General features: G+C 34.6%; 1 protein-coding gene across 2 annotated transcripts; it reads right to left on the minus strand.

Moving 5' to 3' along the window:
• Positions 1-5,083: 5,083 nt before the first annotated feature.
• Positions 5,084-21,909, minus strand: LOC142631191 (putative LRR receptor-like serine/threonine-protein kinase At1g53430). 2 transcript variants are annotated; one of them, XM_075805290.1, is made up of 24 exons: positions 21,729-21,909; positions 19,048-19,219; positions 15,136-15,207; positions 14,483-14,551; positions 14,301-14,372; positions 14,146-14,217; positions 13,415-13,486; positions 13,260-13,331; positions 13,083-13,154; positions 12,913-12,984; positions 12,738-12,809; positions 11,485-11,553; positions 11,276-11,344; positions 11,044-11,106; positions 10,839-10,877; positions 10,692-10,741; positions 10,216-10,577; positions 9,847-10,045; positions 9,634-9,768; positions 7,977-8,095; positions 7,636-7,846; positions 7,309-7,546; positions 6,578-6,728; positions 5,084-6,348 (listed from the first exon to the last, which is right to left on the minus strand). In XM_075805290.1, exons 1-24 carry the CDS (start codon positions 21,853-21,855, stop codon positions 5,914-5,916), a joined length of 3,084 nt encoding a protein of 1,027 aa, XP_075661405.1. In that variant the 5' UTR covers positions 21,856-21,909; the 3' UTR covers positions 5,084-5,913. The 2 variants fall into 2 exon arrangements, with proteins under 2 accessions (XP_075661405.1, XP_075661404.1); XM_075805289.1 differs by having other exon boundaries at positions 9,634-10,045.
• Between the last annotated feature and the right edge of the window lie 50,180 nt (positions 21,910-72,089).

The raw sequence follows: 72,089 nt of genomic DNA on the forward strand, positions 1-72,089 counted from the left end.
GCGAATTAGTATTTTTGTAATGAAGGTTGGAAGTCAGTTGAAGATCAAACCTTTCAAATTTCTCATTAATTTTTGTCAAGATATACATTGGAAATGAAAGCCCTAATACAAAAATTATTACATAAGAAAAGGGGAAGGAGTCCTAACTAGCCTAGGTCTTACACCTTGGTGGGGGGCTCCTGCTTGGATGTGCTCGCAGCCCCTTTTACTTTGTTGTCCTCCTCTGTTTGTTTTAGCTCTGTTTCGAATGAGGTCTGGACTTGTTTCCCTTTGTCTTTAGCCTCTGGTGGAGGAGCATTGGGCTCGGCATTCTTGCTCGGAGGCTTCTCGCCTTCGTCCCCTTGTTCCTTCTCTTTGTCAAAACCCGCAGGTTCTTTAGGAGTCGGAGTGGGCTCCGAAATCATGGAGGGATGTGTTGAAGGTGCTATCTCGTGGGTAGGTGCGACAGGAGGAAGCTCTTCCAGCACTTGGATGTCTTGAGGAAGCCAAATGTTCTCAGGCTTCCTCAACTCGGAAGTTGTGGGAATCCCTGCCACATTTAGAGCTTCCGCCCACACTTGTTGGCAGTACTCCCGGCATAGCTCGGCGAACTCTTCTGTCAGTTGATTTTCTGTCGCCTCAACCCCTTCTTTGTAAGCAACTTTCTTTGCAGCCTCCATGCTTTCCTTGAGGGTACGAGCCTTTTCTCTTATTTGAGTAAGCTCCTTCTTCAGGTCAGAGTTTTCTTGTTGGGCTCTGGACAAGTCCTCGTCCTTTTGACGCAGAATTTTGCGTTGCCCCTCCACCTGAGTTCTCATCGTTTTTAGGCTAGCCTCGGCACCATCTCTCTCCCTCTTCTACTTTGTTAGCTGCTTGGCTAGGTTCTCGTTCTCCATAAGGGCTTGGCCTAAGGCCTTCTCGGTCTCCTATCTGACCTCAAGTTCAGCTGCAGCTTTCTTCTGAGAGTTTTCCACCCACTTTTCTGCAGCAAAGACTTCTTGAATGGCCTGCGTTAAAGTATTAAAATAAATGCATTATTGTCAAAGCAAATTCAAAGTACATGAGAACGATTTTTTCGCTAAAGTGTAATGAAAGCATTAAGGTGGGGGTAAACACGAGACACTCACCAAAGCCAAGTCCCTTTTGAGGGAGAGAAACAGATGTGGTTAAGTCATCTTATCTACGGCATCCATGTCTTTTGGTAGGAGAAGAGGCCGTTCCAAAGCCTCAGCCAGGTGATGAGCGTGTCCTTGCTGGAACGCCCTGATGCTGGATTGGCAGGAAATTAAGGTCCCATCTAGCTTCAGTTTGGGGGACCAGTTGGCCTGTGTACAACATACTTCGGCCAGGTCATGATTCTCCCCACTCTCTACCGAAGAGGCACGTCCCTTACCTTTGCTTACTTTTTGTTGCTGCTTTAGTTTCTTCTGCCTCTCCATTTCTGCCTCCTCGACCTCATTTTTTCTCTTCTTCTTAGGCTCCGGAATGGGAGTCTTAGGATCAGAGGGAGGAAGGGGCGATGGTAGAGGGGGAGGGATCTGTGACTCACCCGCGCCCTTTTTAGAGGCTTTCGTGCCCCTCTTAGACATCAGCTTCCTAAGAGTGGACATGTCGTCTTCCTCGAAGCTAGAGTCGGGTTGTACTATTATTAAACCTTTTATGCCAGAAGTTTCTGCAAGCACATGCTCTTCATCCGAGAGAGGATGACGAGGTGATCCTCTCGAGGTCTCTTAGCTTCTTCAAGGTGAAACTGGTCAATCTCCTCATCCAACGATTGTTGTGAGGACGCAGGTTCTTCTCAGATGGCTGTTGTTTGGGAATGTGCCGAGAGAGGAATTGCTGTGATGGGGCGAGAGTATAGGATGATAGAGGGGTCGTCTGAGAGGTCGTGGTCAGAAAGGAAGCCTCGTCGTGAAATATCTATCCTTCTGCGTTGTTTGTCTCCTGCGATGATCGCGTTGTCAATCTCTTGGAAATCGTCTGATAAAGGATCGTATCCTAATATCAGGTGGGCTGCTCTCACTTGTAGGTCTTCGCTAACAAAGACTTCGGACCGAAGAACGCAATTGAGGTCTGCGATGCTGCAAAGACTTAGATGCGGCCGTACGTGTTGTTTATTTGTGAAAAACATCCAAGAAGACGAGCATGGTTAGATTAGCAATAAATATAAAAGAAAAGTGTAGTAATACGCAATGTAACCAAAAACGGTAAAGATAATGGGACTAAGTCACGGGTTAGGTAATCTAACTCCTATGGAGTCACACCTAGGTCTCCCCATTCGACTGGACAGTGAGGACCATCAGACCAGTTTCCCGAGGTGATGAGATAGTCGTCTTTCATGCCTTTGTTAGATTTGAGAAGACAGGATATGAGCATAACAATGCTAGATCTGGATTTAAGGTAGTATCCTACGCTTTTAAGTTTATAGCACTTGTACATGTAAACGACATCGTGCCATGTGAGGTTCAAACCAATTTGTTCATTTAAAGCGTCGACACAACCTAAGACTCTAAATACATTGGGTGTGCACTAATCTGGGCATAACCTATGGTTACGTAGGTATTCGCTGGTTACGTTTTTCATGGGAAGGGTCATCCCACCTTCTAGGAATGCGATGATGGGGATGAAACTTCTCCCTCTCTTCTAGCGTTACCTATGGCTTCTACTGGGCAATATCTTAAGCCTACGTTTTGGAGAATTTGATATTTGGCCTGAAAACCCTCCATACCGACGTCGGTATCTACTAAACACTTAAATCTACCTATTTGGTGGGAGTGAGAATGAAAGTTTTGAGAAGGGGAGGGGTCTAGTTAGTGGCTGAGGACAGAAGCCGAGGAGAAATGAGTAAAGGAAGTTGAGAACTTACGGGAAATAATTAGGTGATTCTTCACGAGCTTCTTGAAAGGAAAGATAATGATTAACTCTTAGATTTGATTGATTTCTGAAAGGATGGATGGAGATACGGTTTCCTAGGCGTTTTGGCGTGTGGGAGGCGGCCTCGAATCAGAATTATCCCGCCCAATTTTTTAGAACGAACCTAGACCGTTGGATGCGTATCTCACCGTTGAACGTGGGGAACAAGACGTAACTTGCAGTCATTAATGCAAGTGTTCCGGGTTTCGAAGCATCAGAGGCGGTTTTAAAAGAATGAAAGGACCCCTACACGTGTGGCGGTTTGCAAAGTGTGTGGAGGGTACGCTGTTGGTTCAAAACTCCATTTCTCTCCTCGGATGGAGGGAAAAAATGAAGTTTTGAGGGGCTATTGTGGGGGGTAAAAATGATTAAATGCATGTTTGAGCCTTGGGCCTAGTTAGTTGGTATAAGTCTGTTCAATTAGAGTTTTCGAGGCCCACAAGTCAATCTACGCTACAAGTGGCAAAGGAGTTGTTCAAGGAGGAGTATCTCCTCGGACGGGCCCAATAAAGGCCATGGGATGTGCTAAAGGGTTTAGAGACAAAATTTTGAAAGATCTGTTAGGTAAAGGTGTGATCTAAGCACCCGTTAGAAGCAGGAACGTGTGAGAAAGAAAGGCTATACAAGTTGTCCTCGGATGTAGCCGAGGAGAGTTTTTTGTCATATTCATCTATTGTTTGCGTAGATTGCGACCCTCTAGCCTGTTTATCAATTCTCCAATATCCCTAACCTAGGTTTCAAACCCATACTCTACAAATTTTATTATATAAGACTCTTTGGGCCTGAGTCCATCTAGGGATCGAACCGAGTACAAATTGTGTACTTACATATATATAGGGGAAGGGGAATGAGATAAGGGAATACACTCACACACCAACACTAAAACTGCATACGGCAGTTAGTGTCGCGGAGCAAGTGATAAACCTCTTCTCAATATCACACCTTACCGATGAGAAATTTTGTTCTTATTATCAATTAGGAATAAGAAAGTGTAGTTTATTTAAATGCCAGTCAAATTCTAATGAAAATGCTAGTTGCTGATGTTTAGGAACAAAGAAAAAGAAAATGGAATATGCTAGTTGTTGGAAACTAGCTTAAAAAAATCAAACAACTAAATAAAGGATAGTGCTTGCTCTCTCCTCTCATCACTTTGTTTAGTCTCTTTGCTTCTCTCTCAAAGAGTCAAATGTCTCACATAACCCAATCAGAAAATACAAAACAAAATCAAATTCTTATTATAAAAACAAAGTTGAATCAGAACAACAAAATAAGAAATAAGAAAAAAGAAAAAAGAGATAGGCCGATCTGACTTAGTTTAGCGGTGGGGAGGCAGACAAGGTGGTGATGCATGGTGACTCCACCGACTTTGTCCTTTTGGTGTGGAGGTCCTACAGAAGAACAGGTAGAAAAAAAAATCGTATGATGAAAAATAAAATAAAGAGAGGAATGGAAAAATAAAATAAAGAATAAGAAATTAAAATTGAGAAATGCTACTATAATATTTTCACAATATTTTCATAATAAATCTTAAGTGGAAGGTTGTTATTGGCAATTATTGGTGAGTAAACAAATAATTTTAGTGACGAGTACAAATTAGAACCAACAAAAACTTATCATATAAGATTTACTGTGAAAGTGTTGTGAAAAATATTGTGAATATAGTTTTTTTAATTAAAATTAGATAACCTATAACTCACTATATCGTTACTACAAGTGCTTCACAAATTTGTTAAAACATATTATTAGTAAAAATTTAAAAATTTTATCATTGGGAGATTTTAAAAATATGGTTATTGAGTATTTGAAAAAAATAGCCATTAAAAATAAATGAAGGAAGATTGAAAAAGCTAACAAAGAAAAATTGAAAAAAGAATGAAGAAATAATATTATTATTAGTGCAAAGGAAAGTGAAGAAGTATTGTCTTAGAAATAATATTATTATAAAGAATGAGGAAATAATGTCCCGGGATCTATGCTAGACATATCCTCATGTGACCATGCAAACACTTCTAGTGGATTTAAAGTGGAACCAATTTTAATTAAGAATGGATTCTCACAATTTTCCTAATTAAGAGTTTCAAGCATTGGTTTCATAGGTTCAATTTTTCTTGCCAATTTTTTATTAATTTCATTTTCAAATTCATTGGAATCATTTAATTGCAAAATTTAAATATTATAGGACACATCAAAATAAGCCAAATCAAAATTCATCTTATTAAAAATATTGAAAAATACATTAGAACTTGCGTTATAGGATATTTTTCCTATGACTTTAGGAAAACCAACCCAAGTCCAAATGCTAGAGTGCCCATCAGTAGGTAGGGTGAATGTAGGCGGATCACTTGGCTCCTCATAGATGATGGTTGGCACATTCCCCTCCATCTTAGATGTCAATAGTGTCGCCATTGCTTTAGCATTCACGTAGTCCATCCATTCAACTTCCTCTTAAACCTCCTCAATCAGCACCCTTGACTTTTACTTAAAAGTGAGCTTCTCCTCAAAGAATATCTTCCAACTAGGCACATCCTGCCCTTTTGTCCATCCAAGGTTCAGCAAAGTCAGAAAAGGGAAAATTTCCTCCTTCCCTCACAAAGTTCCTATTGAGGGTACTATGGGCGCAAGTGCCCAAGATGGGCCTTTTCGAGTTTCCCCAAAAATTTGTTGGAAGTACACCTCGGCCTTAAGTGAACCGGGCGAAGGATGTTAGTTGAGTCGTTACCTAGATTAGGTCTAAGAACTATATGCATAACTCCCTTATTGTTCAAATTGTTGGACATCCTAGTCCAAATTGTTCTACATACAAATAAAATTACAATAAATTCTTAAAACAGAGAAAAAAGATCATAAATTTTTTGTACTTATCCGAATTACTGACTAGCATATTACATGCTTATATATTAAATAATGTATCATGTCCATCCATCTGTAAATAAGAGCGAGAATCTAATCCCAGTCGAGCCAAATCCAAGAATTCAAATTGATTGGGGAAAAAAATCCTGTGTATTTTTCTCTATTCATCGGTCACTCTAAATTTACATCATGAAGATCCTGAAGAAGCTTGCTTGATGAAGAATGGTCTCCGCTGATCTCATCCTTACTTTGGACAGAAAAAGAGGAATCAATCCATGGCCCATTCATTGACATGTCTCTCTGCGTTTGACTGTCATGCAAAAAGGTGGAGCTCACGTGTGTTTGGCTGTCGTGTGAAAGCTTCTCAAAAGCTTTAAACCTTGGATCCAGGTATGTTTCACTGCGCTTTATTATTGGTGCTTGAACTGCACATTTTCCTTCAATCATACTTACTACGGAAGACATTGATGGTCTGAGAGTGGGAGAGGGGTTGGTGCATAAAAGACCCAAGCTGAGCATCCTCATTGCCTCTTCAGGGGAGTAGCTTGAACCAAGTCTTGGATCCACAAGTTCGAGTAGGTTTCCTTGCTCTTGTAAGACATAGGCCTTCAATTGCATGTAAAAGAGCAAAGATAAACATTCATGATGTCATGCATACTTGCCAAGTTGGTAAGTAGAGAAGATGATGAGCATGAAAGTGTATTAATGTATATACAAGATAGAAAAGAATTTCTGTATCTTCCCAAATTAAGCAACTTTTTACTCACTTTAAAGAAAATATAACAGTAACAATTGTCAACAAAAAAGGATCCTCTAAGAATGGCTTAATATTTACCCAGTCAAGAAGATAAACAAACTCCTCCTTTGGCCTGTAATTGGTGTTGCTTTTCCCGCTAACAATCTCCAAAGCTACTACTCCAAAGCTATAAACATCTGCTTTATCAGTCAAGTAACCCCTCATGGCATATTCAGGAGCCATATAACCTCTGAAGAAAAACAGATGGCACTAGAATAGTGAGTATGTGTGCCAGCTAAGAGAGGCTTTCTAATATCCCATTACAAAAACATCTAAAACATTTTCTAAATATAAGTGAAAGGTTTTCTGCTCACATATTCGACAGTATAAAATGAAAGTGCAACGTATTATATCACAACTCTCTTTGACCCCGCAAAAAGTGCGAGTTTTTGAGCATTTGGTATGATTTTTTTTAACAAGAAATAATGGACAAAATTTCTCTCCAAATCAAGTTGGAGAACTCTCTTTCAACTTGCTACATGGTTGTATATAATGACCATCTACATATATTAAATCACACGATTCATTAAATAATATAAACAAGTCAAGTGAATATTAAATAATTTATGTAACTAAAAGTACTCATGGATAGTTTTTCATGTTGCCACATAGTGGGTTGGAGGAACTTTCCTCTAACCCAATTTGGAGGGACACTCTGTCCACAGAATTATTTGTATTGTTTGCACTACCTATGTTAAAATTTATTATACCAGAAACCAGTTGTATTTCAAGAAGCTAAATAAAGGTGGAGAGAGAGAGAGAGAACTCACATTGTTCCGGCTATTCGTGTACTAATATGCGTCTGCTCTCCTTCATCAAGCTTAGCTAAACCAAAGTCAGATATCTTGGCATTTAGATCCTTATCAAGGAGCACATTTGTTGCCTTTATGTCTCTGTGAACAATTTTCAACCTTGATTCCTCATGAAGATAAGCTAACCCCCTGGCTATTCCCAAGCATATCTTCCTCCTCGTTGGCCAATCCAAATGTAGCTGGTGCTCCTCACGACCTAAAATTGGAAACCGAGAGAGAGAGTTTTCAACAATAAGTCTTACTCTCGATATATATAAACAAGGTGGATGTTAGTGAAGGACTTACCAAAAAGTGCACGGGCAAGACTGTTGTTTTCCATGTATTCATATATTAGTAACAACTGGTTTCCTTCAATACAACATCCATAAAGCCTCACAAGATTTGGATGTTGCAATGCAGATATCATGCCTATCTCTGTAACAAATTCACGGTTCCCTTGCTTCGATTTGGAGGATAGCTGCTTAACAGCAATTAAAGCACCGTCTGATAGTACACCCTAAGAACAAGAAAAGCAATTTCATATTCATATTTTTACTATTTTGCGTTAGTACTCACACCATTGACATGGCCAAAATGTTGCTAGTATTAACACCTGCCAATAATTAATATCAATAATCCATAATTACCTTGTAAACTGGGCCAAAGCCTCCTTCACCTATCTTATTTGCAGGGTCAAAGTTCCCAGTGGCAGCTTTAATATGTCGTAAAGTAAAATAACCTGTTTGTAAATCTAGACCACGTAGTTCTGTAAGAAGATAAAAGAAGTTAAAAAATTTCCAAGAGAGAGAGAATAATAGAAATTATAGATGATAAAAGGCAAACATATTGTTTCATCACAAAAGTTTGCATGAAGTTTGTTTTTTGCCCATAAACTTTAATAAGTTATTATTTTGTCCCTAAACTATTGAAACATTACACTTTCGACCTTAAATTTCAAGAAGATTTTTTTTTTTGTCCCTTAACTACTGAATAAAATTACCTTTTCCTCTTTAAAAATATTTTTCATACAATGCGTTTAACCGATAGTTAACTACCACATGTTCACCTTGTGTTTGTGTCCTTTTCCTTCTTCCTTTTTTGTTTAAATGTAATGGCCAAGGTCAAACATCTCAAATTCTCTAATGCTAAAAATAGTACCACCTAGTTAGACAAATATGATAAAAACAAGAGTGGATGGAAAGACATAATGTGCAATGTTTTAAATAGCTTAGGGACAAAAACAAACTTGAAGAAAACTTTTGAATGAAAACAATACTTTTGCTATGATAAAATGTATTTCTACAAGGTAAACAGTGTCAAGAACATAGAAAAACACACATCCATAAAAAAGAAGGATCACTATGTCTTTCTATTGGACTGTTAAGATCAATTAAACCAAAATACAGTTGATTATGAATCTTTGCCAAGTGTTGATTTTGCATCATCTTCTTGATGTATAATATCAAAAAACACTTAATAGTTGTGAATAGGAAATACCAAATATAAGTTGAAATGAGATTGAGGATCCCACGGTAAATTAATCATTGCACAGTACAATGCCTATGCCTAGTGTTGCCCTTCTGCATTGCTAAAAGAGCTGAACCTTCTATTAGCCAATAATACCTTTAAGGAGCAAAGTGTTCTTTGATTTTTTTCCTGTAACTAGATCCTCTAGAACCACAAGAATCCTTAGTTAAAATGGGATTCCAACTCAATACCATTTTTTGAGATTTTGAGAAGAGTTTCTCTTTGGAGAGCACAATATGATGAAAGTTGTAAGTTGTGTTCGGGGGCAGTTATTGTCTATCATTGGCCTCTATGGTAGAATTAGTTGGGGGCCTGAGTAGCAGCAATTTACCATGTGGAGGATGTAATTGGTTCAAGTCTACTTATCCTCAACTCGTGAAGTTAGTTGAAGCAAAGCTATATGATAGTACCCAATTTTTCCAATACAGTAGTTTGATATATGATTTATCATTCTTATATAGAAACAGTGTTTCAGGGAGTCAAATCTGTTATGGCACTAGATCTAGTATTTTGATGTGTGTGTGTGTGTGTGTGTGGAGAGAGAGAGAGTAGGTGGTGGATTGGCTTGAATGCCTAAGCTACAGAAAAAGATCCCGGGGCATTTATCTATGTAGTGTAGATGTGAGTGCATGTATGAGTGAGAAAGTAATTAATTAAAAAACCATAGACACATCTGCTTATTCTATTTCCAACTTGCAATTTCCAACCATCAAAAAGTCCCTAGACGGTACTTTCTCCACATCTTTTTTTTATTAAAAAAAATGCGATTGATCTTACCTTTATCTTCAAGGTCTTTCTTCCCTAAGTAACCTTTCATCCGAAGAAACACCAAAATCAATACAAGGATCACACATGATGCAAGTACAATGCCAACAATAGCTCCAACCGATAGGCCCCCGCCAACATCAAAGTCTATAAAAGGAGAGGAATTACGTACATGCAAGTTAATGACAAAAAAGGTAGAAATCCTAAATTTCAGGAAAAACTTACTTGGTGTCACTTCAATGGCAGATATAAGAGGTCCATAGACACCTTTGACAGGAACGGAAGTAGTTCCTTTCCCTGCCCAGTAAAAATGAATCTCCAGAGTGCTACCACTTACAAGAACATCATCAAATTCTTTAACTTTGGGTCTACCAACACCTCCAGCTTCCTCCACAATGTTGAAGTCCTTCAACACCAACTTTCCCTGGAAAAAATAAAAATTAAAAAAATTAAAAAGAAAAGGAAATGTCAAATTAAAACTTTGCAAGCTCCAGCGGGAAGATGAACATCCTTTCTCTTTTCAAACCAAGAAAATCTTGGAAGGCATCATATAACAAGCTATATTTTAATCATGAAAATCCTCCGTCAACTCACTTGAATCGAGACATTAAATATGCGCCTCCCCAGGCTGCTAAAATTCTGGTCATTAGAAAACATTATTTCAGCAAAGTGGAGCTTTACTTTGTAACTTCCCTTTCGCAAGCAAAGGCCATAGTACCTAAGTGATAAAGGGGCAACTCGAGCTGTCTCATAGATACCAGTCACATTCAGAGAAAATGTATTCTGTGCAAGGTATGGAGTACTGTCCTTGTCCATGAAGACCCCTGTGCTGCTATAACCCCATTCTTCAGAAATAGAACTAAATTGTGATCGCCCATCTGTATTTATGTCCTGCTCATATTCATTCCCCTCAAATTTTTTTGTTACTCCTCCACAATTAATAAACAAGGAATAATCTGCAGAGATAAGAGTAAGTGTGTGATACAAAAGTTCCATCAGTGTCACAAGTAACTTAAATAGTAAACTACTAAAGTTCATAAAAGCACAATCTGATATGTATCTTTACTTACGTTTTGGTTTTTTCGAACAGGGAAGGCCCTTCTTCAAGCACCAAGGAATTCTAGAATTTGAAAAGGTTAGGTCCAATCAAATAATTTTGTTTTTGATGCATTTTGAGCAGACAGAGTAAACGTGTCTTAGGAAGTTAAAAAACTTACGAGTTGCTCTCCACAGATGAATAACTAGAAACCAAATTCCTGTTTCATTTTAAGGATACATTGTTGGCAATACAAGACAATGAATATGTTAGTCATTTTTACATTTTACTTAGCATTGATATAATAGGAATTAATAGTGATTTTTTTCCCATCCTTTTTAGGAAAAGCTTTGACTACAAAAGTGATTAATACAGAAGGAACTTACACATGTGACCGTGTCTCACAATTAATCTGAGGTGACCCTGAAAAATTGTTGTAAGATATATCCCTGCAATACATTTCATCATGACATTATGAAAAAATAACTGGGAAAGAATGAGAATTCAAAAAGCTCACAGGTCAAACACGACTCACACAAGATCTCACAATTAAAAACAAGTGCATTGACAAATTTAGAGCCTAATGAAATAAAGATTCTGGACTTAAATTAGACCTACCAATTATGTTTTGTGTACTCCAATACCCGTTTCGGCACTTCTCCACTTAATGAGTTGTTGGTTAAGTACCTACATCCATAAAATGTTTGTGTCATGTCTTTTCCTGCCTAATGAGTAGTCACAGTGAAGGATCCAAACAGGGACAATTTGAGAAATAAATTAAACATAAAACATTGCGTAATTGAACTAATTTTTGCTCTGTGCCATACATGTCATCTAGGTCTCGATCCCAAAATGCTTCTGGAATTGGACCACTCAAATTATTGAAGCTCAGGTCTCTACAAGAAAATAAAATTTTCATATTATCAAAAATATATAAATTACAGAAAATGGAATTCAATTCATTAAACAAGATTTATATTTTATTTTGTTGTACTATCATATTCAGGCAAAATTTGATACCCCAAAATGCAGTTTCTTACAGAAATAAAGCCATCAGCACAAAGTTTAGCAGTAAATATTACACTTTTTCCCATTAAATGTTGAGAAAAATTACCATTCATTCAGTGACAAATAGGCAATAGGCAGAATTCAAATATAATGCATAAACAGTAGAATTTATTGAATTGAAATGATTCAATTGCCACTGGATTGCCACAAGTCCGTCTAGTATCTTGAAGTCTTCAAAATAAAATATTCTATCCATGGATAACATAAAGAGAAACAAGAGGCAAAAATATTGGAAAGAAAAGTTCAATGAGAGAGAGAGAGAGAGAGGAGAGAGAGAATAAAGAATAAATAGATAAACTGTGGTCAAGTTAGCCTAGTTTTAAAAGAGAGAACAATTTCATTTTCAGCTACATGATTCCCTTTTATGAGAATAAGAAATTTTCTTGCTAAAAATAGCATACAAAATAATTGCAAATAAATCAAGCAACCCTTTTTCCTTTCTCTAAGAATAAAAGGACCGGGGGTGGAGGGGGGGGGTGAAGAAGAAGAAAGAGTAATCTTAACATGCTTAACCCCTCATATTACATCAAAAAGAAGTTAATCCCAAACCAACCTCTATCATGGAAAGAGGATAAATATCACTAAGTTTGGTCAATTAATTAGTAGGCAGATATTAGAAATAATGTGATGCTTTATTCCTTTACGTGTTTGGTTTCCCTATAAGTACGGAAAAAGTGTTCAATTCCCTATTGATAGAATTGAACATACATCAGATATCCATATGCCGTCTGACCTCTCTTTCATTGAATAAAAATCTCGAAGTTTATATGTTGGTAGCAGTCAATCATCTCAAAATAATGAACAGTAGTGTTGACAATCAATAACAACTTGAACAACAAATTGAAACTCCATTTTGTTCATCTCAAGTCACTTCATAACACTTGTCAGAATAAACCATATAAGATGTCTCATAATGAGAGAAGCGAGAACATAATAGTAATCAAACTAGATATAGAAAAAGAAATTCCCAAGTAAAACGTCTCTATGAGTATACCCATTTTAAGAAACTTACAATCGCTTCAAAGATTTTAACTCGCCGATGTAATCTGGGAGTATATCAGTGATTAAGCAATTTCTTAGAACCCTGAGGCACAGGAATAAGACAAAAATCAGAAGGTTAACAAAACTGAAAAGTTAATTACCTAGGATTATTTGTTGCAAGAAAACAAGTAAGAAATATAACTTACAAATATTTTAACTTTTTCAAATCCTTCAAATTAGGAAATTCAATACTCAATCCTTTCAAATCAGATATCATCCTGACAAAAATGAAAGATTAGAAAAATCAGTTGAACCATCTTCGTACATTTCACATTTTGTACCAATCTATAAGACCGCCTAAGGAGCATGCACTCACAGCTCAGTTAAATTTGACAACAGGGATATGGTGACAGGGATGGGGCCCTCCATGAACGTGCCTTGCATATCACTGCAAGTGATTAATATTTCCTTAGATAACAAAAAAAAAAGTTTTGAAGTCAAAACTCCAAGAGGGAAAAAATGGCAGATAAAATTAATTAAGTACAATACTTACAGTCTATCAAGTTTGATCCAGTTCCCAATAAAACCAGGTATCTTCCCTGATATTGCAGTCCCATCTATCCTACTGCAGGCCGTATCTCAAGTTTAGGAATCTTGGTATTCTGAAAGCTATATGTCCAACTAATCATGTCAAATTGAATTACTTACAATTCAGTTAAATTCGTTAATTTTCCAAATGTTTCTGGTATTGTGCCCGTAAAATTGTTTGCATTAAGAACACTGCAAGATAAAGAAATATTCGGTCATGCATTTCCATGAGGCAAGGCAGCAAAATATTGTGGAAGCCTATAAAACAAGGTGCTGATGGTTAACATAGATACTATGTGTAAGGCATAGTCACAAATGACATCAAAAGCAAGATAGCCATCCATACAGATATGGGTTCAAACTTGAAATATCCAAAATGAATGACAATACAATCTTCAGTTTCATTGAACTCGGAGAAGACACAAAAACATACTAGTATCTGAATGAGATATACTTTTGCATGAACATGAATAACAGCTCGTTTGAGGAATTTATCTTGAAAAAATGCATTTGCATCATAAAAATCATACAACTGTATCAAACTGAAGAAAAGTTAAAAACTGGTAGAGTTAATAGAAATGAAAGGAAAGATTACAGACCCCTGGATATTGTTAAAATCAATGAATTAGCTCATCATAATTAGCAATTATCTTCTATGGTTCTACTCAGTGTGTTTTCATTGCCCATTATGAATTACAAAACACTTTTTTTGCAGAAAAGATACTGCAGCTTATTAAACCAGAATGCATTATTAGTGAAATATTATTTCCCAGGGAGAGGAAAAAAAAAAGAAACAGAAAAAATAAATACAAAGAAGAAATTAAAATGGAAAATAAAGGCAAAAGTCTTACAGTCTCTTCAAGTTGCTCAAATTTCCTAGGTTTTCAGGAAGATGTCCATCAAGCTGATTAGCTTCCAAAACCCTATAAAATGCAACTTAAACTGTAACCTAGGTTGTACACCATTCTTCTTTTAATTAAGCAATAAAATCTACATCAAGACTTACAGCTCCTCAAGTGAATCAATCTCACCAATTCCCTTAGGAATTTCACCGCTTAACCGGTTTCCTGAAAGGGACCTGCAGAATACCAACTGTTAGGAAATGACCAACCTGTTGACCCCTTTGGTCAACACCTATATGGAAAATAATAAAGGCTCTCATAGATACAAATGCAAAAAATAACTTACAGAATGACAAGAGGGAGCTGAGAGAAACTAGAAGGAATTGATCCACTGATGTAGTTGAAACTGAGATCACTGTTAAATGAAAGAAAATTCATTTGGTCTTTCTCAATTTCGAGGTCATAAGACAAAAAGGCCAATCTTTGATGAAGTCAAAATTTATAAAAATGGACTACATATTGTTTGGAAAAGGCTTACCAAGTTCCTTAATGAATGTATTAATGTGAATATCTACTCAGAAAACATAGAAGTATTTTTCATGGTAAATACAATATGGTTGGCATCGTGCATCAGTGTGTGCTTGGACTTGGCAACTAAATCTAGAAGATATATGAACCTGTCTGGTAGAATAATATACCCTTAGCTGGTTTTTGAGTATCCAATAGAAATTAAATGTTTCTGTTGTTTTAATGGTAGTTAGCCATATCATCATCAATTTAATAACAAGTAATGCTCTTAATTTTTACAAGTTCTAAGAAAGCCAACTGAAATCCTATGAGAAATATGGTAGTGTACAGAATAAATGAAGAATGTGCGGCCACCTCAATAACTACTCTTCATAATAATAAAAAATCTCTATGGAAAATTCAGCAAAAATGATAATATGATGAGGTTAATTAACTTCTTAAATGCAGAAAAAACACAAATGTTTCTCTTACAGTTCTTGCAGATTAGTAAGATTTCTAAAATCAGCTGGTAGAACTCCGCTTAGATTAAGACGCTTCAGCTGACTGTCATAGCAAATAAAGGAAAAAGCAGAAAAAAAAATTGAGACAAAGAGAACAAGAAACTGAATGCAATAAGAATCAGCATATACAGAGACTACCAGTTTAATTAACTTTTCAAATTGGATTTAAATCTATTGAAGCTTTATGATGGAGGGTGAGATTAGGGACTTCGTTGGAGGGACAAAGGAAAGATTAAGTTGCTTAAAGTAGGCTAGGGGTGTTTCAACTCTTCAATAGACACTCTTGAAAAATACCTCTCGGTTTACACTTATATTGGATTATCTAAACCAATACAGATTACACTTGCTTGCCTATTTATAGTTAGATAAGGATGCATGCTATTAGCTAGTTTAAAGCCATAGGCTCCTGGCCCATGTGCAACTAACTAGGCTCCTATGTAACTAATTAGGCTTCTAGCTTATCCTAAACAACCTTTGCTACAACTAGTACAAGCTTATTAATTGTTACTAAAGCTCAAGTACTAGAATAAAGAAGTCAGGTAGCTAGGATGCATTGCATCAGTTCAGTCCAGAAATTTCCCATCAAAATAATTTTTTGCCATCCAGTTGCGCGATGGTGTATTTTATGTGCAACAAGTATATATATAGGCTCAAATACTAGGTAACCCAATTTTTTTCCATCACTTAATACATAGGCTCCATTTCAATATATATATATGTTGCTAAGTAATAAACTTCATTGAAAAAAGTATAAGGAAAAAAAAGAGACAGAAACAAGGCACACAGGCAGTGTGCTACAAGGCAACAAAGAAAAAAAAAACATTAGACAGAAATGAAAGTACAAATATCAAGCATATCAAGAAGAGCAAATATCAAGCATATCAAGAAGAGAAACAAAAGTAACAACACCCGAAGCATTTGCCCATTCAAACAAAGTCTGAAAGAAAAAGAGCTTCAACTCATGAATCAATCTTCATCCCCTTCAAAAGTACATTTATTCCTTTCCCTCTATATGACCTACATAAGACAATGAGAGATCATGCTCCAAAGCACCTCTGATATGAGTCTATTAAACTTGCCTGACCAACTCACTATAAGTTCCACAACACTATGTGGCATGACCCAATGAACCCCAAAAAGGGATCACACCATTTTCCATAACTCTTAAGCTACTGGAAATGTAGAAGTAAGTGATTACTAGTCTCCCTGTTCCACTTACATATGCAACACCAATCCATCACCACCAGTTTTCGCCTCCTTAAATTATCAATCGTTAAAATTTTCCCTAACGCTGCTGTCCAAATAAAGAAACTGAGCTTTGTAGGCACCTTTGGTTTTCGCAAAAAGTTTCAAAAGAATAGGTGATTAGAGGTTGTAAAGGTTTATAAAAAGAGAGAGCGTTAAAAACACATCAAGGAGAAAATTTCCAGCACATTTTATTCACCCCATTCCTTCTCAAAGAACCTGCATATATAAGGTCCACAAAAGAGGCAACTGATTCTAACTCCCAATCTTGAACCAGCTGAATAAAACTAATATTCCAATGGAAAGTGCCCCAGAAGACAACAGCAACTCAGCCATTGAAGCTTCCTTGTTACTAGCAATATTGAAAAGCTCTGAGAAAATATTCTCCAAAGGAAGTCCCTCACACCAAAGGCCATGCGAAAATCTAATAGAAGAACCATCCCCCATCTTGAAGATGATACAAGGATAAAAATCATCCCCACCCCTTCTTGATATAATTTCACAAACCAACCCTATAGGGCCCTGCACCCTATGAGATCACCAACCCAAACATGCTACCATATTTAGTATCAATTACCCTTCTCCACAAGGCATTCCTTTCCATAGCTATCTCCACAATCATTTCCCCAACAAAGACTTGTTAAATAAAACCAAATCCCGAACACCCAATCCCCCATTTTGAACTGGTACACAAATAGTCTTCAACTTTACCAAGTGATACTTAAACTCATCTCCTAATCCTATCCACACAAAATCCCTTTGTAATTTTTCAATACATCTAGCAATATTCACCGGGATAGGAAACAGAGATAAGTAGAAGGTAGGCAGGCTGGAAAAGGTGCTCTTTATTAAAGTGATACAGCCCCCCTAAGAAAGACATAATCTTTTCCACCCAACCAATCACCGCTCCATTTTCTCCAACACTCCAATCCAAACTTCTTTTGCCATAAAGTAGCAAATAAGGAAAGACCCAAATAGGTCATAGGTAATTTAGCTACTTTGCATCTAAAAATGCCAGCCAATGCTTCTACATTGAGAGCATCACCAACTGAAACCAATTTAGATTTCCCAAAATTTATCTTCAGGCCTAAAATAATCTAAAACTAAACAAAAACTGGTTTCAAATGCCAAATTTGCTTTGGATCCGCTCCACAAAAAATTGAAGTACTATCTGCAAAGAGGAGATGATCTCTAAACGTTTCCAGGCACTTCTGCCCACCAAGAAACTTGAAATAAAGTTGCCAATCCTAGCCCTCTCAAACATCTGGCTAAGGGCATAATAATAACAAACAAGTGAGGGGATAAAGGGTCTCCCTGTCTCAATCCCTGTGAACTATCGAAGAATCCACCCTGACTACCATTCACAAGCACCAAAAATGGAACCGTGGAAATACATGAGAATATCCACTACCTCCATTAAGCACCAAACCCACACTGTCAAAGCAAATATGACAAGAAATTCCAATGCACATGATCATACACTTTCTCTAAGTCTGCTGCACAATACTCCTGGTAATCCTGATTTAAGGCAGCTATCTAAGCATTTATTGGCAATCAACACTGAGTTCAAAATCTGTTGTTCTTTGACAAAAGCATTTTGAGGCTCAGGCACCACTTTATCAAGCACCTTTTCAAGCATAATGCCCAAAACCTTTGTCAGGATCTTATAGACCCAATAATCAGACAAATCGGCCAAAAATCCTTAGCCTCCACAGCCCTAGGCTTTTTTGGAATGAGAGTGATGAAGGTAACATTGAGACATTTTTCAAAATTACCATGAGCATGGAGATAATGAAATACCTTCATAATATCTCCCTTCAAAATACCCCAACAGGATTGGAAAAAAGCCATCATGGACATATCAAGACTGGAGCCTTATCCCTATTCATATTGGATAGTACCTCAAACACCTCATCCTCTGTTAAACATCTTTCCAGCTAGCTACACACATCGTCTTCCAAAACAGGAAAAAAAAAATCATCCCATCCAAGTATCCAACAAAGGCCTATGAACTCTAGACTCCGAATATATAGTCTTATAAAAATCCACTATCTTCTCTTTGATGGTATCCTGAATTCCTGATTAGTGATCTCCCCCTATCCACCACTAATCGCCCTATGATCTTGTTGTAGCGATGAGAGTTTGCAAGTCTATTGAAGAACTTTGTATTTTGACCCCTTTCCTTCAAACATAGTAGTTGAGATTTTTGTCTCCAACTAATTTCCTCCATCAACATAATTCTCTCAATATCCGCTTTGGCCTGATCACATTAGCGTTGTTCCCCCTCTAGCAAACAGCAGTTTGTTCCCTAATATTTGTGGAGATAGTATAGAGGTTTGTGGTGGTGGTGGTGGTGGTGGTGGAGGGTGAGAAGCTGGTGAGGGGGAGAGAAGACCTCATGATCTCATTCCAAAGGCAATATTATTGATAATTAAAGGTTAAGTTGTGTGTAACCTACCATTTTTTGTCTGCAACTACTATTATTGTATCAATAGTAAAGCATCAAGCTAACATATTTGCAAACTATTTTCTAGATTCTAGCTATAGATGAACTGCATAAATAAATATTTGTAAACATTTTATGTGCATTATTATCAAGAAAAAATTGGAGAATGTGAAAGAAAAACAAAGCTCATACATGTGTGTGATGCTGCAAACAGTGCCTCCGCTGAGAGAACAGTTGCATGTGACATTGCTTAGCATGTCTTCCGTAATGAATCTGTTGACACTTTCCTTAGTACTGCAGATATTTTCATTGATCTTCCAATTTAGGTTTTTTAATTTTGAGTTTATTGCTTCAAGAGCTTTCACTGTTAGATACAAAGTCAATTAGTAAAATGCATTTATATACATATTATGGAAGTTATAGAAAAAAAAATTATAAAAAAAAAAAAACAAATTAGAGAACATCCAAGTGAAAAAAGAAACAAAATGCCAAAAAAAATTTTATAATCATCTTATTAAAACAAAAAAAGAAAACATATATTATGTAGCACAGTTTCTAAGAAGCAATATGACATGCGAGTGATTAGATAACTAACGTCTGTACATATACTTCAATAATCACATCCCTCTTTGGGAATGCATGCATATCACTGGGTCCCAAAAGAAAGTAATCCACTGGGTCCCAAAGTAAAGAAAGAATCCAAGTATGATCCTCTTTTTTATCTAACTCTTGTAAAAGTTAAAACACCATATTTTTATTTGAGTAAATTTCAATTCATATTTTATAGTTTGACCCTATCACAATTTAATTTATAAAGTGAATTGCTACATTTTGATTTGGATTCTGTCCAAATTTACAATTTCTGAAAAGAGAAAGTTTTTGTAATAATTGAAAGTTTGTATACTAAATTGTAATAGAATCAAACAAGAGTGGGTACATTGCAATTGTTTCTTTTTATTTAATAAACTCACATGAAATATACATAGTCACACCCTTTCTTACATCCTTTCTCACAACTATCTTACGTGATCGACTGTGAATGGTGGGTTCATGTAAAAGTGAACCAGTCTATCATTATTTGCCATATAAATTGGTAGTAGAAAAGATTGTAGTCCTAGAACTTCTCTATAGACTAAGCTAATAATTAGTGTCATTTCAGATTGCAATTCCAACATGCTTAATAATCAAACGAATCTTTGACATTTTTTTCATTGATACACACGAATCTTTGACATGTTAGTATATCAAATCGTCAAAAACTAAAATGAATAACATTTTTTTTTTTTAAATTCCTGGTCTGACCAAAAGATATATGTTGGGCATGATAGTCAAAATAGTGGTTGGAACATCAAGCTAGAATGTCAAGCAGATTCTAATTGCAAGAAAATTAATAACAGTTTACATTTATTAATATATATATATATATATATATATATATGAAAGAAAACAAGGAATTAATACCGGTCAAACAAAATCTAGTCAAGTCAACAAAAATCAAATTAATTGATGCCAAGTTCAAGTTCTCTAAAGTGATCCAAGCCAAAAAAGAAGGAAGAAAAAAAGAAATTGAAATTCATTTAATATCACCAACCAGCCAAATTATTTCCTCCAAGACTATGTATAGACATAACATAACCATTCTCACACCCAATTTTACAACTTACTAATTTGTGTGATTGTGAGTGGCTGACGAAAAGTGGTTAGTCTATATATGCAAAAAGGGTCCAACCTTACACAAGTCAACAAGTTATGAAATTAAAAAAAAAAGAAAAAAGGTGGGCGTCTTTAGAATTATTATATTTCCTACTTCTATTAATTATGTTGAATATTCCTCCAACCAACCTTCATAAATAGATTGAATTTTCCTAAAAAATCATGCGTACATTAAATGAAATAATTTATTTAATGATAATATTACTTATTTAAATAAATTAAAAGTAATACTACAAATACAAACTATTTTTAATATTTCACATTATTTTTGCAATAAAAGTAAGGAAAATGTTATAAATACAAACTATTGTACAATTTTTTTTTTTAAATTATTAATGTGGTGAGTGGTTATTAGTAGGTTAAAAAAATAATGTTAATAATAGAACTAGATGACAACCAAAAAAAATTAGTTACAATAATAGTTCATATAAATATTGTAAAATTGTTTGTTTAAGTAGAATTACTCAAAAAGTAGATGTGAGTGGTCATATTAACGGTTACATAATGACTTAAAAAATTTATTAAAAAAAATAAAAGTTGCAGCAGTAATAGGTAATAGGGACCAGGATAATATTTCATTCAATAGACATATTGCTGTTGATTAACATTTTTTGGTTCTCACTTCTCAGGGCATAAAATTTTTGAAAGAGATGAGCCCATCCATTGAAAGCGAAGAAGAATTTAATCGATTTGGATTTTAAATTTATAGTGATCCAAGAATTCTATAGAAGGAAACTATTACGAAATTTCGGAGGAAAACATTTACGAAAGGAGATTCTTCCATCGTGATTTGGAGGAAAACATTTCCATAAAAACCCAATGGTTGATTGCACAGACAAAACATAAATTCAAGAAAAGAACAGAAACATATAAGCCAAAATTTCCTAATAGTTTCCTTCTATAGAATTCTTGGGTCAGTGGAAATTTAAAATCCATATCGATTAAATTCGAGGAGCAATTCACTCGATTAATTTGTTATACCAGTAGAAAACACAGGAAAGTCTTGCAGGTAATTGGCATAAGAAGAAGAATCGAAAATCAAACACTCGTACCAAGAAATTGTATTCACGGAAAACAAAACAGCAAAACATAAAAGATTATGCAGAGGAGAACAAATTGTTCAGTTAGAGACTAATAGTGTTATATGGGAAAGTACATACCTTCATTTTGTGGCAAAATTTGAGCGTCCGTTCCAAGCTGGGTGAAGCAATTCAAAACGCAAATGACAAGAACAACAGCATAGACAACCTTGGATTCTGAAATCCCAAGTCCCATCGTTTTCCTCATGTAAAAATACTACTTAAACTGCCACGGTACACCTATAAATACATGGAAGAGAGAGAGAGAGAGGCTGGAGGGAAAGAGTAAGACAAAAGGCACCGCATGGGTTTAAAAAGATCGGGAAAAATACACTTTTATCCCTGCATTTTAAAACGATTCTCATTTTTGTCTTACTTTTAATTTTACTACTCTTCTAGTCCCTAATAATAAAAAATTAATTTTATTTTAACTCCTACTGTTAATCTACTAACAAAAAAAACTATTACGTGGCAGATAGATGGCCCAATTGACACATTAAAATAATAATAATAATAAAACTTATTTAGCATTTTAAAATATCAGCATATAAATTATTTAAAAAAATTAATTTCTTAATTTTAATTTCTCATTTCTCATATTTTCTTGCAGTTTATTTATTTTTATCTCACTCTCTCTAATCTTTCGATACGCACAAATCAGCAAGGCCTCTATGGTCAAGTGGAGAAAGTAGAGGAGGTGGAGGTTACGATCAGAATTTTTATTCACTGGTCTGAGAGTTTCTACGGTGGTTCATCGACTTCATTATCTTTGTCTTCATTAAGAAGAGAGTTTCTAAAGGGGTTTTGATCGCAATAGCGTCTTCGGGTTCAGATCGGTTGAGCATGTTGTCGTGGCAGCGGTTCGACAACAATGGGAATAAGAATTCGGTGGTGTTGTGTTGTTGTGAAGCCTAGATCAGTTAAGGTGATGGTTGGTCCTTATGGCGAAGCCACAGGTAGTGGCTCTCTACCTCACCCTTGCTCTTTTCCTCTCTCAAGCCTAATCCCAGCTGTTGATAGGCGGTTGATTGGGTGATTTGGGGTTTGTTGAGATTTGTGGTTTATGGTTTGATGATTTTGGATGGAATTTATGGAAGCATAGGGGTTGGGTTTTGTTGGTCTGATCGGTGATATGTTGTTTTGTTGTTGATTTGGTTGGGTTTAAATTTACTGGTTTTAGAGATATGTTTGGGATGAAATTATGTGTATTTAGTTGAATTTGTGATATGAAAATGTTGGAAAAGAAAGTTTTTTGAGTACTATGTTCTGTTCTTGTGATCTGGGCTTATGTTTTTGTGATCTGGGTTTAAGTTCTTGTTTATTTATGTTCTGATTCGAATTTAGGTGTTTTTACATTTTTAATTTTGTTTTTATGTTTCTTAGTTTTTTTTTAAATTGATAAATTAATTTTTAAAAATAAGATGCTGATTTTTTTTTTTGAAAAACATATATAAATATATATATAGAAAAAAAATGATGAGATAAGGAATATTATAATAGTCACATTAGTATTTTTTGTGCCAACTGGACTTCTGTATGTCACGTAAGAATTTTATGCTAATAGTTTGACGGTAAAAATTAAAATAGAATTAAAATTTTATTTTTAAGAACTAGAATAGTAATAAAATTAATATTCAAATTATTGGCAAAAAAAAATAAAAAAAGGACTAAAAGTGTACTTTCAAAAAAAAGATACGTGCAAAAGTTGGACTAAGGAAAAGTGAAAAGCAGTAATAGAAAAGGTACTAAGGAAAAATCAAAATCAGTAAACGTTTAAAATTAAATCCCAATCCATGGGTTTATCAAAAAAAAATCCCAATCCATGGAAATGGAAGCCGCCGAAGAGGAATACCTTTCTTTGTCCGTCTTTTTACAACTAAGACGGAAGTAACTGGATTTACTTTTATTCGCGGTCTTCGCTTTTTCCACGAACCAACCCCAGTCTCTTTCTTCTTCTTTTTTTAAAGATAAAACCCATTCTTTTATCTTTTATCAATATAGCTAAGCTTGACACGTTAAATTTGCTTAGCTGCCTGCCTTCCTTTCATATTCAATGCTGTTAGGTTGACAACAATAAGATGTTGATTGATGGTGAAAACTTTAAATGTGTTAGAGACTACTGGTGTAAAGATATGGAATGGCTTGGATACGTCAGGATACAGTCGGCATGCAACTGGACACAAATCACATCCATAAAGATTTGTTGTCAAGCTACGATGGGGTGAAGTAAAAGTCGCATCTTCAAAATTTTATTATTTACAATTTGATAGGGTAAATAAGTTACCACAGAAGTTATGATTTTAGTGCTACTTTGAAGATAAAAAATGTCAATAATGTTTTGACTATAAAAAATTTATAATTTTGCCTCAACTTGCGGATTTAAAAAATTGTGACAAAATTTGCAGATTTATTGTGCTCTTAGCATTTTTGAAAAGTTACTTATCCAAAAACTAAAAACTAAAGGAAGAAAGAAATTGGAATTGTGATTGTAGTCTTGTTAAAAGAAAATAAGGAATTCCAAAATCTGCTGTTTGTTGTGATGATTTTATTAATATATATTTGAACTGGAAACAAAAGTGTAAACAACAAAATAATTACTGTGAAAGTAGTTGTTGAACACTTGTAACAAATAAATATGGGCCTATAAGCACGTGTGTACTTAAATGCTTTTTTATTTATTTATTTATTTTTGTAAAAGTTAATAATTTAAATCCATTATAATTTGAAATTACTACATTTTTTAATCATAAAAAAAACTTAGGGATGTGATGAGTAAATTATTTTATCTAAAACGCAAAACACTCATCACACTCTTAGGGGTGTGGTCCTATTTTGTAAGCAATGTTTTAATGGGAGTTAAAGATATATCTATTTATTATAAAAAAAAATGTATACATCTATTTAGTTTTTTTTTTTTTATAGCTATTAGTTTTTTTTTTTTTCTTATGTTTAGTTTTGTTTTTGGATAAACATGGGGTGCTTTTTTTTAAGGAAAATACAGCAACAACATGGGTTGTTTAACTTATTTTTCTATTTAAAAAAAATAAATGTATAGTTATTTTTTTAAGGAAAATACAGCAACAATGTGGATTGTTTAACTTATTTTTCTATTTAAAAAAAACAATAAATGTATAGTTATTTTTTTTAAGGAAAATACAGCAACAACGTGGATTGTTTAACTTATTTTTCTATTTAAAAAAAAAAACAATAAATGTCAGTGGCGGCTTTAGGAATTTTTTTCAGGGTGTTCCTTGGGTATGTGGTTTTTTTTATCAAATATTGTCCATAATTTTAGCAAAAGAATAAACAATAAACTATAAGTTCATTTGAAATATTAATAAAATGATTAATTATTGTTGTTTAGTTGTTTCATTAATTTGTCTGTTTTTTATAAATTATAATTTTTTATATTGTTGTTTCATTAATTATAAAATTATTATTTGTTGTTTAGCCTAACATAATTTAATTTGTTTGTCTTTTATAATGTATTAGTTAATTAAATTATTAATTATTTTTTATTAGTTGCTTCCCCAATTAATTATTGGTTAATTAAATTATTGTTTATTAGTTGCACTAGCACACACCCCATGTGCATTTACTTCTCCCAATTCAAATATCCCACCCCGGCCCTATGCCCCCATGCACCCCCACCATGGTTTTAAAAACGGGTACCGTGAAAGATCCGAAAAAGGGATTGGTTACTGGTTTTTTGTATCCGATCGGTGGTCAAACCGGTGATGTCATAAATAATTTAATTAATAATTAATTAATTATAAAAAATAATAAAATTAAATAAATAAAAATATGGCTACTGATATTTACTAAAAAAAGATATAAAATTTTAGAAGTATTTTCATGTTAAATTTAACTCAAACTAAAAGAAAAATAACTTATCATTTTTTTAGAGGAAGAAAAAGAAGTTAACCTAAACAAACTTCCAAAAAAAAAAGGTTATGGTTTTAAAGTTTTATAATCATATATAATTTTCAGTATTTTTAACAAAACTATTATTTAATTTAAAAATATTTATCTATGTTAATATAATTTCACATCTAAATATTTCTTCTAAAAAAATTGTATTTATTATAAAAATATTTTATGTTTTTTTTTAATATTGCAATAGAGTGGTTCTAGGACCACAAATTATTCTACAACTTTTTGACCACAACTCTAACATGGAAGATTGCGAGTGGTTAACTATCACTTACACATGAACTCACAATTTTCTTTTACCAATTACACTTTATTTAGTCATAATTATAATAAAAAGTTGTGAAAAATTATGTAATCTTAAACTTTTCCAAGTGCAATAACCTTACCGCTGTACAAAGTGCCAATAATTCAGATTCTTTGCCTTTGATTATTGACCACTCAAACCCACGTAATCACAAACGTATTTCTCATCCAAAAAAAAAAAAAAAAGAGTAAAGTAAAGTGGTCTGCCTCTCCCCACCAAACCATCAACGTGACCAAAGGATATCCATCCACATTTATACCAAACTTTTTAAAAAGAATGTCGTCTCCTCTTCTTATCTAAAATGTCTAAACAAATTGCTCAAATCTCTCTCTCACTCTGAAGAAGAAGCAGCGGCAGATGCAGTTTCCTCTCTTTCTCTGTTTCCTCCAAAGCCTTGATCTGATCTTCGCCCAAATTAAGAGATAATTCTTATTTCATAATCATTTTTTCACATATTCTCTGTTACAAATTTTTTTTTTTTTAGATTTTCTGTTACAAATTTTTTTTTTTAAGATTTTAGTTCAAAATTTGTTTGGTATAAAAAGGTTTGAGGGTGTTCCTAAATTTTTTGAGGGTGTTCCTAATTTTTTTTTAAAGGTAGGTAAATAAAAAATTTAAAATTATTATATATAATTTTTTTGTTTTTTTTAGGTCAGGGTGTTCCTAGGAACACCCTGAACCAAACGTGGCGCCGCCACTGATAAATGTATAGTTATTTTGAAGAAGTGGATTAGTAGAAGAATGTTCCTATTTTGTAGGCAATGTTTTAATGCAAGTTAAATATGTATTTTTACCAAACTATCTTTTAGTTTTGTCTCTACTTAAAAAATCTGTGTTTTTTAATTTTATATATATTTAATTTTTATTTTGAGAATCTAATTTACAAGTAGATAGATAAAGAAATTTGAAAATTAACAGGAGAGTAATCCTATTTTTTAGGTAATGTTTTAGTGAGAATTAAGGTTGTATTTTTACCGGATTGTTTTTTAGTTATGTCTCTACTTAAATATAGAAATGTAAGGGTATTTTAGAACAAAAAAAGAATCAGTCCAAACAGGGGAAGCTCCCTAAATAGTAATCTATATACTAGCCTCTAAGCACATGCTCACACGCGTACTCAGATGCTCTTCTATTTTTTGAGTAAAATTTAATAATTTGCATCAATTATAATTTTAATATTTGGTCGCATAACACTCATCGTATCTCTAGGTTTTTTTGTGATTGAAAAATGTAGTAATCTCAAATTATGCAAATTATTAAATTTTACCCAAAAAAATAGTAACTTTTTAACGTGGGTTTCTCTAAAAAATAAAAAAAATAAAATTTTTTTAACGTGGGTTTAAAACAAAGTTCGGCCAATTAAAAAAATAAAGAAAGACAAAAATTTAAATGTGAAGTTTGTTTCTGAATAAGTAGGTTAGTATGAGAGTACCTATTTTGTAGGCAATGTCTTAATGAGAGTTAAAGATGCATTTTTATTTTGTTGTCTTTTAGTTCTATCTTTACTTAAACTTAGGGAAATAGAGATATTTTGGACAAAAAAAATCCGCTCCAAACAAGAAAATCTCTTACATAGTAGTATAGATTAATAAAACAACTAGACTCTAAGCACACGCTCACGCGCATGCTCAGAAATTCTTCTATTTTTTTGGGTAAAATTTAATAATTTGCATCAATTATAATTTTAATATTTGGTACAAAAGCATAATACTCATTGCATCCCTAGGTTTTTTGTGATTGAAAAATGTAGTAATTCCAAATTATACAAATTATTAAATTTTACCCAAAACAATAGTAACTTTTTAACGTGGGTTTCTAAAATAAAAAACTTGTTAACGTGGGTTTAAAAAAAATTCAGCCAATCAAAAAAATAAAGAAAGAGAAAAGTTTAAATATGAAGTTTGTTTCTGATCGAATAAGTGGGTTAGTGGGAGAGTAATCCTATTTTGTAGACAATGTTTTAGTGTGAGTTAAATATGTATTTTTACTTTATTGTCCTTTAGTTCTGCCTCTACTTAAACTTAGGGAAATTTTTGGACAAAAAAAAATCTGGTCCAAACAGGGGAAACCTCTTAAATAATAGTATATATATATTGTAAGTGCACAATTGCACCTGGACCCAAAGACAATTATGGGCTCAGGCCCAACGAGCCTTGAACAATGAAATTTGTAGAGTGTGGGCTTGAAATCTAGATTAGAGGTACTGAGAACTTGATAACAGGCTATGGTGTGCAAACACTTGTAAATAATGAATGATAATTGCAGATGGACCTCTTCGGACGTGAGCTGAGGACTACTTCTGTATTATTTCTCTTTCTTTTTTAAAGATTACAATTCTTCCTCCTCCCCTTGGTTACAGACTGCCCCTCTTAAATACTTCTTTCCCTGATACTTAATCCACGTGTTGCTCAAATCCCCTCCCCTCTAGATATTTCTTCTCTTAGTGCCTTTGAATAGTAACCAGAAGTTTCAGTTCTACTGTCCAGGGGTCACTTCCCCATTAATGCGGCCAGGGAGGTAAGTGCAGAGTCTTTAATGTGGAGGTGGCAGCCTTTGATCATGATATTTTTCTAACACCGGTGTATCTAGAAGGTTCAGGGTTTCCCCCTCTTAACCAACAGTCTTTCTAGAATTCTGCCTTGACCTTAGTAGTGAATCTCCGAGTTCTCTTGGGTCTGTCCGAGGAGAAACTCACCCTCGGATGTGTCCTTGAACCCTCGGCGTATGGGCCGATTCGCAATACTAACAAATTCTTAGCTCAAGAACAGATCGGCCCTCCTTGCTAGAGCCCAAAGGCCTAAATGCCCGTTTGGGTCCTTTTACTCCCCACATATATAACCGAAACTTCTAAAACTCTTATAATTTTCCACGTCAGCACAATATTTTAAAAATAAAAAATAAATCATTATCATTATTTTAAAAAAAAATTATTTTTGTTTAGTCCAAACTTAACAAGGAGTGAAACTCTATCTCTCTAACAAATCCAATTTAAACACAAACTCATTATTCTTTTTTTTAAAACAAAATTATTATTTTTAATCCAAATTTAACAAAGAGTGAAACTCTATCTCCAAATTTAATCAATGAAATCCACTATTAAGTGAAATATGAAAGTATCACCCATTTTCTATATACAATGAACGAGGACTTTTACAAAGCAAACGCATTATAAACCGACGTGAGTTCTCATGCAATTGTAGCCGTGCCATATGTAACCACATAGAAAACCTAATCAGCGGCTCTTACCAAACACCACAAACAATCCAATTCCTTTCCTTTTTCAAATTCAATTCTCCACTGCAATCTTAATTCTATATATATATATCGCACGCATTGTACCCTTTTCTTCAATATCTCTATTCATCTTCTAACTCTTCCATCACCAAGTACAAGTCAATGTGTCTCTTACATTTGGGTATTTTAGAATTGTTTTTCAAATGATTGTACCAATAAAAGTGAATGTGTATAAATTTTGTTTAAGGTTGTCGTCATTCTCAAATTTTGTTTAAGGTTGATGCTATTGCATATGTCTTTGCTTTATCTCACCATATGAAAGTATGTTAATTTCTTGGGTAGAAAACTTATATACAATATATTAAGAGGAGGTATGGCTTTCATTATTTCAACGTTGGCTCTTGAAGGTTCTTTTAAAGTTTAGACCCGTTAGAATTTAAAACTTATTGCTTTATGGGTTTGTATACTTTTTTTCTTTTTCTTATATTTGTCTTTTGAATAGTCATATTTTTTGAATTGTTTCAATAACTTATACTTTGATTATATATCTTTTTTTTCATTTTAGAAATTTTGACATCTAAATTTGTATAGCCACACACACACACACACACATATTATCTATAATTTGTTGGCTCTAAATCTTTTGATTCCTTTTAATAGTTATAGCCATAGATTATTTTTTTGAATGCAACCCATCTTTCTCTTATATTTCTTTATTGTTTAGTCATATATATTTTGTTTTGTTTCAATAATTTCTAAGCAATAAATCATCTTATTCTTTAATATTTTGGTATTTCAAAGTTTTAATATCTGAATTTTTGAGTTATTTTTTTGCAGTATTTGAAACTGTGTGACAAATTTTTGGTAAGTCATTGCACGTTCAAGCATACAATAGCAAATTGTAACACAAATTGAAGTCATACAAGAGCAAATCATGCAATGGTATAATTTCTTAATCAATTTAAGATACCTCATAAATAAATAGATTCCCGTGCATAACACGAGTTAGCGATTAGTATAGATAAAACCCAAACATCTGAATCTCCAACAATTTTCCACATCATCATTTTAATTTATATAAAAAAAAATTATAAACAAAACAGTGAGAGAGTTCTATTAGGAGTTTTTCTTTCTCTCTTTTCCTTAATCCTAAATTTTTTTTTTTTTTACGTGAGTCTTTTTTTTCTTTTTTTTGAAACCTAAAGTGAGTCATTTAAAAAAAAATACAATTTTCCACATCATCATTTTAATTTATAATTTTTTTTAATTTTCTAAACTAAATAGTGAGAGAGTCCTATCAAGAGTTTCTCTCTTTTTTCCTTAATCCTAAAGTTTTTTATTTTAATTTTTATGTGAGTCTTTCTTTCTTTCTTTTTTTTGAAACCTAAAGTGAGTCCTTTTTAAAAAAAAAAAAAACAATTTTCCATGTCATTATTTTAATTTATAAATTTTTTTGAATTTTTTAAACTAAATAGTGAGAGAGTCCTAAAAGGACTCTCTCTCTCTCTCTCTCTCTCTCTCTCTCTCTCTCTCTCTCTCTCTCTCTTTTCCTTAATCCTAAATTTTTTTTTTTTGCTTATCTTTCTTTTTTCTTTTTCTTTTTTTGAAACCTAAAGTGAGTCCTTTTTTAAAAAAAAAAAAAAATTCTAACTTATGGTCTTTTTTTAAAACTAAATAGTGAGAGAGTCCAAATAGGAGTCTCTTTTTTTTTTTCTTCCTTAATCCTAAAGTTTTTTTTACAAGAGTCTTTCTTCTTTTCTTTTTCTTTTTTGAAACCTAAAGTGAGGTCTAATTAAAAAAAATTCATAATTATTAATTTATAATTTTTTTAAAATTTTTTAAACTAAATAGTGAGAAAGTCCAATTAAGAGGCTCTGTCTCTTTTTTCCTTAACATGAATTTTTTTTTTTTTTTTTACATCAATCTTTCTTTCTTCTTTTTTCTGAAACCTAAAGTGAGTCCTTTTTAAATAAATAAATAAAATACAATTTTCCACATCATCATCTTAATTTATAAAAAAAAAAAAAATTAATTTTTTAAACTAAATAGTGAGAGAGTCCTATCAGGAGTCTCTCACTATTTTTTCCTTAATCCTAATGTTTTTTTTTATACATGAGTCTTTCTTTTTTCCTTTTTCTTTTTTTGAAACCTAAAGTGAGTCCTTTTTTAAATAAAAAATATAAAAAATACAATTTTCCACATCATCATTTTAATTTATAAAAATTTTAATTTTTAAAACTAAATAGTGAGAGAGTCTTAACAAGAGTCACTCTCTCTCTTTTCCTTAATTCTAAAGTTTTTTTTTTTAATATGTGAGTTTTTCTTTTTCTTTTTTCTTTGTGAATCCTAAAGTGAGTCATTTAAAAAAAAAAAAAATCTAACGTGTGGTCTTTTTTAAAATTAAATAGTGAGAGAGTCTTAACAGGAGTCTCTCTCTCTTTTTTCCTTAATCCTAAAGTTTTTTTTTACATGAGTCTTTCTTTTTTCTTTTTGAAACCTAAAGTGAGGTCTAATTAAAAGAAATTATAATTATGTTTTAATCCTAATTCTATCATAAGTCTATCAAAAAGTCTAAAATTTTGGTTTTGTATTATATATAGATAATAATAATGATGTGACAAACTCTATGAATATGAGAATGCAATTTTTAGATCTACTATCAAGATAACATAGATTAGATTGGTGGTGGATAGTAGATTTAATTGCAATTGAGTATAATGTGCAGTCATCACCATAGAATAGCCCATGCTAGGATATGTTATGTGAAACCAATGATATGAAAGAAAATAAACCTTTAAGCAAAATAAGTACTTCTAATTTTTATTTAACTATCCCGTGTATCGCACGGGTTAGTGACTAGTTATTATTATTATTATTACATTTTCCTATCTAAAGGATAAAGTAAGGAAGAAACTACAAAGTTGGAAAGGAATGCTACTATCTAGGGTTGGGAAAGAGATTCTCATTAAGGCAGTGGCATAATCCATCCCCACTTACACAATGAGTGTGTTTCAACTTCCGATTAAATTATGTGATGAATTAGATGCAATGTATGCAAGATTTTGGTGGGGACAAGTTGGGAATGAAAGGAAAATTCATTGGAAAAGTTGGGATAAATTATCAATTTCAAAGAAAGATGGTGGAATGGGGTTTCGAGACTTGAGAGCATTCAATCTAGCTATGCTAGCTAAGCAAGGGTGGAGAATGTTACAAGAAGATGACTCCCTATTATATAAGTGTTATAAAGCTAGATATTTCCCACGGTCTACTTTTCTTGAGGCTGTTGAGTCACCAAATTGCTCCTTTGTTTGGGAAAGCATAATGGCAACACTTCCCATTCTTAAATCAAGTTGTTGTTGGAGAGTTGGAAATGACTCTTCCATAAGAGTTCAGTGGGATAGATGGATCCCAAATCATCCAACACACAAAATCCTCTATCCGACAAATGAAGAAACAAAGGATTTGTTAGTTTTAGATCTTATTGATCCGGATTTGCATTGGTGGAGATGAAATTTTATCATGTCCATGTTTCATAGAGAAGATGCTGAAGCGATTTGTAGGATTCCCTTGAGCCAAAGATATGTTCCTAATGCAATTATTTGGCTCCTTAATAAGAATGGAATGTTCTCTATAAAATCTGCATACAGGGTAGCTACACAAGTTCTGAGGAGTGAAGATTGGACTGAAAATTCCAGTGGCTATGTAGGAAAACAAGTATGGGCTACTTTGTGGAAACTTTGAATTCCTAAAAAGATCAAGGTCTTTGGATGGAGAGCATGCCATGAGATTCTGCCAACATGTCTGAACCTTACTAAGCGACGAGTGGTTGATGATAGTATTTGCTTGAACTGCACTAGCTTTCCAGAATCGATCATACATGTCTTGTGGGATTGTGATATTGCTCAAGATGTGTGGGATGGGAGCATATTGAAGCTGTAAAAGTGCTCACATGGACAATCTGACATGATCCAGCTTATTGAGTATTTGCTCAATCGACTTTCGTTGTAGGGTTTGGAACTGTTTTTGGTCTAATCTTGGTTCATCTAGAATCAATGGAATAGACTGCCACATGGGGGAATGTTTCAAGATCCAAATTGGCTGAATAAGAGGGATGCAAAATACTTGGAGGAGTATCGGGCAACCTAGGATCAGTAGAATGCATCTCCCTTTGTGCAATCAAGCAGTGATATATGGAAACTAGCTCCTCAATCTATTTTCAAATTGAACTTCAATGAGGCCATTTTCTCGTAGAGTAACAGTTCTTGGTTTGGAGCAATTATTAGAAATGATAAGGGCAAGGTGATGGCAGCCATGCCTGCCAAAGGTCCATCTGTGAGCAATAGTGAGGAAGCCGAGCTGCTAGCCTGTAGAAAAGCAAAGGAGTTTGCAACTAATGCTGGATTTTCAGAACTTGTTGTGTCAGGGGATAATGCTAATGTTATGAAAGCTATATCCTCTTCTATGGCTAACCAGTCATTGTTGGGGAACGTGGTGGAGGATGTTCATCAATTTGATAGGCCAAAAACGTATTGACCCCTCGTGATGAATTAATTTGATTAATTAGTTAAGTTTAATTAATTAATTAATTTAACATGCAAACGCGTGGTAGCACAATCAAATCACCAATAAACTAAAGTACAGAAGAAAATAATTTTGACACGGTGATTTGTTTACGAATGAGGAAAACTTCCAAGGCAAAAACCCCACCAGGTGATTTTAAGGTTACCACTCCTGAGAATCCACTATTATCAAAACAAGTGGTTACAAGTAAAGGAATTCCAGTACCTTCTACCAACCTACAATTAAACCCTTACCCTAATACCCAATTGGACTTGTTCTGTAGTGACAATCTCTCCTTTTGATGCACGGCTCCCAGTACATGACTAACCATTTGCGCGAATCCCAATACACGACTTCAATCACCAACTTGAGAAAGATGTTGGTTACAAAGTTCTTCAATTCATCTACACGATGAAGAACAAGAAGATGCTCTGTTACAAAACTCTATGGTGTATAAACACAGCAGCTTCTTCACAAAAGAGATGAACTAGGGCAAACTTTTTCTCCGATCACAAATTGCTTGAATAGGTTTTGCTCAATGCTTGTGCAACTTGTGTTCTATTTGACAGCCCTTAAAATAATTCTTTTATATGTCTAGGGTTATGAGAAAAGAAGGCCCAAAGACATATTCACGGATTGGAATCAAAACAAATCTAAAATTTTGTTTTTATTAAACCTCGACAGATAGCATCTGTCAAGATGCTGTCGAGCCATAGGGCTGAAACAACTTCTTAAGCTCGATAGATACTAGCTGTCGAGATAGCTATTGAGCTTTAATGACATACACTTCTTCAGCTTGTTTCATGGACAGACTTGCATGGCTTTAACACTTGATTTTGAAACCTTGTTTCTTGAAGTATTAAAAACATCTTAAATCTACTCAAATACAAGTAAAGTGCATTTTGTCAAAGGATTAGCCAATTACATAAAATAATGACATATGTTCCTAACAAGTGAAACACATATGTCCTAACAATCTCCCTCTTTGGCAATCCATAACAAAACCACAACAAACAGATGAACATATGAGAGAAGTCATAAAACACTCAACTCATGCTCATTTGTTGAATACAATACAATCTATCTTAACATAAACTCTTGAAAAACTTTGCAAGAATAGAGTTCATGACAAGTAGACTTTGACAGCTTGTATTTCTAAAACACTTTAAACAAAACATATCAAGGCATCTTTATATGAAACATAAATAATAGATTGCATACAAATAATAAGAAGCATGTGCATAGAGAGAGAAAAGAAACAACACATGTAAAGGTAGGTGAAGAAAAACATACATCATCACATATATATCAAAAAGATAAGCACAATGTATGTAAAAAAATGGTCACAAGACCTAAGGTATAAGAACAATGTATCTCTAAAAGAAAAAAGAAAAAAGAAAAAAAAAGATACAAGTAATCCTCATTACATCCCTCAAGATATCAGCACTCCCCCTAACAAAAATCTACTATATCCTAACTCTCCCCCTAAGAATGACTACTCTTATATCCAAAACTACTCTCCCTTTTTGTCATGAGTGACAAAGAGTAAGAGTGTCAAGTAGACATCTCGTCAGAGCTGGAAGAGCTAGCATCTCCATCTTCACCATCATCGTCGTCGTCGGAACCATCATCGTTAGATGCCTCGAATGCCTCAAGAAGAGGAGAGAGAGACTCCATAAAGCCACCAAGGCAAGCCTGTCGTCTAGAAATACGGCCGACTTGGGTGTTCACCAGACACAACTCGGTAGAAAGTGTATCGAGGCGAGTATCCATGTGTTGAAGCTGCGCCATGATTGCATCTAAAGTCACACCTTCCGCTGAAGTAGAGGGAGTGGAGGTGGATGGAGCTGAAGGAGTGGGAGGAGCTGCCGAACCGGACCGCCTCGAACGAAATTGCACCTCACTCCGTTTAACGGTAGCATAGTCAATGGCACACATGACGGAGAAATGGTCAAATGAGGGAAAAGGAACAGAAAAATGACATAAAATCCGCGTGATAGCTGAAGGAAAGATGAGCTTATCACAGGTCACCATATCCCTATACACATCTATGATAGAAATAATGAAATGTGAAGGAAAATCTATAAAGAGATCCTCAAGAAGGGACAACAGAAATCGAGCACGGGGCTCTGTGATTGAGTTATAGTGAGAAAGAGGGTGCAAAACAAAAGTCATCACCATATTCATGAATCTAGGACCTTTAGCAAACATTGAACATGGTGTAAACTGATGATCACCTTAATCAATTGGGCACTCGCAGAAAGCAGAGATCATCTCATCTTTGGACATAGTCCGCAGATGCTCACAATCGGGATAGTTAGGATAAGCAACCCTCGGGACATGGAGTACATCGGATACCGAGTCTGGTGTGACTACTATGTGTGTATCTTAAACTCGAGTATGAAAGAGAGGTACTAAAGAATCAATTCCATACAAGTTGGAGTAGAACTCCAGGATTAGCACGGAAGGACATGTGATCGAAACGTCACACAGTGACTCCCATTCCTGACTGTGAAAGACATTGGGAAGGTCAGTGTCAGCGAAATCCGACAAAATAACTCGGCGTTCCGAATGAACATCTTGTTTAGATAAGTTCTCTAAGAAGTCCTTTTGGACTTTCTCATCACAGAACCGAACAGAAGAGGGGGTAAGATTAAAAGACAAAGAGGCCCTAGAACGAAGAGGGTTCTAGACGAAGTAGACTTATGTTTCGGTGCCATTGATACACTAACGTAAACAAGAAATAGAGGGAGAAGAAAGAAACACACAGAAAAGTCCCAAGCAGTTTAAATATACAGAAATATATATTGAATGTAAAGGACGTATGCATAATAATGCATGAACATGTGACATGCAACAGTAATATCATCATGTGCTTAGCCCAATCCAAACCTACCAGCACACAAACAGATTAACTAATATACCACACATCTAAATGCATGAAAATATAGTTTTAATGCACATGAGATGCAATGCATGAAGTTTGTAAGATAAAATCTACAAAACCCATCCCAAAAGTTTTACAAAACCTCAATATTTTGAAAAATCTCCAAAAATTTTCAAAAACTCAAAACCTAGATATGAATGCATGAAAAGATCATGAAGAATGAGAGAAAGAGAGATCATACCAAGTGATTTGAAGCAAGAAAAGGTAGAAAATCACGTGGATTGAAAGGTTTTGAGAGAGAAGAGAGTGATTAGGAGGTGAACAGACGTGGACAGATCGAGAGAGATTGAGAGAATGAGGATCAGATCGTGCTGAAACCTATATATAGGTGTTCAGTAAATCTCGACAGATAGAGGTGTCAAGAGGTGTCGATAGACGTGTCGAGATAAAAAGGCTTAGACAGATGCATCTATCGAGAGGTGTCCAGAGATGTCCACAACAGAAGCTCGATGGATCGAGAAGGTATCGAGGGGACAAGAGATTTCTCGATCGATCCACCTAGCTGTCAAGGGGTATCGAGATTGTGATAAGAATCAACTGAAGAGCTTGATAGATAGCCAGGTGTCGAGGAGCTGTTGAGATTGCTTAAAAACAGTTTTTCAAAAACAGAAAAACATAAATATGAATGCAATCAAGCATGCAACTCAACCAAGGATCCAAGCAACATTTTAAAATCCTAAAATCATCTCTCAACAACAATTTTGATCACATTGATTCCAAAAACACACACACACACATGCTAAATAAGTCTAACCAATTTTATATTTCAAAAACAAGTCAAGATAGTTTAGTGAGCATACATTAACACATGTAAACCTTGTGATGGCCAAATCACATTGTACCTACACATGTATAAAAAATAGCAAAGAATTTTGCGTGTTGTGTGTGAAAACATCGCAAGATTGCATAAGTGTCTCTATGTTATGACGGTTTGAGATATGAAAAAATCACTTTAACTCACACACAACTATAACTGTTTGATAGGGGCAATCACCTTCGAGGTACATCCTATAACTCTCACATCTCCTAAAAAACACGTTTGCAATCATTTTTTTAAAACATTTTGTTCTTTATGTTTTTGTTTTCTTTTCATATTTTTTATTAAACAAATCATGCATGGGTATACAAAAGAGAGAAAAGAAATACGTAATTATGTTAAGCTTTTTGATATTGCCCTTTTGCTATGCCGAAGCATACAGATGTCATTTCATTATTGGCGGGTAATAGTAGTGAGATGGTTATTTATTCCTTTCTCTTAGGATTTTCTAGTCCTTCCTGTCAAATAGAGTGATACGAGTGTTAAGTACAAGAGATTACTTAATCTTACTCATCACAAACAAAGAGCCCCAAAGCTCGATTGCTTAGTTGTGCATAAGGATGCTCATCTAAGCTTTAAAAGATACAAAATTTAGAGAACTTTGTTTCAATGACCATTTTAAGGTTCACAAGAACCAATGTACACATACACACACTGTTTTTGTATTTTTCTGAATTTTTTCAATTTTTTTTTAAATTTTTATATCAAAACAAAATAAATAAAAATGAAAATTAACAAACAAAAACATGTAAAACAAAACAAAGCAATGTATAAAACTAGACTGACTCAAGACAAGAAAGCAAACACACAAGTAATGCAATAAAAACAGATAGGAAGAGAGAAAAAGTGATTAAATCACTTGGAACCATTTTCCTTCCACACTTTGAAAGAACCTTTCCTTTTTGCAAACCTTTGAACTAGTGGTGAGGGGGAAGAATTAAGACCATTCAAGTTTGAAATAAACAGGAGGGCTTTGAGGGATCTCCAAGAGTTGAGTGAGTTGAGTTGAGTGAATATGAGTTGAGTGATTTTATTGTATTCAACAAGTGAATATGAGTTGAGTGATTTATGACTTCTCTCATATGTTCATTTGTTAGTTTTGGTTTTGTCACGAATTGCCAAAGGGAGAGAGTTGTTAGGACATATGTGTTTCACTTGTTTAGAACATATATCATTCATTTATGTAATTGGCTAATCCTTTGACAAAACACACTTTACTTGTAATTGGGTAGAATTAGGATGAGTTTTATACTTCAAGAAACTGTGTTTCAAGATCAAGTGTTGAAGTCATCAAGTCTGTTCAAGAAACAAGCTGAAAAGTGCAAGTTCATTAAAGCTCGATAGCTAGCTCGACAACTAGCATGTGTCGACGTTTTAAGAGCTGTTCCAGCCCCATGGCTCGACAGCTGCTCGACAACTTCTCAATATTTCTATCTATCGAGATTTAAGAAAAACAGATTCTAAGTTTTGTTTTGATTCCAATCCGTGGATGTGACTTTGGTCTTTCTTTTCTCCCAACCCTAGACATATAAAAAGACTATTTTAAGGGCTGTCAAAGAGTACGCAAGTTGCACAAGCATTGAGAAATCTTTGTTCATGCAAATTGTGACTTGAGACGAAGTTCTTACCCTAATTCATCTCTCTTGTGAAGAAGTTGCTGTGTCTTTGCACCGTAGGGTTTTGTAACCAAGCATCTTTTTGATCTTCATCGTGTGGATGAATTGAAGAATTTTGCAGCCAACAATCTTCTCTAGTTGGTGATTGAAGTCGCATACTGGGATCCGCACAATTAGTTAGTCACGTACTTAGGAGCCGTGCATTGAAAGGAGAAATTGTCACTACAGAACAAGTCTAATTGGGTATTGAGGTAAGGGTTCAATTGTAGGTTGGTAAGGTACTTGAGATTTCTTTACTTGTAACCACTTGTTGTGATAATAGTGGAATTTCGGGAGTGGTGACCTTAAAATCACCCGGTGGGATTTTTGCCATGTAGGTTTTCCCCATTCATAAACAAATCACTGTATCATTTATTTTCCGCTCCATACTTTAGATTATTGGTGATTTGTTTGTGCTACCACGTATTTGCATGTTAATTTGATCAAATAATAACTTGGCTAATTCATCACAAGGGGTCAATACGTTTTTGGCCTATCAAGTGGTATCAGAGCAAGCACACTTTGATTAGGGTTAATCTTTGTGTGTGATCCATTGACCCCTGTTTGTCATGGATAGAGGTCAGTCTCTTATTATACCTCCATTGTTTGATGGTACTAACTATGCATACTAGAAAGTACGCATGAGAGCTTTTTTGCAATCACTAGATGAGAAGGTGTGGCAAGCTGTGGAGATAAGCTGGACCAAGCCTAAAGAAGTGCTGGACAATTGAAATGAAGCTAAGATCAAGGCAGTAAACTTCAATAGCAAAGCATTGAATGTCTTATTCAGTACGGTCACTAATGAGGAGTTCAAGAAGATATCCTCCACTAAAACTGCTAAGAAAGCATGGACCATCCTCCAAACAACCTACGAGGGAACAAAGGTTGTAAAAGATTCGAAGCTACAGAGGCTTACTACAAGCTTTAAAAAAATTAAGACGGAGGAGCATGAGTCGTTCGATGAATTCTATGCCAAGCTCAAGGACATAGTGAACTCAGCCTTCAATCTTAGGGAAACCATTCCTGAACTTAAGATTGTGAGGAAAGTGCTCAAATCTCTGCCTGAGAGATTCCATGCCAAGAACACAGCAATAGAGGAATCAAAAGATATTGACAAGATTCCTCTGACTGAGCTGGTTGGTAATCTACAAACCTACGAGCTAGGGTTGACAAGAAATGGCAAGTTAGGTAAAGGCAAGAGCATGACACTAAAGGCCAAGAGCAGCGAGACAGATGAGTCTTCAGACGATGAAGATTCTAAGATGAAGTCCTACATCACCAGGCAATTCAAGAAATTCATGAAAAATGCCAATGGAAAAGGCTTTGACAAGGACCGTAGGCAATCCAATTCTTCTCAGTTCAAGAGCCAAGATAAAGGGAAGAAGGATGCTAGGGATGGCGGTCAGTACACTGTTCTCGCAGGACCTAAGTGCTTCGGGTGTCAGGGCTTCGGTCACATGAAACAAGAGTGTCCCGCATATCTCAAGAGCATTGGGAAGAGCAAGGCACTTGCTGCTACTTTGAGCGACACTGAGCCTGAGGATGATTCTGACAATAAGGATGACGGAATTTTGAATGCCTTCACTGCCACTGTCAATCCTACCGAAGGGATCGTTGAAAATGTGCATCAAGAAGAAGAATTGGTGGAATCTAAGTTTGAAAAGATGGATGATCAAGATGATATCTATACAGCCTATGAGAAACTGTACAAGCTTTCTGAGAAGTATGAGAAACTCTATAGGCTAGCCACCAAGAAACTCAGTGATGTGGAACTTGACCGTGAAGAGCTTTCCACTAAGTTTGATGAAGCTAATCAGACTATTGGGGCACGGAGATTCGAGAACAATTTCTTAACTGAGAACCAAGAAGCTTGAAGCGGAGCTGTTTCAAGTTAGAGCTCAATTGGAGAGGACATCAAGTGTGAAGCTGGATAAGATGCTTAGCATTCAGAAATCTTCTTCTAGTCGAATAGGATTGGGGTATGAATTCTCTTCCTCTAATATTGCTTCTGCTAGTACTACTATTTTTGTTCCTCCTGCTAATAATATTAAAATTGAGAACAATGATGATAAAACTGAATTAGTAAGTGAGAACCTAGACAAGGGTAAGTCCATCTTAGGAGCACCCTCTAAGCTTGAGAAGAAGGAAACTAAAAACCCTAGGACTAAAAAGGCTAACTCTCAAAAGCCTAAACAGAAGAAGCAACATCTCTGTCATCATTGTAGTATTGCCGGTCATACTCGACCAAATTGCTATAAGTGGTTAGCCACTCAACAGAGCAATGACATGATAGCATTTGGGAACCAGAATCAGCTTCAAACCTCTCTTACTCCTCTTGGAGATCTTCTCAAAACCCTTATGTTTCTTTCAAACTTGAATGGTTTCAATCCTTCCCCCTCATCACTGGTTCAAGGGTTTGCAAAAAGGAAAAGTTCTTCCAAGGTGTGGAAAGAAAAGGGTTCCAAGTGATTTAATAACTTTTTCTCTCTCTCTCTCCTTCTTGTCTTGTTTCTGCATTACTTGTGTGTGTTGCTTTACTGTTTTGAGTCAGTCTAGTTTTATGCATTGTTTTGCTTTGATTAACATGTTTTTAGTTGCTTACTTTCAGTTTTTGTTTTATTTTGTTTTTCAGATAAAAATAAAAAAAAAATTGAAAAATACAAAAATAGTGTATATATGTGTACATCGGTTCTTATGAACCTTAAAATGGCCTTTGAAACAAAGTTTTCTAAATTTGTATCTCTTGTAGCTTAGATGAGCATCTCTATGTACAACTAAGCAAGTGAATTTTGTGGCTCTTTATTTGTGATGAGTAAGGTTAAGTGATCTCTTGTACTTAACACTCGTATCACTCTTTTTGACGGGTAGAACTAGAAAATCCTAAGAGAAATGCATAAATAACCATCTCACCACTGTTACCCACCAATCATGATATAACATCTGTATGCTTCGGTATAGCAAAAGTGCAATGTCAAAAGCTTAACATATTTCGGTATTTCTTTTCTCTCCTTTGTATACCCATGCATGGTTTGCTTAATAAAAAGAAAATATGCAAAGAAAATAAAAGCAAAAACAAAAATACTTTAAATATGATTGTAAGCGTGTTTTCTAGGAAATGTGGGAGTTATAGGATGTACCTCAAAGGTGATAGTCCCCATTAAACAATTATGATTGTGTGTGAGTTAAAGTGATTTTCTCATATCTCAAATCGTCATAACTTTGAGACACTTATGCATTCTTGCGATATTTTCACACACAACACGCAATATTATTTGCTACTCTTGATATATGTGCAAGTACAATGTGATTTAGCCATCACAAGGTTTACATGTGTTGATGTATACTCACTAAACTGTCTTGACTTGTTTTTGAAATATAAAATCGGTTAGACTTGTTTAGTGTGTACGTGTGTGTTTTGGGATCCATGTGCTTAAAATTATTGTTAAGAGATGATTTTGAGAGTCTAATATGTTGATTAGATCATTGGTTGAGTTGCATGCCTGATTGCAGTCATGTCTGTGTTTTTCTCTTCTTGAAAAACTGTTTTTAAAAGCTGCCTCGACACCTCCTCGACACCTCCTAGATACCTGGCTGTCTGTCGAGCTTCTTATCTTTTTTTTATCACAATCTCGATAGTTTCTCAATACCTTCTGGATGGATCGAGAAATCTCCTGACCTCTCAACAGCTTCTTGACACATGGTGGATCGATCGAGCATCTGTTCTCGTGTCTCTGCCTTGTTCCTCGACACCTCCTCGATAGCTCTACCTATTGACGTTGTGTTCCTTGACACCTTTCTCGACAGATGTCTCGACACCTGTATCTGTCGAGATTTACTTAGGATCTATATATATATAGGTTCTGTGCGATCCGGTCTTCTTTTCTCTCAATCTCTCTCTCAATAGCTTTGTCTCTTCACCTCCCAAACCTCTTTCTCTCACTCCAAACCTCTACCCAAGGTTTCCTCAAGCTTATTCAATTTTTTCTTCACTTGGTAAGCATCTAATCTTTTTCTTTTACATGCATTTCATGTTTTGAAACCTAGGTTTTGGGGTTTTTGAAAAATTTTAGGGTTTTTCAAAATTGATAAGTTATTATTACAATTTTTGGGATGGGTTTTGTAGATTTGATCTTAAAAACTCCATGCATTGCATCACATTAGCATTCTAACTGTATTCTCATGCATTTAGATGTGTGCAAACTGTTTGTGTGCTGGTAAGATTGGATTGGGCTGAGCTTATGATGTTTTTATTTTGCATGTCACATGCTCATGCATTCCCCATGCATATGTTCTCTCTTTTCAATATACTTGTTATATTTGAATTGTTTTAGGACTTTTTTGAGTGTTTCTTTCTCCCCTCCCCTCTCTTTCCTTTTGTGTTAGTAGTGTCTATGGCACCAAAAGGTAAGTCTATTCTGACCCAGAACCCTCTTCGTTCTAGGGCCTTTTCATCTTTTGATCCTACTTCTCTTTCTATTCGGTTCCGTGATGGGAAAGCCCATCAGGACTTCTCGGAGAACTTTTCTAAACGAGGTGTTTATTTGGAACGCCAAGTTGTTCTTATTGGAAAAATGCATGGAAAATATGTATTGTATCTCATACAAACATGCACAGCGGAAAAATTAATGGATCTACTTCACTCGCAATTAATAACATGTACTATGTAAGTTTCAAAATTAGAGAACAAGAAAGTGTACCTTGGGGCGGTGAAATTCAAAACCGAAGATCAGAAACATTTGGGAAGACTTTTAATCCTCACTCCAATTCCACTTAATACCCAAGATGTGTGGTCTCTCAATCAATTTCCAATGAGAGAATAGAAGAGTGTCCAACACTCACATACAAATCATTTCAAAATGATGTCTCATGAAAAACCCACTTGAAAACTTAAATTGAAATTCTGTATGTTTCTCTCCTTATATATATAACTAATTATCTAATTGAGCTAACCTTTTGGGTCATTCCAATTGGGCTCTTGTGTGTGGCTTGGAGTGAGACCAAAATGGACCAATAAGACACTAGTTCCAATGGGCCTTGGGTTATTCTGTCAACTCTTGAAAAGTCCAAAGTTACCATTAACTATATTTAGTACCACTATATAAATATATTTGCACTCTAGACCTTATCTATAAATTATATCCAAAAACTTTATTGTACTTGCAACCCCTTCATAAAATATTTGTAATAATACAAAGTCATAAATGTAGAATGTCACTTTGTAAATTACTACATCTTACCCTTGAGTACCCGGTTTAATCCTTTAAGTTATTCATTATATATTTATGAAATCCAATTCTATAAATATATCTTTAGTAACTCCTTACTAAAGTGGTTGGGTCCAACTCTCAAAATAACCAAATCCATTAAACTTATCTCAAGGGAATATCTTGTATCTCTGTTAAGAGATTATGAATTCCATCTTGAAAATATATGTTCCATCAACACTAAATGTGGGTGCCCAACATACTGAAGTTTTGACCGTAACTAATAGATTTCACTCCTGATATATCAACTCACCCTACATCTCATGATCAGGTCCATTATTCTCTCAGGATTTAGAGTTGATGTAAATAGAAGTTGTGAGATTTATTATTCATTTGACAGACGTTAGGAGAATAATAAATCTCATAGCGGTCCAGTTCAATATGTCTTAACTCTTAAAATATATCAACATACCAGTTTGAATTCTCCATTTCCATGATCAAAACAAATCATCTTAGTTGATATGTTGTAGTCTTAGCAGATGAAACGCCCAATTTCATCACCGACTACGAACTAAACTTCTGAGTTTACAAAGAACTTGTGATTTATATATTCTGTGACTTTTCACATAAATCACATACTATGCATTTCATGGATTAAGATAATGTTCCATTAGTTCATTTATAGATAGTCTCATATAATTAAAAATTTTAATTATTTATGACATGCCAATAAATTGGATTTTAGGGCATAAACTCCAACAATCTCCCACTTGCCCTCAAAGACAATTTATCATATATTCGACACTTATCTCCCTTTAGAGTAATTCATAATCACTCTAAGGCAAGGCTTGGAAACATGTTACAGCCAAATTTATTGAATAAATTATCTTTTCTACTACTATTTCTCATGTGCTCATATCTCTCTAATGAGAAGATACTATTTATACTTTAATGTGTATCTTCACCACCTAAAGTGAACACGTATCTTGAAGTTCAACTTCATAATGTGTATCTTCACCACCAAGGATGAAGTCCAACTTCATGATGTGTATCTTCACCACCAAGGATGAACACATATCTTGAAGTCCAACTTCATGAATCATAATCAAACTACAAGTCAGTATTTGTACATCCGATACTAATCAAAACCTCACTTTGGTGGACAAGCATATAATCCTTCATTCTTCTAAGATATTTGAGTATATGCTTTACTCCCACTAAATTAAGTGATCTTTGATTCAATTGATATTTGCTTACCAAGCCCACCACAAAATAGATATTTACCCTAGAATTTAGCATAGCATAAAGACTTCCTATCGAATTAGATATGCTCTTCTTTTTATATGTCTTAGGACCACAATCCTACATAAAGAAACTTCAAACTTAAAAGGAAAGAATCCTTTCTTGAAGTATTACATGCTATAATTGGCTAGAATCTAATCTATTTAAGCAGTTTGAGATAGACCAAACATCCTAAATTCTGAATTTTAACAAAGTTAAATTCTTAGGATATGACCAATCTTTCTCAAGTGTTTTATATCAAACTGGACTAGACAACTAAATACTCTATTGATGACAATAACTCTACATCATTCTAAATGATTAGAATGTCATCAACATACATTAAGAAATTTATTATTCTATATAGCATTTACACACATAAGGCCTTTTAATACTTGATCAAAATCAAACAATTTGATTTCTTGATCAAAGATGATATATTATGATTCATATGCTTGCTTTAGTCCATAATTGAAATTTAAGCAACTTGCATACTAAACACTACTGGTTCTTTGTTATGTACAAGTCTAGTTACATTATATAGATGTCTTTCTCAAGATTGCTACGAAAAGAAGCTTTCATGACATCCATTGCCATATTTCATCCAAATGAAATATAATAGATAAGAGAATCTAGATGGTGTCAAACTTGACTGTTGGCGAAAAAATCTTTTCATAGTTGAACCATTTCTTTCTGAATAAATCTTTTCGCCATTAGTCTTGACCTTGAAAGTTTGCACCTTCAAATCTATCAATCTCATTTTATTGTAGACCTATTTGAGAACAATAAGCTTAATGCCATTAGGCGTTTCTACAAGTTCTAGACTTTAAATAGAATCTAATTCTATTTATATAACCTTGATCCAATAATCTATATTCATATCATCTATTGCCTCTACATAGGACCGATGATCAAATTCATATCCTTGTGGAATGACTTCAAAAAGTTTATCCCAAAAGTATGAATTTATTTGAAAATATATAATCCTCCCACTACGATATTGTACTTGTGTACTAGCTATATATTTAGAATAATCCCTTGTGGTGTATCTAATACAACCATCTTATTTCTCAATGTATTTCATAGTTGTCTTACAACAAATTTTGACACCTTCCTTCTAGAACAATTCTATGTTTTGCTTTAAGATTATTCACATAGTCATCATCAAGAAACTTTGTATTTGTACTTTACAAACATGTTATCTTCTTTATGACTACCAAAACAATCTTCTGCATTTCCTTTTGGATACCCAACATAAACACACATTTTTCTATCTTTTGATTTCAATTTGTTAAACTTCCTTTCTAGCACAAGTGTTGGACATCCCCAAAAGCAGAAGTATCATATACTAGGTTTTCACCCAATCTACAATTTGACTAATGTCCTAGGAACAAACATTTGAAATCAACTTTAGAAAATGCATAGTAATAATTGCAGTATATCTCTAAAAGAAATAAGCAAATGAAAATGTTAATCAAGTACTTTACTATTTCTAAAAGAGTCTTATTCCTCCTTCATGTATGCACTCAGTTAAAAAATTCATTGAAACTACATTCCTTTACAAAAGGAGCCCTAGATCATATTATCTTCTAAATAGAATTCATAGACTGGGAATAAAACAAAATAATGGTTCTAAAAGCCCATCTTTCACCAATCTTGAATATCATTTAGATTAATAAGATCTAGACATAAGTGCCAAAATATACATTGCTAAAGGAAGAAAACTTTCTCTTTAAAAGTAAAACATGTAAAATTTCATCTAGAAAATAATCATGGACAAAGCTTAGCTTTACCAAAACCGGAAACTCTATCCTTTTGGTCATGCTTTTGAGTCTAATTTCCTTTTGGCAACTGATAGGGCAACTAGCTTGTCTAACTGTTTGGTATTATAATTCCTATTCTTACCACCCTTACCTTTTGGTCTAGGCTAAGAATTTGAATCAAATCATATTGATCCTAGCCTTAGCTTTTAGGATGTCTTCCTTTGCATAGAACTCACTCATCAATTCAGATAATATAAAAGAAAATCATTTTCAAAACAATCTAAATTGATCAAATGATTCTAACAAGGACTTGTGGATCATATTCATATAAGATTAACATTTAATCTCTACATCCAAGAATTCCAGTTCATTTTACAATAAAATATTTTCATAAAATGATATAGAATTGGAACTCCTTAAGTTTTTCTTAGCATTCAATATGATTTATATTGAATATCGTCTAGTAGCACAATATTTCATACCAAAACATCTCATTTAGATTTAATATTAAGTCTAAGTTTAGTACTAACTCTTGCATTTCATGCTGTAGTACAACTGAGACAAAAGCCAATGTAGCATTTCAGCACTTCAACGGAGACTATGATCATATCATAAGCTATCTTCCATCAATGCATCGTGCAAAGGAAATTATGACAATACTGAATCGAAAACATAAATATGTAATTCAGCAAGTCCAAAATTAGTTCTTAGTTATTGTGATTCATTTAAAATAGTAGCTTGGAGACAAAATTTATGACAACTTTATTTTGAGACTACGAACATAATTACTGGGACATTATATTTTGCATCCATAACCATATAGTATGAAACCCAAAAAAAAAAAAAAATACTATACTAGGTGCAACGACAACCTAATCCCGCAATTAATATTCCTCGAAAGCGAGGTCATACCAATCACTATGATCAGGCGAGAATTATTCTCATTATTTATGCTATCATGGTAACTCTTACCAAACAAAAATAATTTGCCGTTTTTCCTTTGGCCTCTAAGTGATAATATCAAGAACTCAACATAGAGGATACTATCAAACTTAGTCTAGTGTACACCATTACCTAGAATCATGTGTAGTCACATTTCATCCCCTTAACAGGCTTATTATGTAGTGCTATGATACAAAACACCCTCCGCATGGAATGTAAAGCTCGAAGGTAAGACAAGGTATTTGATCAAACTACTATAAACTAAGAAATTTAATCCTATAGTACCATGAAATAAATACTTTCCGCATGGAATGCTAAGCTTGAAGCAAAGACAAAGTATATATTTCACACTACTATGAACCAACAATAGAGGCCGTGAGATCCAACCCTTGTATCTCTTTCTCACTAGAAATTTTAAAACAAATGGATTGTACTAAAATCATTGTGATTTCATCACAATTTTAACCCTACACATCATATGTGCTTAATTGTTTAAATTCGATGTGATGTTACTAAGTCACGTCACTATAGCGTAACGAACATTCGTGCAATCACAAAGAAGTTTAACCTTGTAATCCGTGAAATAAATACCCTTTGCATGGAATGCAAGACTCGAATGGGCCTTGGGCTTTTCTGTCAACTCTTGACAAGTCCAAAGTTACCATTAACTATATTTAGTACCACTATATAAATATAGTTGCACTCTAGGCCTTATCTATAAATTATATCCCAAGACTTTATTGTATATGCAACACCTTCATAAAATATTCGTAGTAATACAAAATCATGAATGTAGACCGCCACTTTGTAAATTACTACATCTTATCCTTGAGTACCCAGTTTAATCTTTTAAGTTATTCATTATATATTTATGAAATTCAATTCCATAAATATATACTTTAGTAACTCTTTACTAAAGTGGTTGGGCCTAACTCTTAGAATAACCAAACCTATTAAACTTATCTCAAGGGAATATCTTGTATCTCCGTTAAGAGATTATGAATTCCATCTTGAAAATATATGTTCCATCAACACTAAATGTGGCTACCCAATATACTAAGGTTTTGACCGTAACTAATAGATCTCACTCTTGATATATCAAAGCAATCTACATCTCATGATCAAGTCCATTATTCGCTCAGGATTTAGAGTTGATGTAAATAAAAGTCGTGAAATTTATTATTCATTTGATAGTCGTTAGGAGAAAAATAAATCTCACAGCAGTTCAGTTCAATATGTCTTAACTCTTAAAACATATTAACATACCAACTAGAAATCTCCATTTCCATGATCAAGACAAATTATCTTAGTTGATATGTTATAGTCTTCACAGATGAAACGCCCAATTTCATCACCGACTACGAACTAAACTTCTGAATTTACAAAGAACTTGTGATTTATATCTTCTGTGACTTTTCAAATAAATCATATACTATGCATCTCATGGACTAAGATAATGTTCCATTAGTTCATTTATAGATAGTCTCATATAATTAAACAATTTAATTATTTATGACATGCCAATAAATTAGATTTTAGGGCATAAACCCCAATAGTTCTGGCGGACTTCGCCGACACTGACCTTCCCGATGTCTTTCACAAAAGGGAATGAGAGTCATTGTGTGACGTCCCAGTCACATGTCCTTCTGTGCTTATCCAAGATTTTTACTCCAACATGCATGGATTCAATTCTTCAGTACCTATCTTTCACACTCGCATTCAAGGTACGCGCATTGTTGTCACACCAGAATTGATATCCGATGTGCTTCATATACCGAGGGTTGCACATCCTGATTACCTAAGTTGTGAGCGTCTACGGACTGTGTCCAAAGATGAGATGATCACCGCCTTCTGTGAGCGCCCTTTTGATTGGGGTGAGCACTAGTTTAGTTAATGTCGACATTTTGCTAAAGGTCCTCGTTTCTTAAACATGGTGATGACTTTTGTGTTGTATCCTCTCTCTCACTACAACTCTATCACAAAGCCTCATGCTCATTTTCTGTTGTCTCTTCTTGAGGATATCACCATTGATTTTTCTTCACATTTCATTTTTTCTATCATAGATGTGTATAAGGACACGACTACCCGTGATAAGCTCATTGTTCCTTCCGCTATCAGGAGGATTTTATGCCACTTTTCCATCCCTTTTCCTGTCTCCAATCCTTTTCATGTCATGGTTGCCATAGACACCACTACCATAAAACGTAGTGAGGTGCAGTTTATGTCGCGATAGACAGGTTCAACAGCTTCTTCCTCACGTTTCGCTCCATCTAGATCTGCTCATGTCTCATCTACTCCCTCCTCTTCTTCAAGCGATGTGTCATTAGAAGACATCATGGCACAGCTTCAACGCATAGATGCTCGCCTAGATATGCTCTCTCCAGAGTTGTATCAGGTGAATGTTCGTGTTGGTCTAATTGCTCGGCAACAGGCAACCATGGGTGGTTTTGCTCCTGAGGTTTCTCCTCCACCACTCCTATGGCTTCTGTGTTTGAGGATGATGATGATGCTTCGGATGATGATGATGGAGATGCTAGCTCTACCGATGAGATGTCTACTTGACTCTACCTTTTGTCACTCGTGACAAAAAGGGGGAGTAGTTTTGGGTTATGAGAGTTGTCATATTTAGGGGGAGAGCTTTTGTATAGGGAGATTTTTGATAGGGGGAGTGTTGAGGAATGTAGTGAGGATTACTTGTATCTTTTTTTTTTCTCCACTTTAGATACATTTTCTTCTTGTACCTAGGTCTTGTGACCATTTTTACATACACTGTGCTTATATTTGTTATATATGTGATAATGTATGTTTCTTTCACCTATCTCTACATATGTTGTTTCTTTTCTCTCTTTATACAGATGATTTGTTATATGTATGCAATCTATTATTTCTGTTTCACACTAAAATGCCTTGATGAGTTTTGTTTAAAGTGTTTCAGAAATACAGGTTGTCAAAGTCTACTTGTCATAAACTCTCTTCTTGCAAAATTTTTCAAGAGTTTGTGTTAGGATAGATTTTATTGTATTCAACAAGTGAATACGAGTTGAGTGATTTATGACTTCTCTCATATGTTTATTTGTTGGTTGTGGTTTTGTCATGGATTGCCAAAGGGGGAGATTGTTAGGACATATGTGTTTCACTTGTTTAGAACATATGTCATTCATTTATGTAATTGGCTAATCCTTTGACAAAACGCACTTTACTTGTAATTGGGTAGAATTATGATGAGTTTTATACTTCAAGAAACTGTGTTTCAAGATCAAGTGTTGAAGTCACCAAGTCTGTTCAAGAAACAAGCTGAAAAGTGCAAGTTCATTAAAGCTCGACAACTAGCATGTGTCGAGGTTTAAAGAGCTGTTCCAACCCCGTGGCTCGACAACTTCTCGATACTTCTATCTGTTGAGATTTAAGAAAAACAAATTCTGAGTTCTGTTTTGATTCCAATCCGTGGATGTGTCTTTGGTCTTTCTTTTCTCCTAACCCTAGACATATAAAATGATTATTTTAAGGGCCGTCAAAGAGTACACAAGTTGCACAAGTATTGAGAAATCCTTATTCATGCAAATTGTGACTTGAGATGAAGTTCTTGTCCTTTTTCATCTCTCTTGTGAAGAAGTTGTTATGTCTTTGCATCGTAGGGTTTTGTAACCAAGCATCTTCTTAATCTTCATCATGTGGACGAATTGCAAAACTTTGCAGCCAACAATCTTCTCTAGTGATTGAAGTCGCGTACTGGGATCCACGCAATTGGTTAGTCGCGTATTTGGGAGCCGTGCATTGAAAGGAGAAATTGTCACTATAGAACAAGTCCAATTGGATATTGGGGCAAGGATTCAACTGTAGTTTGGTAAGGTACTTGGGATTCCTTTACTTGTAACCGCTTGTTGTGATAATAGTGGAATTTCGGGAGTGGTGACCTTAAAATCACCTGGTGGGGGTTTTTGCCGTGTAGGTTTTCCCCATTCGTAAACAAATCACTGTGTCATTTATTTTCCGTTGCATACTTTAGATTATTGGTGATTTGTATATGCTACCACGCGTTTGCATGTTAATTTGATTAAATAATAACTTGGCTAATTAGTCAACTTAATTCATCACAAGGAGTCAATATGTTTTTGGCCTATCAAGAGTGAAAGAAATGGAAGCATCTCCAGTCGCAGATTTGTGATAACTGTAGCTGCGAACTAGTTTCGGTTCAGTGCTCCACGGATAACCTCATGCTTTGCCAGGAGTGTGATTTGGACATTCACGGTAGTTGCTCTATGTCGACCTCACATGATCGGGGCCCAATCGAAGGCTTCTTTGGCTGCCCCTCAGCTCTCGACCTCGCTTCCCTTTGGGGCTTAGATCTCGATGATAAGAAGGCGAATCAATTCGCGCTGATAATCCAGGACTGGTGTGGCGGCAGTGGTCAAGATTTTTTCATGCCTTCGTCGGCGTGGATGTTCAACAACAGCTTTAACAACAAGCAAAAGCTTCAGAGCAAAAAGAACAGCCCCAACAATTTCAGAAGATTTCTTCATGCCTTAATGTTTTTTATTTTATTTTATTTTTTTCAGATTTTTCTTATTTTCTTTTAATTCCGAATTTAAAAAAAAATGCAAAATGGCGTCATTTCTGTGGGTCTAACGGCAACAGGTAACTGAAATTTAATGGAGTACTAAATTGACAAAAATTGAAAGTTAGAGGATTGAATTGACAAAACTGAAAGTTATAGGATTGAAATGAAAAAATGTGAAAGTTAGAGGGGCAGTTTTGCATTTTTGCTTTTTTTTTAATACTGTTTGTGGATCCCACGTGAGTTACTTACTTTTTTTATTTAGGTTTTACCTTTTATCTATAATACTTTCAACAAAAAGCCGGATAAGTTATTTCCAAATAGATAGAATTAAATTTATATACATTTTTTAAAAACTTCATTTTTTTTCTCATTTTTTAAAGTACAAATATACTTTCACATACTTTTAGCAAAAAGTTTTCAACAAAAAGCTAAATAAGTTGTTTCCAAATGGGCACCAATTACCATCATTAACATGGGTATAAATTCTATTGTTTGATAATTTGAAAAATAGCAATAGTAACTTTAGTATAAGATCACTAAAGGTAACTGTTAGTTATCAAAAAAATAAAAAAGAAAAATAAAAAAGGTAACTGTTAATTCAAAGCAAATTTTTTATAGGCAAAGTACAACCATGTCCGTAGATATAAGCTTTCTTTCCCCCCTTTTTTTCTTAGCAAAGTCCGTAGATATAACCTTCTAATCCTAAACTATTAGACTTTAAATTTCCATCCCTAGACAATACTATACACAAAATAAGGTCTATTTTTAGACTTAAAATTTTTTTTTTAAAAAAAGTTTGACCTAAAATTAAATAAGAAGGTTTTGTTAATTCATTTCTAAATTGAACAAAGATTAATATAATAAAATGCATCATTGAATTAGTATCATGTATCAGAATGAAATGTAAGATAATGGAGTATTTATTTCTGTCTTTCATATTGGCAAACCAATATGTAGACTAGGATTGACCAAAGACTCGTGCAAATCGATTCGTTGGGAATTCAGGGGTTTCAACAGTCGGTAGCAGATTGAAGTCTCCAAATACTGACCCTTTCAGTTTGAGAGTTGGTTTTGATAGGCCAAAAATGTATTGACTCCTTGTGATGGATTAATTGATTAATTAGCCAAGTTTAATTAGTTAATAATATTAACATGCAAAGTATGTGGCAACACGAACAAATCACTAACTAAATAAATATGTAGCAGAAAATAAATTGACACGGTGATTTGTTTACGAATGGGGAAAACCTCCGAGGCAAAAACCTCACAGTATCTTATACCAGCCTACAATTGAACCTTTACCTTAATACCCAATTGGACTTGTTCCATAGTGACAATCTCTCCTTGTATTGCACGGCTCCCAGTACGTGACTAATCAATAAATACACGGATCCCAGTACGCGACTTGATCACCAATTTGAGAAGGATGTTGGCTACAAAGTTCTTCTATTCATCACACGATAAAGATCATGAAGTTGCTTGGTCACAAAACCCTACGGTTTAAAAACACAGTAGCTTCTTCAAATTGAACTAGGGCAAAACTAGGTTTCCGGTTACACTTTTCTTCACATTTGTGGAATTGTGCTCTTGTGCAATTGTGCCACCTGTGACGGCTCTTAAAATAATCTTATATACGTTTAGGGTTGTGAGAAAAGAAAGCCCAAACATACATTCACGGATTGGATGAAAATAGCTCTGAAAAACTGAACTTCATAAATCTTGACAGATACCCTATCTATTGAGTAGCTGTCAAACCTCGGTCTGAAACAGCTCTTTTAAACCTCGATAGATACCCTAAGATAGATTTACCCTTGTCTATGTTCTCACTAGCTATCACATTTTTAGCATCATTATTCTCATCAAGTTTTGCACTTGAGATCCTCTCCAACTGAGCTCTAACTTGGAACAGTTCTGCCTCAAGCTTCTTGGTCTTCTCAGCCAAGAAATTGTTTTCAAATCTCAGTGCTCCAATGATCTGATTGGCTTCATCAAACTTGGTGGAGGGTTGTTTTCATTCAAGCTCCACATAACTGAGCTTTTTGGTGGCCAACCTATACAACTTCTCATACTTTTCAAAGACCTTAAATAACTTTGCATAGGCAGTATGGATGTCATTTTGTTCATCTATCTTCTCAAATTTTGATTCCACCAAGTTTTCTTCTTCATCCACATCTTCTACAATCCCTTCAGTAAGATTGACTGTAGTGGTGAAGGCATTTAGGATTCTGTCATATTCATTATTGGAATCATCCTTAGTTTCAATGTCGCTCAAGGTAGCAGCAAACGCCTTGCTTTTCCCGATGGACTTGAGATAAGTATGGCACTCTTGTTTCATGTGACCAATCCTTGACACCCGAAACACTTAGGTCCTGAGGGAATAATGTACTAACCGCCATCCTTAGCATCCTTCTTCCCTTTGTCTGGGCTCTTACATTGAGAAGAACTTGATTGCCTACAGTCCTTGTCAAAGCCCTTTGCATTGGCATTCTTCATGAACTTCTTAAATTGCCTAGTGATGTAGGACTTCATTTTAGAATCTTCATCGTCTGAAGACTCATTCGTGTCACTGCTCTTGGCCTTCAATGCCATGCTCTTGCCCTTACTCGACTTTCCAATCCTTGTCAAACCTAACTTATAGGTCTGCAGATTACCAACTAGTTTTGTCAAAGGAATCTTGTCAATATCCTTTGATTCCTCTATAGTAGTGATCTTGACATGAAATCTCTCGGGCAGAGATCTAAGCACCTTTCTCACAATCTTGGGTTCGGGAATGGTTTCCCAAGATTAAATGCTAAGTTCACTATGTCCTTGAGCCTGGCATAAAACTCATCAAATGGCTCATCCTTCTCCATATTGATTTCTTCGAAGCTAGTAGTGAGCCTCTGAACCTTCGAATCCTTGACAACCTTGGTTCCTTCATAAGTTTTTTGGAGGATAGTCCATGTCTCCTTTGTAGTTTTAGTGGAGGATATCTTCTTAAACTTCTCATTTGTGACCGCATTGAATAAAGCATTCAATGGACTATTGTTGAAGTTTTCTGCCTTGATCTTTGTATCATCCCAGTCGGCCGGTCCTTCCTTTAGCTTGGTCCAGCCTATCTCCATAACTTGCCACACTTTCTCATCTAATGACTGCAAGAAAACTCTCATGCGTACTTTCTAGTATGCATTGTTAGTACTATCAAATAAAAGAGGTACAATGAGTGACTGTCTTCTATCCATGACAAACAGGGGTCAATAGATCACACAACAAAGATTAAACCCTAATCAGAGTGTACATGCTCTATTACCACTTGATAGGCCAAAGACGTATTGACTCTTTGTGATGGATTAATTGATTAATTAGCCAAGTTTAATTAATTAATCAAATTAACATGCAAAGTACGTGGCAGCACAAATAAATCACTAACTAAATAAATATGCAGCAAAAAATAAATTGACACAGTGATTTGTTTATGAATGGGGAAAACTTTCGAGGTAAAAACCCCACCGAGTGATTTTAAGGTCACCACTCCCTAAGAATCCACTATTATCAAAACAAGCGGTTACAAGTAAAAAAATCCCAGTACCTTATACCAACTTACAGTTGAACCCTTACCCCAATACCCAATTGGATTTATTCTGTGGTGACAATCTCTCCTTGTATTGCACGTCTCACAGTACGTGACAATCCAATAGATGCACAAATCCCAGTACATGACTTAGTCACCAACTTGAGAAGGATGTTGGCTGCAAAGTTCTTCTGTTTATCACACGATGAAGATCATGAAGTTACTTGTTCACAAAACCCTACGATGTAAAAACACAGCAGCTTCTTCAAAATGAACTAGGGCAAAACTAGGTTTCCAGTTACACTTTTCTTCACACTTGTGGAATTGTGCTCTTGTGCAATTGTGTAACTTGTGATGACCCTTAAAATAATCCTTATATATGTTTTGGATTATGAGAAAAGAAAGCCCAAACATATATTCACGGATTAGATGAAAATCATCTTTAAAAAACTGAACTTCATAAATCTTGACAAATACCCTATCTATCGAGCAGCTGTCGAGCCTCGGCCTAAAACAACTCTTTTAAACCTCAATAGATACTAGCTGTCGTGTTAGGTGTCAAGTTTTAATGAATAGCACTTCTTCACTTGATTATTGGACGAACTTGCATGACTTTAACACTTGAACTTGAAACCTTATTTCTTGAAGCATTAAACACATTCTAGACCTACCTAATTATAAGTAAAATGCGTTTTGTTAAAAGATTAGCTAATACATAAAATATTGACTTATGTTCCTAACATGAATTTCATATGTCCTAACATGTTTCTTAAACTGGAATATATCCAACGCAACCAAGTCGGCCGACAGAGATCTTTTGCAAAAACTCATCTTTGAGATGTTGCAAAATTAGTTTTATCATCTTTTTGAACACTTAGGTCATTTTGGATATACGCCACTGTAAATTTCTTTAAAAAAAACATTCTCTCCTCTCCCTGTATGTGTGTTAAAAATACTTAGTATTCTCCACCAAAAAAAAAAAAAACTTTTTGAACACTTAGACCAATTGACTTCACATATCATAAAATATCTCACCTTGTATGGATTTGAATATTAACCATATGCATTAGTCAATTAATCTGTTGATGTAAAACCAAAAGTTATGATCTTGGTAAGCGCACTCATGGACAAATAATTTACGAATATAACATAATACAACGAAACGACAATGATGTAGTGAGGTATCTCATACCTATAACTCTAATAACTAACAATGGCACATAGCATTTTACAAATGATATCATCATTCTTATTCTTGTCCTATTAATGAAATTTATGGAAACTTAATATTTGATAGTGAAGTTAGAGTCTCTATTTGTGGAGTTTAGGTATGTCTGTCACTTATAAGCTTGAAATCTTTTTCTAAAGCACTTTATGTTGTTGGTTGGTTATTATAAGTCAATATCCAATACGCTAAAAATTTCATATAACATGTTCTGGTCTTTTATGTTTTGATATTCAATGTGTACAAATGATTTTTAAGCTTCTTAGATTGTCCATATTCTTTTAAAAAATGAAAAATATTGTCCATATGATTTTAAAAACATTGATATTGATTCAACAATGGTGAATGGTGAAGAGATGGACCGATATTGCTTAACAAGATTGTCCATATGATTTTTAAAAACATTCTTTTGCATTGCGATTCGTCAGCTCAGTGCTTAACAATGCCTTTGATTTAGTGAAGAGATAGTGCTTAATAATGTTATTGGGTTGTATACTCTTTTTTTTTTTTTTTTTTGAGAAACAGGGTTGTATACTTGTATTATAAGCGGTAGTAAAATTGAGATTTGCTGGGACTTAACTAATGCTAAATGTGGTTATGGGCTAGAGCCCATGGAGGGATTTTATTTAGCTGTTGTGTTTAATCAAGAAATAGTAAATGTGGTTATGGGCTAGAGCCCATGGAGGGATTTTACCTAGCTATTGTGTTTAATCAAGAAATAGTTTTACTGCTTTTGTATGCTTCTGCCTCCACAGCACCCAAGGGGGCGAAAATCTTCTTGCCTGTAGCTGCCTCCACTCTGCCTTCACCATCTCGGATAATAATCCCAATACCCATGGCCATTTGCGCTGAAAACACTGCCCCATCGACATTAACTTTGAACAAGTTTGCCGGTGGAGGTGACCAGGAGCTCTGAAATTCGACCATTGGTGCTGGCTTGCATGTGGTCTCAACAGCTTCGGTGTACTCATCCAAATATATGGCCGCCCAGTTAACCAACTCCCTCCCTGATTTCCATTTGCCTCCACTTCGCACCTCATTCACCACAGAGCCTAAGCAATAGTTACTAACTCAGCTACTTTGTCTTCCTCCACTCTATCATGCATTAGCATCTGCCATAGAAAATCATGTAAAGACACTGTTAAACAGGCCAAATGAAGCCACCTTTGAGCATTCCCAAGTCTCCCGAGCCTTTTGACAGTTCCAGAGGACATGACTTGGCGTCTTTTCCTTATTTCTGCCCTCATCGCATATATCGTCCTGCAATACCTTCCGTCTCATGAGGTTGGTCTTCGTAGGCAGAATATCTCTAAAAGATCTCCAAACAAAGTGTCTGATCTTGTGTGGTACAGGGAGGCTCCACATTTTTCTCCAAAAGCGCCAAACCTGGCTGTTATCCGAGCTCGCATCTATGTTAGCAGTAAGAGCATTTCACAACTAACGTGTACGCCCTACACACACTAAAGGATCCATTTGGTGACACAGACCAAATTAGCTCATCTTGTGGGACCCGAGAGCTTAAGGGTAGGCTCTTGATCACATCTGCTTCATGTGGATAAAACAATGCATCAATGACTACTGAATTCCAGCTTGCAGTTCGGAATTAATCAGTTCGCCTACTTTTGTATTTGAGTGCAAGAGTAGCCAATATACTCCGCCAAGTGTAGGAAGGGTTGTTGCCGAGTGTTGCTTGGACAAAGTCACACCTTGGAAAGTACTTGGCTTTAGGAACTTGGTAGAGAAGAGAGTTGTGGTCTGTTTGAAGTTTCCATCCCTATTTTGCAAGGAGGGCCAAATTGAATTGTTTTAGCTTCTTGAACCCCATACCACCGCAGGACTTTGGTTCACAAAGCTCAAGCTATTTTCTTTTCATCCTTCTTCTGGTCTCACCTAAAATTCTGAATCATGCTCGTTAGATCATCACAAAGAGAGTCAGGTATTTTGAAATAGCTCATTGTGTATGTTGGTATAGTTTGTGCAATTACCTTGATTAACACTTCCTTTCCAGCTTTAGATAGCATCTTCTCCGTCCACCCTGCTAGCTTCTTCCCAAGCTTCTCTTTTATACTATTGAAAGTATTCCTCTTATTACTCCCTAAAGAAGGTAGACCAAGATACTTTTCATGTTGTTTTATGACTTGAGCACCGAACCTGTTTTTTTATCTCCTCTTGAACCTCATTAGGTGTGTTTTTGCTAAAAAATAAAGATGTTTTAGCCCGATTCAACTATTAGCCTAAAGCTTGCTCGTATACTTGTAAAACTCATTGTAGCGAGTCATAATCTAAAAGAGAAGCTTTGCAAAATATCAGACTATCATCAAAGAAGAGATGAGAAAGTTTGGGCCCCCCACGGCAGATAGCTATCCCTTCCATATGGCCATGTTCCACTAAATTTTTTTATCAAAGCCGACAAGCCTTCTGTACACAAAAGAAAGAGATAAAGTGATAGAAGGTGTCCTTGACGGATTCTCCTTGATGGTACAATATGTCCCATTGGACTCCCATTAATCTTTATAGCATAAGTTACAGAAGTTACACATTGCATAATTAAGCCCCTCCATTTCCCATCAAAACCCAACTTATTCCCAAACATTCTCATTCTACCCTATCATAGGCCTTACTCATGTCAAATTTTAAGGCTGTCTCTCCAACCCTTCCACTTTTTTTTTTTTTTCCCTAGCTTGTATGGTTCATAGTTCCAAAAGCCACAATAACATTATCAATGATAAGACTACCATGCACAAAGGCACTTTAGGTATCACTGATAATGGCAGGTAAAATATTTTTCAGCCTATTAGCTATGGTCTTGGAAGAAATTTTATACACCACGTTACATAAACTAATAGGCCTATAATCAGTTGCCTTTTTAGGCTCAGTGACTTTTGAAATTAATACAATTTGAGTCTCATTAAAATTGAGAGGAGATACACCAAGGTTAAGGAAGTCAAGTACTGTTTTAGTCACCACCTCGCCATTAGTAGACCAAAAATGCTGAAAGATTAGAGGAGGCATCCCATCCGGACCTGGGGCTTTTAGCGGGTACATCTGTTTCAGAGCTAACCCAACTTCTCTTGCTGTAAAATCCCTTTGAAGCATTTGATTCATTAATGGGGAAACATTCGGCCTGACTGCATTTAGGAGCTTTGTGAAGTCTGTGGGGTTGCTGGTAGTAAATAGGTCTTTCTGATAGTCAACCACTATCTCTTCAATCTTGGTCTCCTCATCCTACCACACTCCATTTGAATACATCAATGAGATTCTTTTTATATCGAGTTGAAGCTTTTGCATGAAAGAAGTTTGTGTTCCTATCTCCTTCTTGAAACCAATTGATTCTGGACCTTTGGCACCACATAGCATCTTCCTTATCGGGCCAGAAATTCAACTTCACCCTTGTGCTTCACATACACTGTATAATGTCCGGAGATGAGGTTTGAAGCTCAAGCCATTCAAGCCGATTTTGCTATTTAGATATTGTCTTAACCACATGACCAAATTCGGTCTTTTTCCAAATATCCAGCTTGGTCTGACATTTCTCAATGCAGTTTCCAAGCACGTAATTTGATCTTGTTGATAGTCCTTCCTCCCATGCTTCATTAACAACTGTGTTGCATCTTTGGTCCTTTAGCCACATTAACTCGAATCTAAACATCTTCTTTGCTCTCTTTTTTTATTTTTATTCACCATTTGAAGAATCAGGGGTGCATTGTCAGAAGCAAAGGACGTAAGGTGATGGAGTTTAGCCATAGGAAAGAGAGCAAGCTAGTCAGACGTTGCCAAAGCCCTATCCAGTCTTTCTCATATCTATGTACCGTTAGCCTTTTGATATAACTGTGTAAACTTCAAACCAATGTACCCAACATCCTGTAATTTGCAAAAATTAATGGCCTTGATAAAGTCCTACATTTGCTATCTTGGTTTGGCACTCCCACCCTTTTTCTTAAAAAAACTATTATTTCATTGAAATCCCCAATTGTAAGCCAAGGTAAGGTTGACATGCCTTTTAGTTGCTTTAGGCTTGCCCAAGATTTAGGCCTTTCCTCGTGTCTTGGTTCCCATAAAATCCAGTGAGGAGCCGCCACCCCACCTCTGCACCATTGTCTACCAAGGCATCAATATGCATTTGAGAAAATGTTTGAACCTCAACTTTAATACCTTCCTTCCATGGCATGGCCAATCCACCACTCTTTCCATCGCTTGGAACTATTGAACCATGTTTTAGCTCACATCTATCTTGAACCTTTCTCATCCAATCTCTGTTTGACTTTTTCTCCATTAAGAAGACGATTGTGGGCACTTCTTTTTTAACCACCTTCTCCAAGGCTTTAACTGTCCAGAGGTTCCTACGCCCTCGGCAATTCCAGCTTACAAGATTCATTAGACCCAGTGAGGTTGCTGAATAACCTTCACCAATCCTAAGTGTGTTTCCATCAAAACACTAAGCGCTTTTGTTTCTTCCTCTACCTTCGGCTTCTTTTCCATACTCAAGTCATCTAGACGTACTACCCTAGTTGCACTGCTCTCCTCTCCGGGCCTTAGGTCACTAATAGATCCTTCCCCATGCTTTGGTTAATGGGCCTAGATGCTGCTCTAGACCACGTACCTCAACTTGGAATGATTTGGCCCACATTTGTAGCTTCCACACTCTAGCTAAGCTGTTTTTCTTGTGAAACAAATGGGGAATGATTAATATTTTTGCTCCTTCCCCGCCCCCTATTGGACCCACCTCTGCTAGCTTTCATATTTGGATTATTATTGCTACCAACTGTGAAGTTGATTTTCGTAATAATTGTACTGTCCGTTACCAACGTAGATGCACCAACCTTTTGATCCTCCGAGTCTTTAATTATCAGTTCTGTGTCATTAGGCGATGTTTTAGGACGGTTTTTATTTGAAACTACAATCACTGGGATAGAGTTAATGGACTCATCAATATCCCAAATAACTGCCTAAAAAAATCTTGGTTTTTTTTTTTTCTCTCCAACTTCGCCGTCGTTAAACCGATCGCTGTTTTCAACTACTAGGTGGTTTTCCATTGCTTTTGCGGAACACGCTATGTTGACCCCTTGGCTCTCGAAACCTTGCACCTCAATGACAGTCTTTCTTTTCGAATTAAATTGTAGAGCCCTAATTTATGAGTCGAACTGTTGATCCTCTAGAATTAAGGTTGTTGGGGTTTATGCCCTAAAATCCAATTTATTGGCATGTCATAAATAATTAAATTGTTTAATTATATGAGACTATCTATAAATGAACTAATGCGACATTATCATAGTCCATGAGATGCATTGTATGTGATTTATGTGATTTAGTCATAGAAGATGTAAATCACAAGTTTCTTGTAAACTCAAAATGTAATTCGTAGTCGGTGATGATATTGGGCGTTTCATCTGCGAAGACTATAACATATCAACTTGATCATGGAAGTGGAGACTTCTAGTTGGTATGTTGATATGTTTTAAGAGTTAAGGCATATTGAACTGGACCGTTGTGAGATTTATTATTCTCCTAACGACTGTCAAATGAATAATAAACTCACGACTTCTATTTACATGAACTCTTAATCGTGAGAGACTAATGGACCTGATCATGAGATGTAGATTGCTTTGATATATCAAAACCTCAATATGTTGGGCAGCCACATTTAGTGTTGATGGAACATATATTTTCAAGATGGAATTCATAGTCTCTTAACGGAGATACAAAATATTCCCTTGAGATAAGTTTAATGGGTTTTGTTATTCAGAGAGTTGGGTCCAACAACTTTAGTAAGGAGTTACTAAAATATATATTTATGGAATTAGATTTCATAAATATATAATGAATAACATAAAGGGTACTCAAGGATTAAGATGTAGTAATCTTCAAAGTGGCAACCTATATCCATGACTTTGTATTACTACAAGTATTTTATGAAAGGGTTGCATGTATAATAAAGTCTTGGGACATAATTTATAGATAAGGCCTAGAGTGCAATTATATCTATATAGTGGTATTAAATATAGTTAATGGTAACTTTGGACTTGTCAAGGGTTGACAGAAAAGCCCAAGGCCCATTGAAGCTAGTGTCTTATTAGTCCCTTTTGGTCCCACTTCAAGCCACACACAAGAGCCCAATTGGAATGGCCCAAAAGGTTAGCCCAATTAGATAATCAGTTATATATAAGGAGAGAAACATACATAATTTCATTAAGGTTTTCATGAGACCTTTTCATAAGAGTTTTCATACAAGGAATGAAATAGTTTGTATGTGAGTATTGGACACTCTCCTATTCTCTTTTAGATGAAAACTGATTGAGAGATTACACATCTTGGGCATTAAATGGAATTGGAGTGAAGATTAAAAGTTTTCTCAAGTGCTTCTGATCTTCAGTTTTAAATGCTCTCTTGTTCTTAAATTCTAAAACTTACATAGTGCATGTTATCGATTATGTATGAAGTAGATTCATTAAATTTTTGCTGCGTCTATTTTGTATGTGATACAAACACGTGATTTTCCAACAAAAGTACCCTTGCTATTAAGCAATAAGATACAATCCTTATCATCATGGGATAAATGCCCACACCAGTAGCATATATTCGGAAGATGCTCATACATAAAGGAGGCCCATCCCTTATCTGTTTGATCCCATGTTACCTTTCTACCACGGTATAGGGGTTTTTGTAATACCCACCGCAACTCTTACTCTCATGAAATTGCCTCCTCGCATATCAGATACATCCTTAGGTTTAGTAATAGTACCTAGAGTTTCCCCTATACTGAAAACCGCCTCAATAGTTAGGAGATTGTACTGTAGGTTGTGTATTTGAACCCAGAATGAGCTCTTGGGTCGAGGTTGAACCATCATACCTCTGTAGTGCAACTAAGTGCCTATCAAAAGCCCACAGTTCACCTTGCAGTACCTTTTCCGCATCAACTTCTAGATCGAAAGCTATCAGGAGTACATTGTTCCTTGCATCGCTGACCTCAAACTCACTCCGTGTATGCCATATTGGATGGAACATTCTCACCACTGCTTCGATATTTGGTGACCATCGTGTAAAAAATTTCGCCGCTAGAACGATCTCCGTCTTCTTTTTGTCCCCTGATAACTCGTTAAATGGCATAAATTGTGACTCTTGCTTGCTTTTAATAGTTCAACTAAGAATTCTTGTTTTGCAAGTATTAGTCCCTTGTACAAAATTTCTCAAACCCATGACAATTACCAAAACAGCAATTAAAAATACCCCTGTAAATGTCAATTGACAAGTCCCATATAGAATCCCTAGATCCTAGAAGAATCAAGTTCATTTCATTAATAGGTCAATTGACATTTCTCCTATAAGAATGGGTGGAGGTGAGCGCCAGCGGTGTAGGAAAGCTAATAGCTAACAAGCACTATGTATTTGTACCTAATGGTAGTACACTTTAAAAACCTATGCTTTTTACCTTTGTTAGTGTAAAATAGCCAACAAACTCTATATAAAAAATTTACCGATTAATTTATGTACAACAGCAATAATTTCCAAAACATAATATAAATTCATTTTTTTTAATACAAAATTCTTTGAAGTTAGACATATTAGCCATATAGGGTATTATCTTTGGTGTTTAGGAACCTATTGAGCCAAGCTTTGCTTTGTTCAAGTTTGGTTCATTAATTAATCAAGCTTCAACTTAACTTCAAGATTGTTCATGTAGTTAATGAATGAGCCTCAATGAGCATCTTAACAAGTCTAATTTGAGTTGTTCAAGAGATCCTCCATTTTGTCACCGAGTCCTTACAATTGATTTTTTTAACTATATATTACTACTTTTGTACTGTGGTGATACTCTTGGGACTGCGTCATCATTATGTTTGGTAAATTGTTACTACTTAAATTGGTTTTTTTTTTTTTTTTTTGAGAAAATAAATTGGTTCAAGTGATCATTAATTCTGTTATTAGGTCATGGGGTCAAAATTAGATAATTATTTTCACCATGTGCACCTTAATTTGCTCCAATGTATATTTACACTGATATCTGCCACTCATAAGTTAGCTTAAAGGGTATGCACCACTTGAATAAGCTTATTTTGAAATTAGCTGAAACTGCCACTCCTATATGTTCATTTGTTATATATATTGCGGAGGAGTTTGAATGAGACTCATGAATTAGCTGAATGGTATGAACCATTTGAATAAGCTTATTCTGAAATTAGTTGAAACTGCCACTAATATATGTTCATTTGTTATGGTATATTACGGAGGAGTTTGAATAAGACTGGGAAGTTAAAGCCTATAGACTTAATATGCTCCTTTTTAATACACACACACACATATAATTATCAATGATTATGTGCTTTGTGTTTATTTCTCAGTTATGTTGTTGATTCAATGTTGTGGCACTTTGTTCTGTTTCAGATGTATAGATTGAGTTTGTTGACTTTGTCGCTCATTGATTTTTTGGTTTGTTACAGACTCGTAGCTATTGGATGCGTTTTAAAGCTAATATAAATGGCTTAGTTGTCTAGACTAGGTCTATAGGCTTTGCTGTTTCAAGTATGTGATTCGTAAAGCTGATATGGCTTAGTTCTCTAGATTGAGTTTGTAGGCTTTGTTGTTTCAAATGTGATGATGTTATGTCTCTGCTATCAAAATTTTGTATATTGCCGATTTTCTTAACGAAATTGCTAAAATATCTAAATAAACAATTAAAATCTCAAATCTTATCTACATCCCAAACAAGCATCTGACTGATATATCTTGGTTAAAATTCTTTTGTTAAATTTATATTATCTAAAGATCTGTTAACTCAAGGTTACTGAAATATATAATATAAATTTGCGTACACAATTCTTTGAATAAATCTATTGACAATTAGATTTTGTTCTATCATTTTCTGTGGTTGTTGTAACCGAGTTTACACATGACCTACGTCTTAGGTTTTGGCTTGAGAGGGCGATCAGGATGCTTGACAACCAATGCTAATGAGCTCATTAATTCCAAAGACAATGAAGGAATAGGATGAAGTTGTTGCAATAGCTTTTTGTTGGGAGGAAGTTGTTTGTTGGATCACAGCTTTAATCTGCATTTTCGAATGGGAATTCCTCCTCCAATTCTTTTTTTTTTTTTTTTGAGCAAAAGGTAAGCGTTCCTCCTACAATTCTTATTGTTCTCTAATGCAACGGTACTTTCCAGTGTATTGTAGCTAAATAGTCCTATTGTGTATTTTGCCTCAATTGTTGCGAGTCTTAGCAACTTATTAGCTTTAATTCTATTGAGTTGTGTCTGCAATTTTTATAACTAGTAAGATGCACGGATACTGATGTAATATTTTATATAAATTTATTTTTGAAAAATATTAGACATATATTATAACATATTTATTATAAAATTTTGTTAGTAATGAGTTCATCATAAAAAATAGCAATTATAAATTGCTCACATATATCTATTATAATTATTTTGTTCAAGTAATGAGTAATAATTAAAACCACTTGGAGTAATATTCTATATTAAAAGTTGATAAAAGCATATTAATTCATTCTATATTATTGTTTTTTATTATATGATGTAATAAAAAGTTTCATTACGATTTTTTTTTTCTTCAATCTTTGTGATTAAGGTATGGTGATGCTTGTTATCATCATCAGTTTCTCTATCTTCAACGTTTGAAGTTTAGTCCCTCCATATTTGTTCAATTTTTGAGCTTTCATCATTTTTTCTTTTTGTTGCATCATTTGTGTTAATCACTAATGAATTGGCATCAAGAGATTCTTAATTGAATCTTACAAAGTTTGGACTTTGTCGCTAAGATTTTTCATAGTATTTGCATTTATATTAAATTTTAATGATATTCCAGTTTTTTTGCAAATATTTTTATTTTTTTATTTTTGTTAATTTTGGAATAGTGCAGCAAAAAGAATTAATATAGCATCTTAAATTGTGTATTTTTTTTTTCTTCCATACCTTTTTATCATTTGAAAGTGCATCAAAAATCTTAGCAATTATGTAATTTTCAAAACCACCCTTTAGATTGAACTCATTCAAATGAAGTAGAGAAATCTATTTTTTTCCTAATTTTTTTTTTTTCAAATCACATGGAATTCGTTCACCAATATCAATATTTTTACAATAATTTAAATAAGTTGTATTTCAGTTTATTTTTCAGCAAAATATCTTGTAAATTCAATTAGGATTTTCCCGGCATCTCAATCAAATATCACAAAATTTGTTTTGAAAGTTGTATCAAAAACTTCTATTTGAATCATGTATCTGAAGTAGTTTGCAATTGTATATATATAGTAGTTATGGTGAGATAAATATATTATAAATATTTGGAGAGTATATAGTTAATGTGAGTGTCTCTAACTTTGGGATAGAAAGATTTATTTTTGTTTCACAATTTTCATACCAAAATGATTTTGCTTGTGGTTTGACATTCCTTTCACAAAGTACGCATAAAATGTAATACCAACCTATTGTTGTATCAATATTACTTATTATTGCAATACCCTAGCAATTTACATCTTGCAATGAACTTTGAAATTAATATGTATTATTTTTTTAATGTAAATAATATGATATATGATTATTTTTTTACGTTAATGATGAGTATAAATTGAAATGATTAACAAACCTATTTTGTAGGATCTCATTCAATGCATTTTATCTTTACTATTGTCTTCATAATATTTAAAGATAAATCCTCCTATGAAAATTTTTTTGCATGTATTTTTGGTATTTCTTATATAGGATCATGTTTTTTACCATTCCTATCATTAAATTTTTTTAAGGAAAATATTAAGTTAATGGCATTTTGTGAGATAGTATATGATATTTATTAGACTTTTTTGTTATTATAAATTTTAGAAATATGCACTTGTCAATTATTTCAGCAACCTTAAGGATCTTAAGATTTATATATATTTTTGTTACACTAGTCAATGACAGAGAATTGGTTTGCATAAATTGCATAGAACATTATTAATAGACAAACGCATATTGAATTGAAATTGGGGGAAAATGAAGATATGATTTCATGAGGATGAGAGTTTGTAAGAGGGTAAGAGTTTGGTCATTTTTGCTGAAAAATAAACTGAGGTACAACTTATTGATCAAAGATCAAAAATGACCAAATATTTTGCTGAAGAAGAGAGTTTGTAAGAGGGTAAGAGTTTTGCTTTGATTTATATGTGGGAAGGGTCAACCTTGGGTCATAATATGTAAAGTAAGAACTGGTTTGAGTTTTTCATAAGGTTTGGTTTACTTTTAAAAGGTAATTTATTTTATAGTGAATTAATTTTGGTCTAATGGGTCTAATTGTCAAGAACAACCCATATTTTATATAATAGTAAAAATAAGTTACTATGATTTATTGGGTAACAGTAAAAAAAACTTAATAAAAAGAGGTAAAAAATGCTAAATTTATATAATAATAAAAATAAGTTACTATGATTTATTGGGTAACGGTTAAAAAAATTTAATGAAAAAAGGTAAAAAATGTTAAATGCAATATTAGAATACCACGTGGCAGGACAGTAAAAAGAAGTTACTATGATCTATTGGGTAACAGTAAAAAAAACATAATAAAAAGAGGTAAAAAAAATGCTAAATTTATATAATAGTAAAAATGAGTTACTATGATCTATTGGATAACGGTTAAAAAAACTTAATGAAAAAAGGTAAAAAATGTTAAATGTAATATTAGAGTGTCACGTGGCAGGACATCATGCACTCTCACATGAGATCTCTGATTTTATATATATATATTGATGATTTGCAAATAAGCTTGCTGATTTGTAAATGTCTGTATCAATTGTTGAAATTTGAATTTTTTGTATAAACAAATTTTTTTTTTTTATTATTATTATTATTATTATGTAGACATTAATGAATGGAATATCTACTCATTTTAATCAATCAAAAAAGTGGACGCAAAAAAGAATTCAAACCTGTTCTCATTTAATATTGACCAAAAAGTCAATTTTTTGTTTGATAGTTTTTTAAGGAGAAAAATAAACATTATCTATATAAAAAAAAAGGAGAAAAATAAATAAAAAAGAATTAAAGTTGTTGGCTTTGAAATTTTTTTATAACTAATTTTATAATTTTTTTCATAATAATTTATTTAACAAATTGTGCAGGCTTGTTGCCCAATATGATTGGTTAGCCTTGAGGTCAAATCCTCAATTTACTTGTATGAAGTGGGTAATGAGATTCCTAAAATGGGAAAACCTCCTAAGGCCAATTTGGCGGCCCAAATGAAAGAGTCTATGGTCTAGCCCCTATCTTCATACCTCTTTTTGTGCATCCCCCGAGGAGTCCCAGGCTTGATGGAGAGTTACTCATCTTTTGTGGTTCCTCACAATTTTCTTCCGTGTGTATCTCTCACCCTAAATTTTTTCCAACCCATTTTCTCTCTCCTTCGACTCTTATTTATAGACTTCCCTTAATGGGGTTGTCATGATGATGGGAGGCTTTTTAGGTAGGTAGGGCCCTTTTTGGGATATATTCCTGACTAGATAGGTCCCACTTCTTAAGACAAATGTGATTGTCTTGAAACTTGCACCCGCTATTGTGGACACAACGAAGGAGTCGCCACCTAGTTTTGCAATGGCTTGGGAACCATGAATATAGCGTTCTTTCGAGGAAAAACTATTGACCTTACTACCAAAGATATGGGTACAGAGTTTAGGTACGTTTTTGGAAAGGTGTCAGGCACCTAAGAACGCCCAACCCTAAGGTTGGCCTCCTATCATTGTGTCTTACATCTAAAACTCGATAAAATTATGTTTAACACTTATGTCCTAAACTCACACACACACTAGAATACATCTAAGCAACACAAAAACACATGTACATGTTCATCAAACAAAAAATTACAACAAATATGCATGTGAATGTGATGTATGACTTACATTTACTCACCTTGTAGCAACTCAGCACCTATGGCATCATGCATAGGCATGTGAATGCATAATCATGGTATCAAACTAAGAAACAAGAGATGAAACCCTAATCTAGCATATCAAAAGTAAATAGCAATAAAACATGTGAAACAGAGGCATCAAATACACATATACATAAAAAGAGACTTAAACAGGAACATCTGAGATAAGAAAATGAAACGAGACAGAAGAAGAAGACTAAACTAGGGTTTCTAGACAACGGCCTGCGTACACATACCAAAGGTTGCGTACGCAAGAGGAGGCCCATGTACGCATGCATAAGGCATGCGTGCACAGCTCTACTCGAAACCCTAACCTAGAAACAGCAAAGCAGAAAAACATAGCACAAATAAAAACCCTAATTTTAACAACCAAACATGCTAAGGATATAAAGAAAACTATAAAACTAATCTAAAAAAACATATATATATATATATATATATAAGTATAAATAAAGCAAACAAACAAGATTAAAATTGAAAAGAAAGAGAGAAAAGAAATATGAATGAAAAGAAAGAGTTAGACTCAATACCTCAAATCTATCACAATTCAATATAAATGTGATTAGCAAGGTTAAACTAAAAGGATTGGGGCTAGAAAATTTCCCTATAAAAAAAAAAATTACTTGAAGGTGTTTTGTAAAAAAACTCCATTTTGACTCACTATTTTCTAGTGAATCTTGTATTTTTCTCGTGGGATTTCTGTGTGTTTTGAAAATATACCATGTAAGGCTTTACATAGTGAAAAAATGGGGTTTGGAATGGCTCCTAGACGATGTGGGATTCATTCCAAACCTCAGTCATTATTGCAGAAAACTTTTCTTTTTTATATCTTTGAAACCCTAGCTGCATACGCAAGAGTGTGCCTGCGTACGCATGGTTTGGCCCACGTACATAGGCTGCTACCCACGTATGTGGGCCGAGGGCCACTTTGATCATTTTATTTCCAAAAATAGATTATTTTTCATTAAAAATGTTATATTTTTTTCATTTCAACACTCCTTAAGTCAATTTGATATCTGATTAGGCTCTAAATTGGCCTTAGGCCTTAGAGTTTGGGCATCATTGGGGAATGGAAGCTCGAGTTGTAAGGGGTACAAACTGTGATGTCTACAACTGCCAATTAGTTCTCAACAGGCAATTTTCCCTAAGGCACTACCGTTGCCAAACAGTCATGTCCTCGATATGTAACAGATTTCTAGACCCATGTGTCCTACTACTTTTTATTGGGCTCGGGGTTCTCGGTATATTGAAATTGATAGGCTGGGCCTTTATATCACGCCTGTACAATGGGCTAGGCCTCTATATCATGCTCATATAATGGATTGAGCTCCTATATCAAGCCCGAACAATAACCCCCCACAATTCCATTCCCATGTTATGGGGATGGGATCAAGGTTAACCTTTACCTGTCGGTGGAAGGATGGTTAGGATTAAGACTGCACGTCGGAGGACGGATTCCTCAGTGCACTGATCCTTCTTGGGAAAAACCAACTGCCTGCTAATCATTAAATGTGATGGACAGGTCTATATGTATTCCTTGCACGCGGAACGGCAGCTGT

The sequence above is a fragment of the Castanea sativa genome, chromosome 4, assembly GCF_040712315.1.
Source record: "Castanea sativa cultivar Marrone di Chiusa Pesio chromosome 4, ASM4071231v1".
Lineage (NCBI taxonomy): Eukaryota > Viridiplantae > Streptophyta > Magnoliopsida > Fagales > Fagaceae > Castanea > Castanea sativa.

Bases quoted from the DNA above. Each gene is read 5' to 3' on its own strand.
- LOC142631191 (XM_075805289.1), bottom strand. From the start codon at position 21,855: ATGAGGAAAACGATGGGACTTGGGATTTCAGAATCCAAGGTTGTCTAT. The intron at 19,220-21,728 runs GTATGTACTTTC...TGTATCTAACAG, and splicing joins AATTTTGCCACAAAATGAAG to TGAAAGCTCTTGAAGCAATA. The intron at 12,985-13,082 runs GTGAGTGCATGC...CATTTTTGTCAG, and splicing joins TTGTCAAATTTAACTGAGCT to GATGATATCTGATTTGAAAG.